This window comes from Sus scrofa, chromosome 3 (genome assembly GCF_000003025.6).
Source record: "Sus scrofa isolate TJ Tabasco breed Duroc chromosome 3, Sscrofa11.1, whole genome shotgun sequence".
Classification (NCBI taxonomy): domain Eukaryota; kingdom Metazoa; phylum Chordata; class Mammalia; order Artiodactyla; family Suidae; genus Sus; species Sus scrofa.
In genome coordinates, this window is record NC_010445.4 from 18,158,430 (window position 1) to 18,219,707 (window position 61,278).

At 52.3% G+C, this 61,278-nt stretch overlaps 5 protein-coding genes across 24 annotated transcripts; 3 read left to right on the top strand and 2 right to left on the bottom strand.

The window, feature by feature from the left end:
* TMEM219 (transmembrane protein 219) lies at positions 8,342 to 19,405 on the top strand. Its single transcript, XM_021088010.1, is given in 7 exon segments — positions 8,342 to 8,448; positions 9,460 to 9,658; positions 9,753 to 9,822; positions 9,825 to 9,941; positions 15,500 to 15,717; positions 17,965 to 18,134; positions 19,308 to 19,405. Coding segments are annotated over 5 exon segments (708 nt in total). The 5' UTR covers positions 8,342 to 8,448; positions 9,460 to 9,493; the 3' UTR covers positions 18,103 to 18,134; positions 19,308 to 19,405.
* Positions 19,918 to 39,663, top strand: TAOK2 (TAO kinase 2). 13 transcript variants are annotated; one of them, XR_002342903.1, is made up of 20 exons: positions 20,098 to 20,884; positions 23,946 to 24,112; positions 24,289 to 24,360; positions 24,454 to 24,555; positions 25,046 to 25,091; positions 25,224 to 25,320; positions 25,457 to 25,570; positions 25,677 to 25,768; positions 28,479 to 28,572; positions 28,677 to 28,758; positions 29,639 to 29,806; positions 29,972 to 30,232; positions 30,401 to 30,562; positions 32,619 to 32,984; positions 33,070 to 33,273; positions 33,610 to 33,849; positions 36,990 to 37,202; positions 37,920 to 38,027; positions 38,164 to 38,346; positions 38,429 to 39,663. XR_002342903.1 is itself a non-coding variant. In XM_021087986.1 (19 exons), exons 2-19 carry the CDS (start codon positions 23,981 to 23,983, stop codon positions 38,948 to 38,950), a joined length of 3,150 nt encoding a protein of 1,049 aa, XP_020943645.1. In that variant the 5' UTR covers positions 20,096 to 20,884; positions 23,946 to 23,980; the 3' UTR covers positions 38,951 to 39,663. The 13 variants fall into 13 exon arrangements, 3 of the variants coding, with proteins under 3 accessions (XP_020943644.1, XP_020943645.1, XP_020943646.1); XM_021087986.1 differs by lacking the exon at positions 37,920 to 38,027 and having other exon boundaries at positions 20,096 to 20,884; XR_002342896.1 differs by having other exon boundaries at positions 19,918 to 20,884; positions 33,610 to 38,027.
* On the bottom strand, positions 40,380 to 43,478 carry HIRIP3 (HIRA interacting protein 3). The gene is given in 8 exon segments (XM_021087988.1): positions 40,380 to 40,764; positions 40,851 to 40,949; positions 41,028 to 41,196; positions 41,298 to 41,680; positions 41,683 to 42,303; positions 42,548 to 42,662; positions 42,785 to 42,905; positions 42,983 to 43,478. Coding segments are annotated over 8 exon segments (1,737 nt in total). The 5' UTR covers positions 43,048 to 43,478; the 3' UTR covers positions 40,380 to 40,600.
* INO80E (INO80 complex subunit E) lies at positions 43,663 to 53,758 on the top strand. 4 transcript variants are annotated; one of them, XM_021088009.1, is made up of 8 exons: positions 43,663 to 43,878; positions 44,040 to 44,110; positions 44,307 to 44,359; positions 47,430 to 47,508; positions 47,607 to 47,718; positions 48,071 to 48,187; positions 51,581 to 51,673; positions 52,249 to 52,306. In XM_021088009.1, exons 1-7 carry the CDS (start codon positions 43,798 to 43,800, stop codon positions 51,650 to 51,652), a joined length of 585 nt encoding a protein of 194 aa, XP_020943668.1. In that variant the 5' UTR covers positions 43,663 to 43,797; the 3' UTR covers positions 51,653 to 51,673; positions 52,249 to 52,306. The 4 variants fall into 4 exon arrangements, with proteins under 4 accessions (XP_020943668.1, XP_020943665.1, XP_020943667.1 ...); XM_021088006.1 differs by lacking the exon at positions 51,581 to 51,673 and having other exon boundaries at positions 52,249 to 53,758; XM_021088008.1 differs by lacking the exon at positions 52,249 to 52,306 and having other exon boundaries at positions 51,581 to 52,242.
* On the bottom strand, positions 52,835 to 57,667 carry DOC2A (double C2 domain alpha). Of its 5 annotated transcripts, XM_021087994.1 has the most exons (11): positions 57,474 to 57,667; positions 56,524 to 56,797; positions 56,081 to 56,160; positions 55,817 to 55,891; positions 55,583 to 55,692; positions 54,311 to 54,437; positions 54,167 to 54,226; positions 53,935 to 54,098; positions 53,723 to 53,804; positions 53,543 to 53,639; positions 52,835 to 53,453 (listed from the first exon to the last, which is right to left on the bottom strand). In XM_021087994.1, the coding sequence occupies exons 2-11, from the start codon at positions 56,786 to 56,788 to the stop codon at positions 53,308 to 53,310; spliced, it is 1,206 nt and encodes a 401-aa protein (XP_020943653.1). In that variant the 5' UTR covers positions 56,789 to 56,797; positions 57,474 to 57,667; the 3' UTR covers positions 52,835 to 53,307. The 5 variants fall into 5 exon arrangements, with proteins under 5 accessions (XP_020943653.1, XP_020943651.1, XP_020943649.1 ...); XM_021087992.1 differs by having other exon boundaries at positions 54,167 to 54,437; positions 57,474 to 57,609; XM_021087990.1 differs by having other exon boundaries at positions 56,524 to 57,562.

Here is a 61,278-nt window from a genome sequence, read left to right on the forward strand (position 1 = left end):
GTGTCTGTGAGGATGCAGTTTCAATCCCTTGAGTGGGTTAAGGATGCAGTGTTGCTGCAAGCTGTGGTGTAGGTTGCACATATGGCTCAGATCCTGCATTGCTGTGGCTGTGGTGTAGGCCGGCAGCTGCAGCTCCAATTTGACTCCTAGCCTGAGAACGTCCACATGCTGCAGGTATCACCATAAAAAGAGAAAAAAAAAAAAAAAAAAGAGAGAATCCAGCTGTAGCAGCTCAGGTCACTATGGAGGTGAGGATTTGATTCCTGGCCCAGCACAGTAGGTTAAAGGATCTGGTGTTGTCCACAGCTGCAGCGTAAGTCACAGCTGCAGCTCAGATTCAGTCCCTGGCCTGGAAACTTCCATATGCCACAGGTGTGGCCATAAAAAAAAAAAAAGCTAATTGAGTAGGCAACGTGCATGATGGATTGAAGGTAGGGAAAAACTGGAGGCAGTGGGAAGGGTTGGGAGATAGTTGCAGTAGTCCTGATGAGAGATGACAAGAGCCTGGAACGATCCAAGGCAGTAGGGGAGGAGGAGAGAGTTATCAGAGAGGATTTTGATGATGGATGGAATGTGTGGGGTAAGGGGAGAGGGTGGAGTCCAGGCTGACTCAGAGGTTTCTTGCTTGGGAGACTGGCTGGCTGGTGACCCTGTTACCCAAGATGAAGATGCAATAAAAGGAGTATATATTAAGGAAAAGTAATAAACTCAGTTTTTTTCAATGGGGTAAAAATAGTGGTAAAATACAATTTACCATTTTAAGGAGTACAATTCAGGAGTTCCCGTTGTGGCACAGCGGAAACGAATCTGACTAGTATCCATGAGGAGGCGGGTTCGATCCATGGTCTCCCTCAGTGGGTTGGGGATCCAGTGTTGTCATGAGCTGAGGTGTAGGTGGCAAATGCCATATTGCTGTGGCTGTGGCGAAGGCCGGCAGCTGTAGCTCCGACTGGATCCCTAGCTTGGGAACCTCCATATGCCACAGAGGGGGCCCTAAAAAAATAAAATAAAAAAAATAAATCCATGATGTTGAATTCCTCTTAGAGCTCTAGCTCAGATAAAGCTTCTCCTAGGGATCTTTTTTACCTTTTCCTTCCAAATTATTGAGTCTTAAAACTTTTGGGAGGAAGTTCCCATTGTGGCTCAGCAGGTTAATCCGACTAGTATCCATAGGATGCAGGTTCAATCCCTGCCCTTGCTCAGTGGGTTAAGGATCCAGTGTTGCTGTGAACTGTGCTGTAGGTTGCAGATGTGGCTCGGATATGGCATTGCTGAGGCTGTGGTGTAGGCTGGCAGCTGAAATTCTGATTTGACTGCTAGCCCTAGAACTTCCATAAGCAGCCCTAAAAATAACAACAACAACAACAGCAACAAACTTTGGGGGGTTAAAGACCACTTTGAGACTCTGATGAGAGCTTGATATTGAGTCAGTCAGCCAGATATTCATCAAATAAACATATGTGAGGAGTTGCCGTTGTGGTGTAGTGGAAACAAATCCAACTAGTATCCATGAGGATTTGGGTTCCATCCCTGGTCTTGCTCAGTGGGTTAAGGATCCAGCGTTGCCGTGAGCTGTGGTGTAGGTTGCAGATGCGGCTCGGATTCCGTGTGACTGTTGCTGAGTCGGAGGCTGGCAGCTGCAACTCCAATTCAACCCCTGGCCTGGGAATTTCCATAGGCCAAGGGTGCGGCTCTAGAAAGCAAAAACAAACAAACAATCTATGAGCTCCCAGGCTCTCTTCTGTGAGCTAGGAATACAATAGTGAACAAAGTATTCAGTATCCCTGGCTTCCTGGAACCACAGTATGCCTATGGACCCTCTCCCTGGAAAATGCCCTTTCTTTTTTTTTTTTTTTTTTGTCTTTTTGCTATTTCTTGGGCCGCTCCCACAGCATGTGGAGGTTCCCAGGCTAGGGGTCTAATCGGAGCTGTAGCCACCGGCCTATGCCAGAGCCACAGCAACGCGGGATCCGAGCCGCATCTGCAACCTACACCATAGCTCACGGCAATGCTGGATCCTTAACCCACTGAGCAAGGGCAAGGACCGAACCCGCAACCTCATGGTTCCTAGTCGGATTCGTTAACCACTGCGCCACGACGGGAACTCCAAAAAATGCCCTTTCATCTAAACCTTTACTTACAATTTCCATCAGTGGAACCTCAGACCTCTTGGAGCTCGTCCGTGGACAAGAGGCCCTTCTCCCCTAGTTAAATCTCAGTTTTGTGGTTAGTTTCTTTTTTTCAGTTTGGGAGGATGAAAAAAGTTCTGGAGATAGATTTTGGTGATAGCTGCACAGCGTAAATGTATGTCATGCTGGTGATCTGTATACTTAAAGGTGGCAAAAAAATGGTAAATTTTTTTTTTTTTTTGTCTTTTTTGTCTTTTTGTCTTTTGTTGTTGTTGTTGTTGCTATTTCCTGGGCCGCTCCGGCGGCATATGGAGGTTCCCAGGCTAGGGGTTGAATCGGAGCTGTAGCCACAGGCCTACGCCAGAGCCACTGCAACGCAGGATCCGAGCCACGTCTGCAACCTACACCACAGCTCACGGCAACGCCGGATCGTTAACCCACTGAGCAAGGGCAGGGACCGAACCCGCAACCTCATGGTTCCTAGTCGGATTCGTTAACCACTGCGCCACAACGGGAACTCCAAAAATGGTAAATTTTATGTTCTGAATCTTCTTTCCCTTTTTCAGCCAAACCTGTGGTATACGGGACTTCCTGGGCCAGGGATCAGTCTGAGCTGCATCTGCAACCTATACTGCAGCAGTGGCAATGCCGGATCCTTAACCTGTTGTGCCACAGCAGGAACTCCTGTTCTGTATCTTTTACCACAATAACATGCTGGAGAAAAAAAAAAGAATGGAACACTGACACATGCTACAACATGGATGCATCCTGAAAACATTATGCTAAGTGAAAGCGGCCAGACACAAAGTGTACATATTGTGTTATTTCATTTAAATACAATTTCCAGGATAGGCAAATCCATAGAGACAGAAAGCAGGTTAGAAGTTGCCAGGGTCTGGGCAGAAGGAGGACTAGGAAATAACTGTTGATGAATTTGAGGTTTCCTTTGAGGTGATGAAAATGGTGAAACTAGAGAGCTGTGATGTTTACAGAACAATGAATGTACCTAATGCCACCAAATTGCACTTTTTTTTTTTTTTTTTTTTGCTTTTCAGGGCTGCACCCACAGCATAAGGAGGTTCCCAGACTAGGGGTCGAATCAGAGCTACAGCTGCAGGCCTACACCACAGCCACAGCCACAGCCACAGCAACACAGGATCTGAGCCGTGTCTGCAGCCTACACCACAACTCATGGCAATGCTGGATCCTTAACGCACTGAGACCACGGATTGAATCTGCGTCCTCATGGATGGTAGTCAGATTTGTTTCCGCTGAGTCCTGACAGCAACTCTCACCATGGATCAATAGAGGAATCCCTCCCTATATTCCTTTCAAAGGACTGGTTGATTCCCTTCTCTGACGACTCTAATTCTCACATGATAACCTGTAGTCAAGCTTGAATCATAAGCTAGCTTCTGCCACCTCCTATCTGTGTGACCTTGGTTAAATTAAACAGGTCTAGGAAAAAAAAACAAAACAAAACCAAGTCTAGTACCAGGTTTCCACAATAACATTCTTTGTGGGCCTGATGAGTGGACTAAGAAAGTTAGTGCACTGCTGGATTATCACAGTGCACAACTAATTTTGTGTCTCCTTGTCCTCCCCCCACAACTTTAAAAAAAATTTTAATACATAAGACATTTGTTCACATCTATTACCCTGATTCTCAGACTTCGAAGCACTTTCTCACTCTAACCGATTTGCCTCTACTGGTCCATAAGATTGCTTGGTTTCGCAGGTAAATATCAATTATGGTCATTTACAGAAACTGCTATCCAAATATGCCTAATTACTCTGTAGCACAATACTGGGGGAAAATCATTTGTTGACTTCCTATTGTATACCGGCAATTTCATGTCTTATCCTGCAAATTAGACCCCTCATTAAGTAAAAGCATTAACAAAATTTTTACTCTATGGGAATTCCTGCCGTAGCGCAGTGAGTTAAGGATTGGCATTGCTGCAGCTGTGGCATAGGTTGCAGCTGTGGCTGGGATTCAATCCCTGGCCAAGGAATGGGCCATGGGTAGGGCCAAAAAGAGAAAAAAATTTTGCTATATGGATACCGATTTTATAAAAAAATTTTATGGCTGCACCCATTGAACCCACACCTCCACAGCAACTCAGGCCCCTGGGCTTAACCACTGTGCCACAATGGGAACTCCTAATTTTTTTTTAATGTTTATTGGAATGTAGTTGACTTACAATGTGTTAGTTTCAGGTGTACAGGAAAATGAATCAATTACTCGTGTACATATATCCATTCTTTTTCAGATTCTTTTCCCATATAGGTTATTACGGAATACTGAGTAGCTTTCTTTGTACTAGTCAGTAGGTCCTTGTTATCTATTTCATATGTAGTATTGTGTATGTTAATCCCAACCACCTAAGACATATCTCCCCCCCCTTCAATTTTCCCCTTGGTAACCAGAGTTTCAATATCTTTGAGTCTGTTTCTGTTTTGTAAATAAGTTCTTTTGTATAATTTTAATTAGATTCCTCATATAAGTGATGCCCTATGATATCTGTCTTTCTCTGACTTACTTTGCTTAGAATGATAATCTCTAGGTCCATCCATGTTGCTGCAATTGGCATCATTTCATTCTTTCTGTGTGCGTGTGCGTGTGCGTGTGTGTGTGTCTTTTTAGGGATGCACCTGTGGCATATGGAGGTTTCCAGGCTAGGGGTTGAATCGGAGTTGTAGCCGCTGGCCTACGCCACAGCCACTCCAGATCTGAGCTGCGTCTGCAACCTATACTATAGCTCACTCACGGCAACGCTGGATCCTTGACCCACCGAGAGAGGCCAGGGATTGAACCCATAACCTCATGGTTCCTAGTTGGACTTGTTTCTGCTGCGCCACAATGGGAACTGATATTTCATTCTTTTTTATGGCTGAGTAATATTCCATTACATATATGTACCACATCTTCTTTATATATGGATATTAATTTTGTACATGGACCATAGCAGACATAAAAAAAAATCAGTGACCACATAAACTTTCTTTTACATTTTAACGTAAATTTCATAAACATTCAAACATGCACAGATATGCTTCCAGCCATAAAAGGAGACTGAAAATGGGTGAGTTCTCAGAGAAACTGGCCTGTATGAAGCTGCTTTGGGGAAATTAATCAACAAATATTTCCTGAATGAATATTATGTGCTGAAACTATGACAAGACCTGGGGCTTGTGAGAACACAGTACTCCAGGAGCTGAGGTTCAGGTAGGGAGACTAGATCAAGACTAGGAAAGTTCACCTCGTTGGCCAGACTAGAATGTGTCTGGATGTGACTGAGAGTAAATGGGCAGAGACCTTTGTAGGTTTTCAGGAGAGATTTTTCGGCAAGACTGATAAGGGAGGATTTAGTGGGAAAGGACTGGATTTAGTGTTGGGACTCTTGGGCTCTAGGTCTGGCTGAGGTTTAACTAACTGGGAAACTTGGGGCAAGGCCCTTAATTTCTCCAGATATCAGTTGAGCATCTGGAAAATAAAGGAGGGTGGTGGTATTGCTGAACTTAATCGGTTATCAAATTCCTTCCAATTCCTAGATTCTTTTTTTTTTAATCTTTAAAAATTTTTTTTATTGGAGTATAGTTGATTTACAGTGCTCTGTTAGTTTCTGGTGTATAGCAAAGTGAATCAATCATAAATAAACATATGCCTATTCTTTTTTTCCAAAGAGGTTATTACAGAACAATTCCTAGATTCTAAAATTCTATCAGCCACACTTATTTATCCTTTGAGAAAATACTTCCTGCACTTGGAATTGCATCTTAGTCAATCAATGGCATTTATAAAACATCCACTGTGCCCTAGGAGAGTGTGCTATAAATTCTGCCATGCCCATCCCCAAGTTTTTTAAGCGTTAATTTTAGTTGTGGGAAAATACACATAAAACTTACCATCTTAATCATTTTGAAGTGTATGGTTCAGTACTGTTAAGTACATTCACCTTGATGTGCAGCCATCACCACCATTCACCTCTAGAACCTTTTTCATCTTGCCAAACTCAAACTTTCAACCCATTAAATGATAACTCCCTATTTTCATCTCCCCTCCTCCCTGGCAACCACCATTCTACTTTGTCTTTATGAATTTGACTACTTTATGTACCTCATATAAGTGGAATCATACAATATTTGTCTTTTTGTGACTGGCTTATTTCATCTAGCATAATATCCTCAAGGTTCATCCATGTAGCATGTCATATAGCCTTCCTTTTTAAAGGCCAAATAATATTCCATTCTATGTCTATACCATATTTTATCTAATCATCTATTGATGGACATTTGGTTTACTTCCACCTTTTATTTCTTTTGAATAATGCTACTATGAACATGGTATATAAATATCTCTTGGAGACTCAACTTTCAATTTTGGGTAGATATATATATATATATATATATATATCTACCCAAAAGTGGAATTGTTTGATAATATAGCAATTCTATTTAACATTTTTTTCAAAGATACACTGGTCTGTTTTCCATAGCAACTATACTATTTTACATTCCCACACACAATGCACAAGAGTTCCACTATCTCCATAGCCTTGTCAACATTCATTATTTTCCTTTTTTTTTGGATAGTGGTCATCCTAATAGGTATGAAGTGATTTTTTTTTTTTTTTTTTTTTTTTTGCTTTTTAGGGCACAGCCATGCCATATGGAAGCTCCCAGGCTAGGGGTCCAATTGCAGCTATAGCCACTGGCCCATGCCACAGCCATAACAACCAATGCATGATCCAAGCCAAGTCTGTGACCTACACCACAGCTCAGTTAAGGGATCCTTAACCCACTGGGCAAGGCCAGGGATCAAACCTGCGTCCTCATGGTTGCTAGTCATTCGTCAACCGCTGAGCCACAACGGGAACTCCTGCCCATTTTTTTAATCAGGTTGGTTTTGTCATTGTTATTGTTGAGCTGTAGTTCCTTATATATTCTAGATATTAACTCCTTAGCAGATTATTTGCAAATACTTCCTCCCATTCCAGGAGTTGCCTTTTCACTCTATTGATTGCCTTCTATGGTACACAGAAGTTTTAAACTTTGATGCAGTGTATCTATTTTTTCTTTTGTTGTGTATGATTTTGATATCATATTCAATAAATTGTTGCCAAGTCCAATATCATGAAGCGTTTCCCCTATGTTTTCTTCTAACAGTTGTATAGTTTCAGCTCTTACATTTAGTTCTTCCATGCATTTTGAATTAACTTTTGCATAGGTTGTAAAGTAAGTTCATCCATTTGCATGTGGATTTCCCGTCTTTTTAACACAATTTGTTGGAAAGACAAGCTTTTCCCCACTAAATGGTCTTGGCACCCTTGTTGAGTATCTTTTGACCATATATGAGCGGTTTCTGAGCTATAAACTTTTGGGTAGGGTGGTACAGAAAAGACATGGTCTCTGTCTCAAGGAAGCCTCAGTAGAGTTGAATACTCAGGTTCCGTTTCAAACAGCATTTGTCCAGCGCTGGTTGTGTGCTCAGTAGGTCCACGTTTTCCCCCTTTAACCTCTTAATCTTCCCATCCAAACAGGTCGGATGATCCCCTTTAACAAAGGAGTAAACTCAGTCTCCAGAAAAGCACGGTTATGGCTTGTACAGGGGCAGGGATGGAGTCACGATTTGAACCCAAAGTTCTTGGCTCTAAATACCCTGCTATTTCAGGTTAATTTGGACCTCGTGTTAGAAAAATGCGGGCATAAGTGAAATGAGATGGTCTCTATTGAGCAACCCTGCAGCTCGAGGGTCCTATGTACTAAGGAGTCGCTAAAAGCCGGGGACCAAGCATGAAGTGTAGACGTTAAATCCCACTAAGCTGCAGAAAAGAGCGGAGCCCAAACCCCAAAGCCGCCCGGAAGGCCAGAATCTTTGCTGTGGAGCCCCGCCCCACCCCGGGCGGACCCCAAGTCTTCACCCGGAACCTGGGCGCGGCCGGGCTGTGCTATTGGCGCGGGTGGGAGACAAGCAAAAGCAAAATGCTTGCGACGAGATTCACGTTGAAATGCCCCCCACTATCTCTCCGGATGGAGCGTGTACAGTTTTACAACGTCTTCAGGATTAGCTTCCTGGCCTCTCTCCCTTTTATTCAACTCCCGCGGTGTTACTTCTTCCCCTTTGCCCCTGCAATGGATGTCCTCTTGGTACGCCCCCACCCTGACTAGGAAAGACAAGGTGGCCGCCCTCCTGGGCACTGCGCATGCGAATCCCCGCCGAGGGGTGGGGTGGGGGGGGTGGGAACGCGGACCCCGCCCCTTCGCGACTCCACGAGTGACGTCGTGGGGGGCGCCGGCCTCCGCCCGGCTGCGAGCGGTGAGAGCGAGCGGCGGGTGCACCCGACGCTGCTAGACCGGGAAGGGATGCGGGTTTTGAGTTTCTTCTGCAGGAGGGGCTTTGCGGGGGAGGGGAGGCCTAGGGGCACTAGCAGCCGCAGACCCTCGGGCTCTTTCCTCCGCCTTCCTGCCTTTACCCCCTTTCCAGAAGGGCCGGGACGGGAGGAAGGGCCGCGGTTGAGCATTTCCCTGGAGCCCTCCTTTCCCCCCATCCCATATGTTTAGCTCGCCTTCCAGATGTTCCTTTTCATCAGGCTGTCGCTTCTCGCCTGGGAAAGAGCACTCCACTTGGAAGCAGGAGACGGGTTTCAGACCTTGGCCCTACCACTCCCGTATTAAAAAGTCCTCAAGCCCCAGTTTTCCCTACGGTATTTTTGCCTTGCCTCACCTGATTTTGAAGATCAATATGACCCAGAGAAATAGAAAGGAAATGGACATTTGTTCAGTTCCTGCAAGGGCAAGTACTATGCAAACTGTTTTATCCGTTCCGTTTAGTCCTCTACTTGGTGTTCTTAGAATTCCCATTTCACAGATTCTGAAGCTCACAAAGCCAGTGAGTGGCAGAGAAGGATTCAAATTGAGCAGTTTAGCTCCAACGTGGAGTTTTCATCAGGCACTTCCCTTCCCTGGGCTGTTGGTTGGAACTGTTCTTCAGCCAGACCCTGGGCCCCTGGAACGGCTGCTTCCTGAATTTCTCCCCTTGGGAATTCTCCTTTTCAAGTTCCTTTTTCCAGTACAGCATACTCTGCTCTGCTTCCGCCTTGATTACTTGAGAAATGAAATGCAGCAAGCATTCATTGAGCGGTGCATGGAAACGAACACTTGGAGTCCAGAGCCGTGGATTCTTGTCCTGGCTTTGCCACTAACTGGCTGGGTAGCCTTGAGCAAGTCCCTTGTCTTCTTGGGGCTTTAGCTTCCCTTTGAATAAAATGGGTAAGTGCCTTCTTACTGGCAGGCTCTTGACCAGGTCTTCCTTCCTGTCCTCAAGCAGGCTCTCCCTGGAGGCCCAGACCCCTCTGCTCCCCATGGGCAGCTGCCAGGCAGTGCACAACCTGCATCTCTGCCTGGCCCACCACCCACCTCTGGTCTGTGCCACTTTGATCCTGCTGCTTCTTGGCCTTTCTGGCCTGGGCCTTGGTGGCTTCCTCCTCACCCATAGGACTGGCCTGCGCAGCCCTGACATCCCCCAGGTGAGTACTTACCCTCATGCTCATTCTTCCTTTGTAGGACAGCTTTTGTTGCTAATCTCCTCTCCCCTCTCCCCTGCCTTCCTTTTGCATACAGGACTGGGTCTCCTTCTTGAGATTGTTTGGCCAGTTGACCTTGTGCCCTGTGAATGGGACAGTTACAGGAAGTCGCATGAGTCTCACGTCGTGGGCTTACTGACCACCTTGAATTTCGGAGATGATCCAGACGGGAACAAGACCCAGACATTCCAAGCCCAGGTCCCCAGGAGTCAGATGGGATTGAAAGGTGAGACCAAGGAGGACTGTGGGATTGGGCATCAGAACACTCAGGTTTGGAGCTCCTGTTGCTCATTGGGTTAAGACCCTGACGTAGCGTCTGTGAGGATATGGGTTCAATCCCTGGCCTTGATCGGTGGGTTAAGGACCCAGCATTGCCGCTACTATGGTTCTGGTTACAGCTGTGGTGTAGATTTGATCCCTGGCCTGGAAACTTCCATGTGCCACGGATGCAGCTTTAAAAAAAAAAAAAAAAAAAAAAAAGGAAAGAAAAAGATACAGATGTGAACAGAAGTAGATACCTTTAAGGAGTTCCCGTCGTGGCGCAGTGGTTAATGAATCCGACTAGGAACCACAAGGTTGCGGGTTTGATCCCTGGCCTTGCTCAGTGGGTTAAGGATCCGGCCTTGCAGTGAGCTGTGGTGTAGGTCGCAGATGCGGCTCGGATCCCGCGTGGCTGTGGCTCTGGTGTAGGTCGGCGGCTACAGCTCTGATTCGACCCCTAGCCAGGGAACCTCCATATGCCATGGGAGCGGCCCCAGAAAAGGCAAAAAAGACAAAAAATAATAATAAAATAAAATTTTTTAAAAAGTAAATACCTTTAAGTGGGTACCGTAGAACAAAGGTACAATGAGAATACTCAGAAGGGCGTCAAGCCGGGATGGTGAAGACAGGCTTTTCCAAGGATACAGGGCTTGAACTGAGGCTTAGGAATGTGCTCCTCCAGCCAGAAGGCATGAAGATGGGGATTATGAAGACACATATAGGAACTTTCTGGGGTTCCATTTGACCGGCGCAGGGGAAGGAGTGTTAAATGAGTGGCAGGAGGTGAGTGAAGAAGCAGCAGAATCCCATGGAGAGTCTTGTGCCAAGCCAAGGTTGTTGTACTTTATCCAATATCTTCGGCTCGAAGAATTTAATCAGGAAAATAGTAAAATTTTGTTATTGTTGTTCTTTTAAAAAGATCACACGGTGTTGGCTGACTGCCTGGAAGGAATGTGTCCATATGCACAAAGACCAGTTAGGAGGTGGTTGCAATAAAAAGATGGTAAGACAGTGGTGTGAAAGAAGGGGACTGATTTGAGAGAGTCATTAGAAGTGTGGGATACACAGGATTTGGTGACAGATTCGATCTGGAGAACACAGAAGAAAGAGGAATTCTCTCTCTCTCTTTTTTTTCCTTTCTCTAGGGCCACTTCCCGCAGCATATGGAGGTTCCCAGGCTAGGGGTCGAATCAGAGCTGTAGCTGCTGGCCTACACCAGAGAGACAGCCACGCCAGATCCAAGCCGCATCTGCGACCTACACCACGGCTCACAGCAACACTGGATCCTTAACCCACTGAGCGAGGCCAGGGATCAAACCTGTGTCCTCATGTATACTAGTGGGGTTTGTTACTGTTGGGCCACAACAGGAACTCCATCTCTTTTTACCTTTTTTTTTATTCTTTTTTTTAAAAAATTACAGTTCATTTACAATGTTGTGCCCATTTCTACTGTATAGCAAAGTGACCCAGTCATACATACATACATATTCCCTTTCTTGTATTATCTTCCATCGTGGTCTATTCCAAGAGACTAGATTTAGTTCCCTGTGCTGTACAGTAGGACTTCATTGCTTATCCATTCTCAACGTAATAGTTTGCATCTACTAACCCCAGGCTTTCAGTCCATCCCACTCCCTCCCGCATCCGCCTTGGCAACCACACGTCTGTTCTCTATGTCTGTAAGTCTCTTTCTGTTTTGTAAATAGGTTCATTTGTGCCGTATTTTAGATTCCACATATAAGTGATATCATGTGGTCTTTGTCTTTCTCTTTATAGGGTTAATTTTTTTTGGGGGGGGGTCTTTTTGCCTTTTCTAGGGCCACACCCGCGGCATATGGAGGGTCCCAGGCTAGGGGTCTAATTGGAGCTGTAGCCACTGGCCTGTGCCAGGGCCACAGCAACATGGGAACCTTAACCCACTGAGCGAGGCCAGGGATCACACCTGCAACCTCATGGTTCCTAGTCGGACTCGTTAACCCCTGAGCCACGATGGGGACTCCCGTCATTCTCTTTATGACTTCACTTAGTATGAGAATCTCTAGTTGCATCTACGTTACTGCAAATGGCATTATTTTGTTGTTCTTTTTTTTTACCACTGAGTAGTATTCTATTGTATATATGTACCACATCTTTTTAATCCATTCTTCTGTTGGCGGACACTTAGGTTGTTTCCATGTCTTGGCTATTGTGAATAGTACTGCTATGAACATATGGGTGCAGGTATCTTTTTGAATTACAGTTTTGTCTGAGTATATGCTCCCGAGTGGGATTGCTGGGTCATATGATGGTTCCATATTGAGTTTTCTGAGAAACCTCCATATTGTTTTCCAAAGTATTTGTACCAATTTACATTTCCAACATTGCAGGAGGGTTCCCTTTTCTCCACACCCTCTCCAGCATTTGTTACTTGTGGACTTATTAATGATGGCCATTCTGACTGGTGTGAGGTGGTACCTCATTGTAGTTTTGATTTGCATTTCTCTAATAATTAGTGACGTTGAGCATTTTTTCATGTGCCCACTGGCCGTCTGAATGTCTTCTTGGAGAAATGTCTATTTAGGTCCTCTGTGCATTTTTCAGTTGGGCTGTTTGTTTTGTTGTTGTATGTTTCTCTCTCTCTCTTTTTTTTTTTTTTCATTTTATGACATTGTGGGTTTTTTTTTTTTTTGACGTTGTGTTTTTTGTATTACTGAATGGCCAGAACATTACTTTAGTGGATGTAAGCTGATCCATTAATTGGTTAGGCTAACATTTGTTAATGCTTTTGCTATTAAACATTTCTATTGTTTTCTGTTTTTGGTATGGAGTCACGATAATTTGGTGTACTTTACATTTTTCTTTTGAATCCTTTCCTTAGGATTAGTTTCCATAAGTGGTATTACTGAGTCAAAGGGTGTGGACCTTTTTTAATTTTTTAATTTTATTTTTTATTTTTTGTCTTTTTAGGGCCGCACCCGAGGCATATGGGGGTTCCCAGGCTAGGGGTTGAATTGGAGCTACAGCTGCCAGCCTACACCAGAGCCGCAGCAACACCAGATCTGAGCTGCGTCTGTGACCTGCATGACAGCTCACGGCAATGCTGGATCCTTAACCCGCTGAGTGAGGCCAGGGATCGAACCTGTGTCCTCATGCATACTAGTTCATTAACCGCCACGATGGGGACTCCTGGACCTCTTTATTTATTTATTTATTTATTTATTTATTTTTTGTCTTTTGTCTTTTTGTTGTTGTTGTTGTTGCTATTTCTTGGGCCGCTCCCGCGGCATATGGAGGTTCCCAGGCTAGGGGTCTAATCGGAGCTGTTGACACCGGCCTACACCAGAGCCACAGCAACGCGGGATCCGAGCCGAGTCTGCAACCTACACCACAGCTCACGGCAACGCTGGATCCTCAACCCACTGAGCAAGGGCAGGGACCAAACCCGCAACCTCATGGTTCCTAGTCGGATTCGTTAACCACTGCGCCACGATGGGAACACCTCTGTTTTTAAATACAAAAACTCATTGTGGATTCAGACTACACAGACGTGTACAAAGCAAATGTAAAAGTCCTCCTTATCTCCACTGCAGAGTCCACAGTTTAGTGGGCATCCTTTCAGTTCTTCTCTGTCTCTAGGTACAATTGCAACAGAAACAGCCAGATTGTCTCCTGAAGGGTATTACCAGTGGAGAGTGCCCATTTGCCCACCTCTCGGACAACTCTTAGCAGTTTTTTAAATTTTTACCAATTATGTGGTCTAAGGAAATTACCAGACTGTTTTAACTTACTTTCTTCTGATAGCTAGTGAGGCTGAGCATCTTCGTTTAGGTAAATTGGCCATTTTAAAGTCTTTTTTTTTTTTTTTTTTTTTTTTTTTTTTTTTGTGGCCATGGCTGCGGCATGTGAATGTTCCCAGGCCAGGGATTGAACCTGCACCACAGCAGCCGCCAAAGCCACTGCAGTGACAATGTAGGATCTTTAACCTGCTGTGCCACAAGAGAACCCCTACTAATTTTTCAACTATTTGTCTTTATAGTCTGAATTTTTTTAGATCTTTATACATTTTTTTTTTTTTGTCTTTTTAGGGCCACACCCACGGCATATGGAGGTTCCCAGGCTAGGGGTCGAGTCACAGCTGTAGCCGCCAGCTTACACCACAGCCACAGCAACGCCAGAGCCATGTCTGTGACCTACACCATAGCTCATGGCAGCACCAGATCCTTAACCCACTGATTGAGGCCAGGGATTGAACCTTTGTTGTCACAGATACTGGTCAGGTTCATTTCTGCTGAGCCACGATGCAAACTCCTGGATCTTTATACACACTTGATAGTAAACTCTTTTGCTAATTAAATATATTATAGGTATTTTCATCAATTCTGTTTGTTTTTTTTTTTATCTTTCATCGTGTAGAAGCTGTAATTTTTATGAAATTTACTCTAATCCTCTACTTAGGCTTTTATGTTTTGTGTCTTTTTTTGGAAGCCCTTTCTTTTCCACTTAAAAATTAGAAAATGTTTTTCTATATTTTCTCTTAATACTTCTTAGGTTTTTATTTTGTTTTAGTATATTTGTATAGCTCTTTAATACATCTGGATTTTATAGTGCGAGATGAGTCTAACATTTTTTTCCCATATAGAATTGTTCTAAGGCCAATGACTTAGTAGACCATCCTTTTCCCACTAATTTGAAATGAGATGTGAACCTTTGATTTTATTTGCTTTTTAGGCATATGTGAACCTTTTATTTTATTTTATTTGCACCCAAGACATATGGAAGTTCCCAGGCTAGGGGTCAAATTGGAGCTACAGCCACTGGCTTACACCACAGCCACAGCAACGCCAGATCCAAGCTGCATCTGTGACTTACACCATAGCTCACAGCAACGCTGGATCCTTAACCCACTGAGCAAGGCCAGGGATTGAACCTGCGTTCTCGTGGATACTAGTCAAATTTGTTTTCACTGAGCCATGAGGGGAACTCTTCTACCCAAGTTTTGTTGCAGCTTACTGAGTATTGCTATGATTGTTTTATTGATTGTGAGCTAATTTAAATTAATTTTTGTGGAGTTCCCGTCATGGCGCAGTGGTTAACGAATCAGACTAGGAACCATGAGGTTGCAGGTTCGGTCCCTGCCCTTGCTCAGTAGGTTAACGATCTAGCGTTGCCCTGAGCTGAGGTGTAGGTTGCAGGCGCGGCTCGGATCCCAAGTTGCTGTGGCTCTGGTGTAGGCCGGTGGCTACAGCTCCAATTCGACCCCTAGCCTGGGAACCTCCATATACCGAGAAAGTGGCCCAAGCAATAGCAAAAAGACAAAAAAAAAAAAGAAAAAGAAATACATAAATTAATTTTTGTTTATATTGATACACAGTTATTTTCATTTCTCAGTGATGTAAATGATGGCATTAGGGCCCTTTATTACACAGAATCAATGCCAGAATACCTGAGGTAGTAGGAAGCCTGCAGAAATGAATGCGTCTAAAGGTGGATGGCCGCCATCCTACCCTGCATTTTCTTCCATCTCCTTCCCTGTGCCCCTCATAGGATCTTCTGGAAGCGATCTGGTCCTCATTACAGCCAGGGTGACCACAGAAAGGACCTGCCTATATTTCAGTGCTGCTCCAGGAATCCTGCCTTCCAGCAAGCCACCCATGTCCTGCTCTGAGGAGGGAGTAGGAAATACCACCCTGAGCCTTATGGCTGAGGGGTGTGTCAGTGTCTGGAGCCACGAAGGTCTTGTGCTCACCAAGTTGCTCACCTCGGTAAGAGCTTCCGATTATTGGAGTTTCATAAACTACCATGCTGAATGATGTGAGGTTTGTTTTTTTGTTTTGTTTTGTTTTGTTTTGCTTTTTCTAAGGGCCACTCCTGTGGCATATGGAAGTTCCCAGGTTAGGGGTTGAATTGGAGCTGATGCTGCCAACCTACGCCATAGCCACAGCAATTCGAGATCTGAGCCGCATGTGTAACCTACACCACAGCTCTCATAAACACTGGATCCTTAACCCACTGATTGAGGCCTGGGATTGAACCTGCATCCTCATGGATATTAGTTGGATTCCTTTCCACTTCCCCACAGTGGGAAATCCATGAATACTGTCTCTTGAAGGTGCCTGGAGGCAATTTTACCTAGTAGTAAAAGCATAGGCTTTATAGTCCTGCCGCAGAGGCTGCGTGACATTAAGCAAGCATATGAGCCTCTCTGAGCCTCAGCTTCCTCATCTGTAAAACCATGATACTATCTCCTAATTCCAACAAATAAGGGTAAGTGAGAATGAATGTCCAGTGCCTAGGTTAATGCCTGGTTAGTAAGAGATTGGCTAAATGACAGCTATTAGTATTAACTATTGTCTTTAAATACAATAAAACATGATCTTAACCTCAAAGGCATTCAGAAGCTGTAATTAGAGGCAGAATGGGCTAATTGCTTTCATAGAAACCTGACCAAAGTGTTATTCAAGCAGAGTAAGGACCACTTAGCTCTAACTTGGACATTTATGGAGAGTGCCTCACCAAGGAGGTGGTATTTAAGAAAGGGAATTGTTTACAGTAGTTTATAATGTACAAAGTGCATTCAGGTTCATTATCGCATTTGATCTTAAAACAGCCTTTTGAGGTAGCTGTTATTATCCCATTTTACAGATGAGGAAACAGACTTAGAGGGAGTGTATTGCCCCAGGCCACGCAACTGGTTAAGTGGCAGAGCCAGAATTGCCACCTTCAGCCATCTGATGAGTCCCAGGCTCATTCTTCCCTGTCAGGATGATCCTTGAATGAGGAAGATTTGAGCAGGGATGCAGGAGAGGGGGTTCAGGAGATGGGGGGAGATCTGTTCTAGGCAAAGGGACTGACCTGAGCACAGGCCTAGGGAGTGAAAAGTGTTCGGTCTTCAGGGGCATTCCATGATGAAGGCTTAGGGGTGCCTTAGGGGAAGAGGCGAAAGAGATACAGGGAGCAGGTCTTGAGGCTCCGTGATGCCTGGCTGAGATGCTAGACTTGATGCTTCAGGCCATGGGAGCCGCTGGAGCCACTGGTGGAGCAGACTGGCTAAGTGGAGGAGAGAGACTGGTTAGGAGGGAGCTGCATACCCTTCCCTTACATCGGCGAAGATCCTGCTGAAGAGCATGACCTGGGAGCTTGGAATCAGAGTTCTTGGTTTCCAGACCGGCTCTGCTTGAACATCTTAAAATGCAGACAATAGTGAACGTCCCTGGAGTTCCCATTGCGGCTTAGTGGTTAACAAACCTGACTAGGAACCCTGAGGGCAGAGGTTCGATCCCTGGCCTTGTTCAGTGGGTTAAGGATCCAGAATTGCCGCGGGCTGTGGTGTAGGTCGCATGCTGGACCTGGATCTGGCGTGGCTGTGGCTGTGGCGTAGCTGTAGCTGCGATTCGACCCCTTAGCCTGAGGACCTCCATATGCCGCAGGGGTGGCCCTAAAAAGACAAAAGACCAAAAAAAAAAAAAAAGTGCACGTTCCTATCTCCTGATGTCATTATGAATGTTCAGTTTGATGCTTGGGCAATAAAGCAGTCTGTAAACCATTGAGACAAATGTGGAGTTCCTGTCGTGGCGCAGTGGTTAACGAATCCGACTAGGAACCATGAGGTTGCGGGTTCGGTCCCTGCCCTTGCTCAGTGGGTTAACGATCCGGCGTTGCCGTGAGCTGTGGTGTAGGTTGCAGACTCGGCTCGGATCCCGCGTTGCTGTGGCTCTGGTGTAGGCCGGTGTCAACAGCTCCGATTAGACCCCTAGCCTGGGAACCTCCATATGCCGCGGGAGCGGCCCAAGAAATAGCAACAACAACAACAAAAAAGACAAAAAAAAAAAAAAAAAAAAGACAAATGTTAGCCTGTATAAAAATAACATTTTCCTTTTAGTTGCTCCTCTCCCCCATGGAGGCTTCTCTCTATAGCCCTTAGGTTAGGGTATCTAAGATGTCTTTCCAAGGGAAGTTTCTCTACAGTGCCTCTCCATCATTCCTCCTCCCCTCCCTGTCCTCACCCCTAGGAGGAGCTGGCTCTGTGTGGCTCCAGGCTGCTGGTTTTGGGCTCGTTCCTGCTTCTCTTCTGTGGCCCTCTCTGCTGTCTCACTGCTCTGTGCTTCCCCCCGCGCCGGGAGTCCCACTGGTCTAGAACCCGGCTCTGAGGGCACTGGCCTAGTTCCTGTCTCGTTCTCAGGTAAGGTTCTTTGCCTCAGTCCTGTGGGAACAGGGTATGGGGCGGGGGTGGCAATTCTAACTGAGAAAGAGCCATTCCTAAACAATATGGTTTGGCTTTACTTATTTCTGTGCCTTATATGGGTGGACTCATATTCTTTTGTGACTGACTTCTTTTGGTTAAACATTCTGATTTTAAGATTCATCCATAGGTGTAGTTCTCATCCAGGCTTTTTGGCATCAGTGGTGAATGAAGAGGGTTCAAATTTGATATGTTCTGGATATGAATTAATGTTTGTTTTGCATTTGTCCTAAAATTCTGATACCCTGTTTTATGATGCAAATTTTGTAAAATTCATTTTGAACTGCTCAAAGGAATTGATTGATGATTCCATTTACTGGGCACATACTACGTGCCCAAGGACTTCACATGCATCTTCTCTTTTTCCATTAGCCATCATTCCATTTAGATAAAGTTGATTCTGCTAGCAGGGTCTTTGGAGGGAACACATCTTCCAAAGTGGGAGTGTGGGACATATTGGACTAGTTAGTGGGTCAGCTCATTATGGTTAAAATATATATATATATATCCTGTAAAAAAATCTCACCCTTTCAGGTGAGTCTCATATAATTTGAAAATGAGTCATATATTGTACACCCAGCTCCTAAACTGTTCTCAGCTTGCTGGCTGCTGTGCCTTAGGAAATAACTGCGAGAGAAGAAGAAACAGCACAGGCCCAGGGAATGGCTCTGACGAAAGGATTTAGACCCTCAAGACTTACCTAGTTTTCTTCTTTTTCCTTTTCCTTTTTTTTTGGGGGGGGGGGGCTCTGCCTGTGGCCTGTGGAAGTTCCCAGGCCCAGGTATCAAACCCATGCCACATCAGTGGCCCACACCGCTGCAGTGACAAAGTGGGATCCTTAACTTGCTGTGCCACAGGAATTCCGCGACCACCTACCTGGGATGGAGAAAGGCGGATCCCTCTCAGCCTTTCTTAGATCTGAGCAGACTGGAAAGGAAGAGTTTCTGACTCCTGGCAGATCCTGGGGTCCTGAGGCCATCTCAGTTGGCATAAGTGCCTGTACCTATCTCTAGTTGTCACTTCCTCTGCTCCTTCCTCAATTTCTACAGCCATCCCAGAGCTTCCTCCACGGGTCCTCTGACCTGCCCTGTTTTTTTATTTTGTTCTCTTCAGGTGTGAACTTCTTGGGTCTTCGTTCGGAGTTGGAAGAGATGTTACAAAAAGTGGAGAGCTGGAATGTGGGAGGAAATAAAAGGCTTTTTTTTTTGCCCAGCGTTTCCCAGGGTGTTCATTGGGAATTGGATTAAGGTGGGAGTTTTAGGGTAGAGGGGCTTGCGAGGTTTTGGCGGATTTTTCCTTGTTGACTCTCTAGTTTGGGATACAGGTCGGTATAGGGCATAGGTTACTGCAGCTCTCGGGTATGGTCATGGAAATGCTTTGACATAAGTGCAGTGTGACCTTGTGCACGTCATGCTGCAATGAAGAAATATGACAGAATTTTACCAGCAAAGATTCCTCGAACTTGGTAGCCCACGTCCCGGCTGGATAGTTACTAAGCAGGACAGTCCGTTTTCCCGCCTTTTCCGCGCCCAGCAGCAGTCTTCCCTTACCCCTCCCAACCTCTACCCTGCACGCAGGCGCAGATCGCAGCTTCTTATTTCCTGCCACCCGCGCCCCCTCAAAGCTTCCCCTAGCAACAAGCTCGGGCTCAGCGCTAAGGCGGGGCGGGCGCATGCGCCGCAGCCCTTTCCACCACCAGTTGTCGGACAGCGCGCTGGGCTCCTCCCCCTCCAAGACTGGCCCTTCTCCCGGCCTCCTCCCACCCGGGGTCCGCGTGGCGGGGCGCGCGCGCACTCTGGCTGGGTTACTGCCCAGCTCCCCGGCCGCAGCGGTAAGGGGAGGGGGCGGGACTATTCCCTTCTGAGCCCCGCCCCCTTGGCCCGGCGTCTCTACCGCGCCTGCGCGCTCCCGCCCGGTCTCCATCTTGGAATTGGGAGGAAGAGGGAGAGGGAGACCGGGACGAGACCGGGGCTGTGGTGCGGAGAGAAGCTGAGACTGAGAAGAGGAGAGGGAGAGAGGGCACGGGGACCGCCCTTAGCTACAATCTTTCCGCTATCCTCGGGAGAGAGAAGGGGAAAGGGAGGAGGCCGGGGCGGGAGTGGAGGCTGTCACCCTCGGACCCCGGCGTGAGAGGGGCCGTGCGGTCGACCGTCCTCGGGGTAGGCCCCCTGTCGGTGGCCGAAGACCTGGGGCTCAGTCCCTTCGGTCTCGAATTTCCGGGCTTGACCCCACGCTTCTCAAATATCCGGGTATCAGCCCCTCAGATTTCAGATATCCGGGACTCGGGTCCCAACCTCTCTAAACCTGGGGCTCTGTTTCATAGAATTTCAAATATCTGGTGTTCAGGATCCTGCGTGTACCAGTATCCGGGGTTCATTCCCCACTAGTTCAGATATCAGATTCAGCCTCCCCCCGTTCAAATATCTGGGGCTCAGACCCCACAATCAGAAATCCGGGATTCAGCAACTGTCGCCCTCGAGGAGGAGGAGGACTGGACCGCGAGGTCAGATCAGGTTGTCACCCCCTCCCCTCCACGGGAGGCTTCCCGGGCCCGCCCCTCAGGAAGGGCGAAAGCCGAGGAAGAGGTGGCAAGGGGAAAGGTCTCCTTGCCCCTCTCCCTGCTTGGCAGAGCCGCTGGAGGACCCCAGGAGGAGGCGGAGGCGCTGGGGCACCATAGTGACCCCTACCAGGTGAGACACGGGGTGCAGGGGCGCGGGTCCCTGTGTCTAGCTTGAGAAGAAAGGGTGCTTCTTTCTGGGAAGCTGGCCCTGGGTAGGCCCTGTCCTCAGGATGGGGAAGCCCAACGGGGCCAGTGGTCAGCCTCTGACTAGCCTTGCCTTTTGCTGCCACCCTCTTTCCCTTCCTCTTCCCTTCATTATTGCCTGGTTGCTGGGGGACCTCAGGTGACAGGGTCTCCGATGTCACCGGGGGTCATACCCTAGGGTGCTTGAGCTAATCGGATGGGTTTGTGCCCTTCTGGTCTCTCTGTTCACTTTGCCCCTCACTGCTACCCCTTCTCCATGATTGTAACCCTCTTTCCTTACTGCTCTGGGTTGTTGATTCCCATGCCTCTGATCCCTGTGGTGGGTCTGTTTATCTGTTTTTCAGGCATGGTCTGGTTGGGTTTCTTGTCCTTTCAAGGAAGTGTGTGAGTGCATTTGTATCTGGGGGTACCTGGCAATATTTCCCCCCAGCCTATTGTTACCTTCCAACCTCTTGCTGTGATGGTAGAAGTGAGCCCATTTGTCTGGCAATTTATTTCCAAAGTGCTTTATATCTCTTCTCTCATGTGACCTCTTCCCCTCCATTCATCTGGTGAGGGGCTCATTGATTGCTGTCTTCCCATTTTACAGTTGAGAACATTAAGGCCCAGAGAGGTTGCCCAAGGTCACACAGTGGCAGAATCAGAATTGGAACCCAAGCCCTTGATCAAGTCTTGCCCCCTCTGCGCCATACCCGTCTCTCGTTATCTCTTTTGTTCTGTGCTTGGGGTTAGCCAGGGGTGCAGAGGAGAATGAGTTGGGGTGAGATTTAAGAATGGAAGAGAGAGGAGCTACTTGAGGGCTATTCTCAGGAGCTTGTCCTGATGGGAAGTTCTGGCTTCTGCCTTTTGCTTCATGGATTTTTCTCTCTACTGTGACCTTCATCTTTTACCCTGATCCCAGTCTTTGGCCTGGGTTCCTGAGAGGGCTGCCTCTTCTGACAAATGACAGTGGTGTCTCTTTAACAGTTAAAGCCGAGCTGTAGGTAGGTAGGGTAGGATGATCCCCAAAGCATTAGAGCCTTGTTGGGTGACTCTGGAAGCAGAGAGAAAAATCCGTATACTGAGTGTCTGCATGGTGTTCCTCCCAAGTATGAGATCTCATTAAAAAATTCACAACAGCCCCACACTGTCATCCGTTTTACTGATGAGAAGACCAAGTGTAAGGAACTTACTCAGAGCCCTGTTGCTGTACTTTGTGGATGATATGCGCTGGTAGTGTAGCTTAGGACCGACAGACTTGGGTTTCCTCATCTGTAGAGTGGAGATAACATTGTCCATTTTAGAAGGTGGTTATGATTTAGCACAGACCTTGGTAACCACTCATATGTTTGTTATTTGATGCAGAGGCCCTGTGTGATGTTTCACTGGCATCCCTTACATGCGCTCTGGGGTCCTGGGTTGGCATTCTTGGCTGGGTGCTGATAAAGAGGTCAAGAAGATTCCTTTGGCAAGTTGTGAGCACCTGCCTTTGTGTGTGGGTGTGTGGTGGGGGTGAGGGGTGCTTAGCAGGGTTGCTGGCAGGAGAATGGAGAAAGGGGCCTGCTTTGAGGAGCTGAGAGCTGCTTAGGGCTGGGCTCAGGGCAATCAATCAATCTCAGGCTATTCTGAGCCCTCTGCACCCTGGGGGCCCACCAGAGAGTGAGGCTTGCTCCGTGCCCTCCAGCTTCCAGTTGGGCTGAGAAGACAAAATTAACAACACAACAGGAAACAATGCACAACAGAATATAATTACATGCTAAATTGTTAGGTGCTTTTAAGGAGCTAGAACTCTGCCCTGGGAGTCCAGCTCTGCTGAAAACTCTTTTGTGCCTAAATTCCAACAAGTACTTAGCCAGGAGCCTGGCCTGGAATCCCCTTGGGGGTCTTGGCTGTGAAGTACTGCTGGAGTTTTCAGCACATTTCTGGCTAGATGCTCTAGGAGCTCTCCCCAAGGGCACAGTAGTCTGGGGAGGCTTCCTGCAGGAGGGGATTGAGCTTGGAGTGAGTTATTGAGGGAGTAATGCCTGGTGAGGAGAAGGTCCTGTACTGTGACCTTGGGAAAGAAGTCCTTCCTTTCTATGCCTCAGTGATCTCATCTGTGAAATGAAGATCACGATCCTGCCCAGCTTGTTTCATAGGGCTGTTCTGAAAACACAGGGATAGAGGACCAGCTTTGGGCACGGCACGTCACTTGACCTGTCTGAGTCCATTTCCTCCTCTGTAAAATAGGGGTGATGGTAAAACCTCATAAGGTTGTGGTGAGGATTGAATGGAAGGTGATGTACGTAAGGGGCTTTCTATATGCTCAATAAATGTCCTTTGTACACTGCAAAGTAATATGTATGCCATTGGACTGGACAAAGAAGGCAGCCCAGATCACAGAGAACCCCGCAGAGCCAGAGGCCATTTCTGTCCCTGTCCTTCCCATTCTAAATCTCCTCCCTGCCACAGTGTCCCCAGCCCTTTTTGAGAGCAAGTCTCTTGGCCCCTGTGGGCCAGTACCCACTTGTAACAATGGCCGGATTTCCACTGCCTCCGGCCTGGCCATTTCCTGCGCTCTTCCACGGTGTGAGAGGTTGAGGAAGGAGGGGGCCTCAACGCCAAGGGGAACAGGAAGGTGCCTGGAAATGGGGCATGGTACTTGTGGGACAGGACACTTGGGGATCTGGGGTTCTGGCCGGGAGGCACAATCTTTTATTCTTGAGAGGAGATGTAAGGGTTGTAGGGAGATGGAACTTATTGAGGGCTGAAAGGGTAGGTGAAGATGCTTAGCTCCTAGTCTTCCTGTGGTTTTAGGGACTCTGGGGATCCGGCCCCCATGCTCTGGTTGCCAGGGCACCTTTTTTTGGTTGGGGGGGAGCTTTGATGTTTCTTATCTCACCCTGCCCTTCCTCAGTAATGCCTCCCCCTCTCTGGGGAACTAGGGGAGGAGAAGGCAGAAACTTGAGGGACCCCTACCTCTCTGAGGAGCCCATCTTTGTTCTAAAAGTCCTGTCTCTGTCCTCTAGGTCAGGCCCCATTCTCAGGGCCCCCAGGGGCCACCATGCCAGCTGGGGGCCGGGCCGGGAGCCTGAAGGACCCCGATGTGGCTGAGCTCTTCTTCAAGGATGACCCAGAAAAGCTCTTCTCTGACCTCCGGGAAATTGGCCATGGCAGCTTTGGAGCTGTGTACTTTGTGAGTTGAGGCTTGGGAGGGTGGGTTAGGCACTGTCTTCCCACTGCAGACCTCCAAACAGCCCTGTATGCTACTCCATCACACCAGCCTTTCCTGCCCTCCTACTGGGCCAGCAAGTCTGCCTGCTGCCCCGTGTTCACTGGGGACCTTCACTACCTTCTGGTCTGGTCCTCTAGGCCCGGGATGTCCGGAATAGTGAGGTGGTGGCCATCAAGAAGATGTCTTACAGTGGGAAGCAGTCAAATGAGGTGGGTCAGGTTTGACAGTCTGGGTAGGAGGCAGAGGATCCCAGTCTCAAGGTGCAGGCTGAGGAAGCCTCTCTTCCCCTGACCTTCTTTCAGAAGTGGCAGGACATCATCAAGGAGGTGCGGTTCCTGCAGAAGCTCCGGCATCCCAATACCATTCAGTACCGGGGCTGTTACCTGAGGGAACACACGGCTTGGGTGAGCTAGCCCCTGCCTCTGCCCTGATCTTTGCCCCCACTCAGGCCCATCCTTACCCTAGTCCAGGCTCTTAGGTGGGATCTGTTCAGAGTGTCATTCAGATCTCCGGAGGGAGGAAATCTCTCCCAACCTCTTTAGTCCTCCGACAAATTCATGAACAGCGTTGCGCATCCAGAGGAGAGGCTGGGCTTGAAGAGTGACGTAGACTGTTAGCAGTTGAAAGGGGGCATGTGGGCTGGAGGAGCTGCAGAGTGAATGAGGCTTTGAAGGGATCCAGATGACAGTGGTGGTGATGTCTTGGGCTCTTTCTAAGTGAGATCCTTACTCTAGGGACTCCCCTCCACTCTCCATTTTCTCAGTTGTCTTTTCTCCTTGTTATTACCCCCGGGGCATCACTTGAGTGAAGGAAGCTCTCTGTTTTGGATCTCTCCCTGAGGGAGACAGGTCAGGGGTGGCCAGATCTGCTGATCTCTGACCCTTGACCCTTTAGCTGGTGATGGAGTATTGCCTGGGCTCAGCTTCTGACCTTCTAGAAGGTAAGTGATTCTTTGGCTTACAAGTGGGAGAGGGAGAAGAGCAGAGAAACTGTAGGGGGAAGGGTTAAGGGAAGGTAGTTCCAGTCCCACCCTTGGGCTCCCTCAGTGTAATGTTTTTCCCTTACTCTTCAGTGCACAAGAAGCCCCTTCAGGAGGTGGAGATTGCAGCTGTGACCCACGGGGCTCTTCAGGGCCTGGCTTATCTGCACTCCCACAACATGATCCATAGGTACAAGCAGCACTAACGATAGGTGGGCGGGGTGCTCGCTACACCACTCCTCATTCTGCTGGCAACAGCTTCTTGGAGACTTGGAACCCAGCCTTCCTGAGATACGTATTTTACCCCCGTGCTTTGCCTCTGACAGGGATGTGAAGGCTGGAAACATCCTGCTGTCAGAGCCAGGCTTGGTGAAGCTGGGGGACTTCGGTTCTGCATCCATCATGGCACCTGCCAACTCCTTCGTGGGCACCCCATACTGGTAAGTGGGAGTGGTGGTGAGTGAGGAGAGCTCCCAGAATGTTGGGAGCAGGAGTTAGCAGGGTCTGGGCAGGTGATTAGCTTCTCTCTCCTGACCATTCTCCCAGGATGGCTCCAGAAGTGATCCTGGCAATGGATGAGGGGCAGTACGATGGCAAGGTGGATGTCTGGTCCTTGGGCATAACATGCATCGAGCTGGGTAAGGACATTGTCCTTTCTGCTCCCTTATCCTCTTTTCTCTTTATTCCTTTCTCGTCTTCTGTTCCCCACACTGTCCCATCCTGTGAGGCCTCCTAGCATCTGTCCATTTTGAGTCTGTCCCTGGTCTCCAATACAGTCCGCTGTCCAATCCTGCCACTTCCTAGACCTGAAGATTTCATAGCATTTAATCTCTCTCTCTAGTTTTAAATCTCTCCTCTAGTTTTAAATCTTTTCTGAGTGCCCACTCTGTGCCATGTATCATGCTAATAAGTTCTGGGGTTGTAGCAGTGAATGAGATTCCTGCTCTCTTGGACCTTATAAGTTGGGGAATAGGCATGTTTTGTCTCATTGTGATAAAAGTTGCAGGAGCAGTACAACTGAAAAACAAGAGACCTGATCTAGTTTAGGGGATGAGGATGGTCTCCTTTGCAGCACAGCTATCGAAACAGAAGCACGAGACGAATAATAGATGGCCATTAGAAGACTGCAAGGAAAAGCATTCCAGACAGAGAGATAGGAGCAGGCCTGGGGAACTGAGACGAGCTTCAGTTGTGTGGAATGTTGCATGTATTGCAAAGAGCAGTGAACGATTAGGCCAAAGAGTTAGGCTCAAGTGAGTTCATAAGGCCTTGAAGCCACGTTGAGGGTCTCATCTCTGTCAGCCAACAATATTGAAACAACTGTTTTAGAGAGATGATATTTGTAAGGCCCGGAACATGGTGCCGGGCACAAGATAATTGCCCAAGAAAGAGATGCTGTTACTCTTACCAGCAACTTCCAGTGTGATCTTTCCCATCGCCAGTCACTTTTTCCTTCCAATCTCTTTTTTGTCCCATAGATCTGCTCAGGTGATGTGCTGGTGGTTTATTCCCCTCCTCAGAGCCATCAGTGGCTCCCTGTTACCTTCAAGACTAAAGCTATCCCTGTCCTTGCTTACAGCAACCTAAAGGCTCTGCTTCCTAAAGGCTGGCTCTCCCCTTCACAAGCTCCACCCCCAAGTGTGCCATGAATTTTTCCTCCTAATTACCTTTGTATCGTGTTCTCTGCGTGAGGTCAGAGATTTGGACATGCTTTTCCCTCCATCCACACATGTCTACATTTACCATTTAAGCTCAAGGCCAGGCAGGCGATGGAAATATGTGAAGCAGGTCAGGTGTAAGAAAAATCTGGAGCTGTCCATTTTATTCCTAGGTTTAAGTAGAATGAGCACAGAGAAATATTTCTCTACTGTTGAAAAAAATCCATCAGTCTTGGCGTTCCCGTTGTAGCTCAGCAGGTTAAGAACCTGACACAGTGTCTGTGAGGATGTGTTCAATCCCTCGCCTTGCTCAGTGGGTTAAGGATCCAACATTGCTGCAAGCTGTGATCTAGGTCAAAGATACAGCTTGGATCCTGCGTTGCAGTGGCTGTGGCATAGGCCGGCAGCTGTAGCTCTGGTTCAATCCCTAGCCTGGGAACTTCCATATGCCATGGGTACAGCCCTAAAGAAAAAAAGGAAAAAAAACCCATCAATCTTGATTATAAATGGCAACTGATAGTATCAGAGAAGCAATATGGAGGAGACTAAGGAGACCGGAGGTCGCTATTCCCATGGGAAGAGGGCAGCTATTACTTAGCTCCAGCCTAGTGTTATGCAGGAATGTATGCCCCATTTCACCAGGTAATTTTTTAAGAGAAATTTGAAATTTAGGTTATTATTATTTGGTTGCTGTTGTCAGAGTTTAAGAATCACTGTTTAGGCCAAAAGTGTAAACAACACAAAACATTTGGTCCACAAGGGGCTTCTGGCTTGCAACTTTTGATCTAAGGTTTGTCTCCTGTTTTCCAGAAGACCTTCCTGAGTCCCCCTGCAAATGTACTAGCATGAAGGCCCACCACACACCCAGCTTCCCAGCCAGGTTTCCCTCTTGTGCCAGGTAGCACTTGGAACTTGAGGTTACTTGTTCAATTCTGTTTAATCTCCTTGTTAGAGTGGAAGTTCCCTGAGGACAGGGCTTGTCTGTTTTTCTTTATCTTCTGCATAACAAGCAAGTTTTTTGCTGTCATTTGGCTCCTAATAAACATTGGTTGGGCAGGCAACTAAACATGCTTCCTTCTGCCATCATTGGTGCTTTTGCATGTTATTTTCTTTTTCGTTCTTTCTTCCTTTTTTTTTTTTTTTAATGGGAAGGGCTCAATATATATTTACTGCTTGATCAAATCTTTAGTAGAGGTGGTCCTAAGAAGAGAAACAATTTAATGCGGAAACAGGAAATTCTTAAGTTACTTGCAGAATTGATGCAGAAACAGTCTCTTACCAAATGTGGTAAGGCTTATTCAACTCTTCTAGGCTTATCATTTCTTAAGCGGGTTCCAGAATTTGCAGTATCCAGGCAGGGATGACAGACATACTGACAAACACGGTCTGCATGATCTGTACGTGATTTGTACATGGTAAGGCACTGAGCTAGCCTTGCACTGGACCCCAGGAAGGGCACCCTGCACTCTGCCTTATTTTCTTTGATCTCTATTCCACCCATGTGCAGTAGAGAGCATGGGTGTTGCATCTGACAGAGGAAGGCATTAATTGCAATTATGGGAATTGCTCAAGATCGTGCAGCGAGGAAGTCAGGGAGCAGGACTGTGAACCCAAGTCTTCTAATTTCCATTCCTGTCTCCTCTGCCCACCTGCTACCTCTCACCTTCTCCCCCTTGACCTTTCTCTGTAGCGGAACGGAAACCACCGCTGTTTAACATGAATGCGATGAGTGCCTTATACCACATTGCACAGAACGAGTCCCCTGTGCTCCAGTCAGGACACTGGTGAGGACTGGGATTCCTGGGCCCAGGGGTTAGGCCACAGGGGTAAGGCTGCCTGGCTCGTGCCCCCCCACCCCACCCCTTCCTTACCCTCCTGTGACTTCTAGGTCTGAGTACTTCCGGAATTTTGTTGACTCCTGCCTTCAGAAAATCCCTCAAGACAGACCAACCTCAGAGGTTCTTCTGAAGGTGAGGGCTCACTGGCCTAGCATTCTGTTTGAGCTGTAGCTTTGTTGGAACCACAAGAAACCCCTCAATGAAATTAGTGATTCCCAGTTCTGTGTCCACCAAGAACTTCATTTATGAATTCCCACCCCAGTGCCCAGTGGACTCTGTTTTGCAAGATTTTGTCTACCAGACTGTCTTTATTTATTAAGTAATGATGGTTGTTTCCCCATCTTTTATTAATCGAAGATGTATATAATTGCCAGCCAGGGTTTCTGGTCAGCATGCGATATAACGAGGGTTACCACATTGATCTGATGTAATTCAAGCCAAAGCCTCTGTGGCCTTGTCACGGGTAAATGTATGATTTCCCTTAGGTGGTTTTTGAGTTATTAGAAGTAGAAGGGTTGGAGTTCCCATTGTGGGCCAGCGGGAACGAATCCAACTAGGAACCATGAGGTTGCAGGTTTGATCCCTGGCCTCACTCTGCCGGGAGCTGTGGTGTAGGTTGAAGACGTGGCTTGGGTCCTGTGTTGCTATGGCTGTGGTGTAGGCCGGCAGCTGTAGCTCCGATTTGACCCCTAGCCTGGGAACCTCTATATGCTGTGAGTGTGGCCCTAAAAAGCCAAAAAAAAAAAAAAAAAAAGGTAGAAAGACCTCTGTTCCCTTCAGAGCCCCATGGGAACCTACGGACCCCTAGTTGGGAACTGACTTAGATTGTCTAGTTCGATCTACTTGCTCTATAGTTGTGGGATGCCTTTTGAGGCCCAGAGAGGCTCATGACGTCCACGGGCAGGCATCACTTCTTCATAGAACATGGACTAGAATCCAGATCTCCTGTCTCTTCTACTTGTCAGCTGTGCCTGGAGGAATAAGAGACTATCTCAGTGTTCTCTTCCTGCAGCACCGCTTTGTGCTCCGGGAGCGGCCACCCACAGTCATCATGGACTTAATCCAGAGGACCAAGGATGCTGTTCGGGAGCTGGACAACCTGCAGTACCGCAAGATGAAGAAGATACTGTTCCAAGAGGCACCCAATGGCCCTGGCGCTGAGGCCCCAGAGGAGGAGGAGGTGAACCAGCTGGCCCTGCCACCCTGCTTCACCATCATCTTGTACTTGCCTTCTAGCAGCTGCTTAGCACTCCCTTCCCCACCCCTCCTTGTACCCTCTGTTTCCTTGTGTGCAGACCCCTTGTCCTTCCCCTCTCCTGCCCAACTGCCTGTGTCCTGTTCACAGGAAGCAGAGCCCTACATGCATCGGGCGGGGACGCTGACCAGTCTAGAGAGTAGCCATTCAGTGCCAAGCATGTCCATCAGCGCCTCCAGCCAGAGCAGCTCAGTCAACAGCCTAGCAGATGCCTCCGACAATGAAGAGGAGGAAGAGGAAGAGGAGGAGGAAGAAGAGGAGGAGGAAGGCCCTGAAGCCCGGGAAATGGCAATGATGCAGGAAGGGGAGCACACAGTCACCTCCCACAGCTCCATCATCCACCGGCTGCCGGTACGCAGCTCACCCTGAGTAGGCTTGACAGTAGTGGGGCCAAGCCCCAGCTCTCCTGCTCGGGAATCACGCATGACTGCTCCTCCTCTGAGTCTCACTGGGTCTCTGGGGAACTCCCTCTGGATCCAGTGACCTCTGAGTCTCAGACATTCCTTCTACCTCCTCTAGGGCTCTGACAACCTGTATGATGACCCCTACCAGCCAGAGATGACCCCAGGCCCTCTCCAGCCACCTGCAGCCCCGGCTCCCACCGCTACCACCTCTTCTGCCCGCCGTCGGGCCTACTGCCGCAACCGGGACCACTTTGCCACCATTCGTACTGCCTCCCTGGTAAGCGCAGCCACCCTGCCTCGGCCTGGATTCCCCGAACTGTCTGAGTCCAGAAACAGTGCTCTCCCTGTGGCATATGACTAAGTCTAGGTTCTACCCTCACTTTCTGTTGCTGTCCCTTGCCTTCTCACCTAAGCCCTCCCCTCTCCTCTCTCTTCTCCCAGTGGACTATTTTGGTCACATTTCCTGGTGTGGGTGCTGGTAAACTCTTACTCCATTTTTGTGACTGGGTGTAAATAGCATCTCCTGGTGAGCCTTCCCAGGTGCCTGGCCAGCCAGGCACTTGGTATCCTTGTGCTGTGGTGTTCCTGAACAGCATTATGACAGGGTTGCTGTGCCCTTAGAAGACAGAGATGGTGTGCAGGTATGGGCCTGTGCAGTAATTGGCTTTCAGGCCCACACGCATGCCTGTATTTAATCCTTCCAGCTCTTCTGGGAGGGAGAGGGTATGATCCCATTTGTGAGATGAAACAGGTGCGAAACAGCTTGAGCTACTTCCCAGGCACCTATGATGGGTCTCAAATTCTGTAACCATGACCTTGGTCCTCTCCTAAAATCAAGTCATGGCAATGTTTTTCTCAGTTCACAGGGAAGAGTGGACTTTTCCTAAAGCATAATTTTTATCCATACTTTTAATAACTTTTAAATTACAGTCTTTTTTTTTTTTTTTTTTTTTTTTTTTTTGTCTTTTTGTTGTTGTTGTTGCTATTTCTTGGGCCGCTCCCACGGCATATGGAGGTTCCCAGGCTAGGGGTCCAATCAGAGCTGTAGCCACCGGCCTACGCCAGGGCCACAGCAACGGGGGATCCGAGCCGCGTCTGCAACCTACACCACAGCTCACGGCAACGCCGGATCGTTAACCCACTGAGCAAGGGCAGGGACCGAACCCGCAACCTCATGGTTCCTAGTCGGATTCATTAACCACTGCGCCACGACGGGAACTCCTAAATTGCAGTCTTATTATGGAGTTCCCGTCGTGGCGCAGTGGTTAACAAATCCGACTAGGAACCATGGGGTTGTGGGTTCGGTCCCTGGCCTCGCTCAGTGGGTTGGGGATCCGGCGTTGCCATGAGCTGTGGTGTAGGTTGCAGACGCGGCTCGGATCCCCCGTTGCTGTGGCCCTGGCGTAGGCCGGTGGCTACAGCTCTGATTGGACCCCTAGCCTGGGAACCTCCATATGCCGCAGGAGCAGCCCTAGAAATGGCAAAAAATAAATAAGTAAATAAATAAATAACAGTCTTATTTAGCTGCAAGCTTCAACAGTCCCCTTGGAGGCCACTGTTTGGTCTAGTATGTTCTTATAACCTCTGCTTGTGGCTGGTTCTGCTAAGACAGTTCTTGAGACCCTGTGGTGCTTGGTGGTACTGGGCAGAGAGGATTGTGACTTCCAGGGTTTGGGCCACCTAGACTAGTTTGGGGTCCATTGAATAGCTTCTGGACAGTGGAATCTGAGCTCAAACTGCGGATGACATCCGGGCCCAGTGTTATTGTTGTGCCAACGTCCCACGGTCCGTATTCCAGCTCTGTACCTGGGTTCTAGAGGGTCTTGCGTGTTCTGAAGGGAAAGGAACCAACACTTCTGGGTTCAGAGTGTTCTAGACACTATTGAAGCGGTATCAAACTTAATCTCCACAGCCCCTATGAGGAGGTCTTACTGTCCCATTTAACAGAACTAATAAGCCTTAGCTCCATTAACTTGCTTGAGGTCACATGGTTAGTAAGGGGCAGATCTGGGATCTGGGCCCAGGTCTGCAAGTCTGTCTGGTTCTTTTAAGCTTTTGAACTAATCTGAATTGTTGCTGTTTTATATAAGGCCTTGTACTTAGCACCTGTTACTGTCTCATTTAATGACACCAGCCTGTGAAGTAGATGATATCCCCGTTAGCCAGTTTAGGGGGCAGGCTCAGAGAGGTTACGTGTAGGCAAAGTACCAAATGAGAATTCAACCCGTGAGTCTGAGACCCATGTTTTTCCCCCATAGAGCATGAAGACTATGCGTGTTAATAACATGAGAGCCAGGGCTATACCCGACTTCTCATCCTCTCTCCCACCCCAGGTTAGCCGTCAAATCCAGGAGCATGAGCAGGACTCAGCCCTGCGGGAGCAGCTGAGTGGTTATAAGCGGATGCGACGCCAGCACCAGAAGCAGCTGTTAGCGTTGGAGTCAAGGCTGAGGGGTGAACGTGAGGAACATAGCGCACGGCTGCAGCGGGAGCTCGAGGCACAGCGGGCTGGCTTTGGGGCTGAGGCAGAAAAGCTGTCACGGCGGCACCAGGCTATCGGTGAGAAGGAGGCAAGAGCTGCCCAGGCTGAGGAGCGTAAGTTCCAGCAGCACATCCTCGGGCAGCAGAAGAAGGAGCTGGCTGCCCTGCTGGAGGCACAGAAGCGAACCTATAAACTTCGGAAGGAGCAGCTGAAGGAGGTGAGGTAGGGCGGCAGCGGTGGGTGGGGTTGATGGTGGGTGAGGCAGGCCCTGACCACCTGCTATCCCCACTGCCCATTCCTAGGAGCTCCAGGAGAACCCCAGCACCCCCAAGCGGGAGAAGGCCGAGTGGCTTTTGCGGCAGAAGGAGCAGCTGCAGCAGTGCCAGGCAGAGGAGGAGGCTGGGCTGCTGCGGCGGCAGCGCCAGTACTTTGAGCTGCAGTGTCGCCAGTACAAGCGCAAGATGCTACTGGCTCGTCACAGCCTGGACCAGGACCTGCTGCGAGAGGTAGGCCACCTCACCCTCCATTCTCCTCCAGATGCAGGCACCTACCCTTTTCCCTTTGCCTCACTTGTGGTCGTCTTTCCCCTCTGCCCTCATTCATGTTTCCCCTCTGCCCTCATTCATGTTTCCCCTCTGTCCTCATTCAAGGCTTGGCTTCTCTTCAACACCTCTTTCACTTTACACGCCCATCAGACCCCACTAGAGTTCCCAGGCCAGCCAAGAGCTTGGCTCCCTAACACCTCTCAGCTCCCTCTGTCAAAGAGTCCTGGGACTCTTGCTTCCTTGATACCAACCAGGCTTCCTGACCAGTTTCTGGGCCCTGCCTCCCTTTTGTCTCAGGACTTGAACAAGAAACAGACACAGAAGGACTTGGAGTGTGCACTGCTGCTACGGCAGCATGAGGCCACACGGGAGCTGGAGCTACGGCAGCTCCAGGCCGTACAGCGCACACGGGCTGAGCTCACCCGCCTACAGCACCAGACGGAGCTGGGCAACCAGCTGGAGTACAACAAGCGGCGTGAGCAAGAGTTGCGGCAGAAGCATGCAGCCCAGGTTCGCCAGCAGCCCAAGAGCCTCAAAGTACGTGCAGGCCAGCGTTCCCCGGGCCTCCCGCTCCCCACTCCTGGGGCTCTGGGACCACCCAGCACAGGCACCCCTAGAGAAGAGCAGCCCTGTTCATCTGGCCAGGAGGCAGTCCTGGACCAAAGAATTCTGAGAGAGGAGGAGGAAGCAGTTCCAGAGAGAAGGATTCTGGGAGAGGAAGGGGCTGCCTTGGAGCCAGAGGAGCAGAGGATATTGGGGGAACAGTCAGGAACCCCGAGTCCCAGTCCCCTGAACTGTAGGAGTTTGGTTGATGAGGACGTTTGGGGGCTACCTGAGGAGGAGGTAGAGGAGCTTAGACTTCCATCCCTGGCGTCCCAGGAAAGGAGCATTGTGGGCCAGGAGGCATCTGGGGAATGGAGGTTGTGGGAGAAGGAGGATAGTAGTTTCTTGGATGAGGAGTTTGAGCTTGACTGGGTCCAGGGTCCAGCACTGACCCCAGTCCCTGAGGAGGAGGAGGAGGAAGAGGAGGGGGCTCCATTTAGGACCCCAAGGGATCCTGGAGATGGCTGTCCCTCACCAGACATCCCCCCTGAGCCACCCCCAACACATCTGAGACCCAGCTCTACTAGCCAGCTCCCTGGGCTCCTGTCCCATGGCCTCTTGGCTGGACTCTCCTTTGCAGTGGGGTCCTCCTCTGGCCTCTTGCCCCTGCTACTTCTGCTGCTGCTCCCGCTGCTGGCAGCTCAAGGTGGGGGTGGCCTGCAGGCAGCCCTGCTGGCCCTTGAGGTGGGGCTGGTGGGCCTGGGGGCCTCCTACCTACTTCTTTGTACAGCTCTGCACCTGCCCCCCAGTCTGTTCCTACTCCTGGCCCAGGGCACTGCACTGGGGGCCGTCCTGAGTCTGAGCTGGCGCCGAGGCCTAATGGGTGTCCCTCTGGGCCTTGGGGCTGCCTGGCTTCTAGCCTGGCCAGGCCTATTTCTACCTCTAGCAGCTCTGACAGCTGGGGGCAAATGGGTGAGGCAGCAGGTCCCCCGGATGCGCCGGGGCATCTCTCGACTCTGGTTGCGGGCTCTGCTGCGTCTGTCGCCCATGGCCTTCCGGGCCCTCCAGGGCTGTGGGGCCGTGGGGGACCGGGGCCTGTTTGCGCTCTACCCCAAGACCAACAAGGATGGCTTCCGCAGCCGTCTGCCTGTCCCTGGGCCCCGGCGAGGGAATCCTCGCACTGCCCGACACCCACTAGCCCTGTTGGCAAGGTTTTGGGCCCTGTGCAAGGGCTGGAACTGGCGCCTGGCACGGGCCAGCCAGGGTTTAGCCACCTGCTTGCCCCCCTGGGCCATCCACACACTGGCTAGTTGGGGCCTGCTTCGGGGTGAGCGGCCCAGCCGTATCCCCCGGCTGCTACCACGCAGCCAGCGCCGGCCAGGCCCCTCTGCCTCCCACCAACCACCGCCAGGGGCTCTGGCTGGGCGGAGATCCCGAACCCGCCAGTCCCGGGCCCTGCCGCCCTGGAGGTGACCACCTCTAGCTCTTCTCCAGCCCCAGTCTAGAGCATCGAGCACTTTATCTCCCACTACTCAGTGAAGTCTCTCCAGTCCCGGTCCTCTCCTCCCTTACCCCTCCTTCCTCGGTGTGCTTCCCCACCTCACCCCAGCCCTTCGGGCCGCTAGACAGGCAGCCTCCTCGCCGTGGAGTCCGGAGATTATACTTTGTGTTCTCCTGAGCTCCTCCCCCACCCTAAGTTATTGCTGTTCTCCCGCTGTGTGTGTGTTCATCCTCACCCTCATCGACTCAGGCCTGGGGCCAGGGGTGGCAGTGGGTGGGAAGAGTCATGTTTGTTTTTTTTTTTTCTCTCTGATTTTGTTTTTCTGTCTCCCTTCCAACCTGTCCCCTTACCCCCACCAAAAAAAAAAAAAAAAAAAAAAAAAAAGACAAACACAAATAAAATATCTGAGCGGAACTGTACCTTTGGCCCAGGCTGCCTCTGTCTGCTTTGTCCTGCCGCCTAGCCTCCCCGGTATGCCCCCGATCTGGACCCTTGGCCCCCAGTTCCATGACCTTTTCACCCCATCTGTATTATCGCAACACCTCTCACTCTTCAGCCTCATCTTCTCTACCTTCATAGCTTCGTTCAGCCATGACCACTACCAGCTCAGGGGTCCGGGCCTCTGTTGAGCTCCCACAGAACTTAGTCCCAGAGTTCCCTGTTTGTGGATTCCTCCCAGAGAGTCCTCAGGTTCCGGGTGCTTTTGTCCTCATTCCCTACCTTTTCTCCCGACCCACTCCCTGTGTAGTTCCCTTCTGTCTGGGAGCTGAATGTCTCTCCTGGCATCAGGCACAACCCTAGAGTGCTGGGGGATGGGACCACAAGCCCCCATGGTAGGGGGTGGTGAGTTTGGGGGCCCAGGCAGCGTGTGGGGGCTGTGAAGATGGGATTGGTTGTGGGCTCGGCATGGGAGCTGAGTGCATAAGGGGTGGGGCTGGAATGTGGAGGTCTGTTCAGGGTGGCAGCTGCTGGCCTGTTGAACTTGTCAGGCCCTTTCTGGCCACCTCCTTTGCCCCTTTCCCTTATGTGGCCTGAGATGGGGCCACCCCTTTTTAACCGTTTCCTAGCTCGGTGCTTATCCTTCTTCCCTCCCTCCCACCCTGAGGTGATGAACCTGGGACTTCCTCTGTCCTTGCTCAGCTGTGTTGCTGTCTTCCACGGGTGTGTCAACTGACGTGGTTTTCTCACTCGTGCATATTCTGTATCTGCTCATAGTCATCTATCTCTAGGTTATATTTTCTCCCTCCTTGCATGGTCAGAGCTTCTTTGTGTGCGCTCGGTACTTCAAAGAGTCTCCCTTGTCCTGCTCTAGTCTATGAACTCTCCTGCTTTTTCCTGTGAATTTTCCACCCAACTCTGTGCACATGCTCTTGGAACCTGTCTTGTCTTCTTTGCATCTCTTGCCCATTATGAACCTTCCTGATCTCTCTCGACACAATCCCATCTCTCCACATCTGTCTGTATACAGCTCCCCCCGCCCCCTCTGTCTAACATGTTTTCTGTTTCTCTCCCTCTCCCTGTCTCTGCTTCTGTCTCCTCTCCTCCTCTCTTTCTTCTCCCCCTTTCCCCTGGTTGTTCCTCCTCCTCCTCCTCCCCCCTGCCCCCATCTCCCCTTGGTCCATCCACTGCATAGTCTAAGGAGCTGCAGATCAAGAAGCAGTTCCAGGAGACGTGTAAGATCCAGACTCGGCAGTACAAGGCTCTGCGGGCACACTTGCTGGAGACCACGCCCAAAGCTCAGCACAAGAGCCTCCTTAAGCGGCTCAAGGAAGAACAGACCCGCAAGCTGGCAATCCTAGCCGAGCAGTACGACCAATCCATCTCAGAGATGCTCAGCTCACAGGCGGTGAGGCCTGGGGTCCAGGGAGGGAGCATGGTGGAGGTTGGCCTCTATATTCCCAGCTGAGCCGTGGGCAATGGAAGTGGGGGGTTGTAGACAGAGAGAGGGCTTTTTGTTCTGGGGAAGCTCAGATTTTCTTCCGCTATTGATATTCTCTGCAATGCTTTTATGATTTCTTTTAAGTATTCTCTTAAGGTCTTGACAAAGCCAGCCTGCCTACTCCACCAAGAACCACCAAGGAAAGAGTGGCTATAATTTTTTCCCCGGCCTGAGTTACTTTAATTATGAACAGGGAACAAATCAAAATTATTGTGGCCCTCAGGCCAGTTTGCTCAGACTTCTGGAGGAGGATTTTGAAGGTTGCTGTTCTAAAAGTGATCGCATATAACACTGGAATGGGCCACTTAAAATAGCACAGTGTAAAAAGTGTCCTTATTCATTGCCATTCCCTCACCTAATCCCGCCTCTCAGAGGTAACTGTTGTTAGTAATGGTATTTTAGGGGTTTTTTCCCCCTATGTGTATTTGGAAAATGATATAAAAAGTTTAAACAAAAATGGAACCATACTTTTACATACTGTTCTCTAACTTCTTTTCCCACCTAATATTTCTTGGACATCTTTCCATGTCAGTACACATATCTCATTTTTTAAGAGCATAGAATTTTCCATGGTATGGATGTACCATAATTTATTTAACCCATCCCTTATTGGTGGACATTTAGGTTGTTTCCAGTATTTTGCTATTACAACGCTTCAGTGAACACCTTCGAGCTCATGTGCAAGTATACCTGGGGGATAAATTCCTGGAAGTGTAATTGCTGTGTCACAGGGTATGACGACCTTTCATTTCGATAGATGTTGAGACTGGCTGCTTCTTGAAACCTTAGGGCCCAGGCCTACTGGGGCAGGGGAGGATTGTGGGGGTCAGGAAGGTGGTCCCTAAAACTTGTTCTTCCTGATCTCTAGCTGCGGCTTGATGAGACCCAGGAGGCAGAGTTCCAGGCCCTTCGGCAGCAGCTTCAACAGGAGCTGGAGCTGCTCAATGCTTACCAGAGCAAGATCAAGATCCGCACGGAGAGTCAACACGAGAGGGAGCTACGGGAGCTGGAGCAGAGAGTGGCTCTGAGGCGGGCACTGCTGGAGCAGCGAGTAAGAGAGCTGGGCCTCCAGGCTCGGGGTGGGGGTCAGCCCCCACCCCCGGACCCTCTAACCTTTATTCTCGGTACCCCAGGTGGAAGAGGAGCTGCTGGCCCTGCAGACAGGGCGCTCCGAGCGAATCCGGAGTTTGCTTGAGCGGCAGGCCCGTGAGATCGAGGCTTTCGATGCTGAGAGCATGAGGCTGGGCTTCTCCAGTATGGCTCTGGGGGGCATCCCGGCCGAGGCTGCTGCCCAGGGCTATCCTGCTCCACCCCCTGCCCCTGCCTGGCCCTCCCGGCCTGTTCCCCGTTCAGGGGCACACTGGAGCCATGGCCCTCCTCCACCAGGCATGCCCCCCCCAGCCTGGCGTCAGCCCTCTCTCCTGGCTCCTCCGGGGCCCCCAAACTGGCTGGGACCCCCAGCACAGAGTGGGACACCCCGTGGTGGAGCCCTGCTGCTGCTAAGAAACAGCCCCCAGCCCCTGCGGCGAGCAGCCTCGGGGGGCAGTGGCAGTGACAATGTGGGCCCACCTGCTGCTGCAGTGCCAGGGCCTCTGAGCCGCAGCACCAGTGTTGCTTCCCACATCCTCAATGGTTCCTCCCACTTCTATTCTTGAAGTACAAAGTGGATGAGCAGATGATCGAGGCAGGGGTGGGTGGAGCCTGATCCTGGAGGGCTATAAGCCTGAGGTCCACCCAAGAGTGGGAGACAGGGGTGTTGGCTCCAGCTCCCCTCAGACCTCATCTCATGAGCTTCTTGGGCTGGCCAGTGGCCCAAGGCCACCTTGGGCATAGGTGCCTCAAGGCTGACCAGGTGCCCCTGCCTCCCCACCATGGTGCCAGGGTCTCTCTCCATCACGGCCTCGGGAAAGGAGGGAGATGATGTGTGTCAAATATTCATCTAGTCCCCTGGGGGAGGGGAAGGGTGGGTCTAGATATATTATATAAAGAGAACTATACTACCCTCTGGAATGGGGCCATGGACTGGGGACAGCAGGCCCCCACCCAGACCTGGGATGTGGCAGAGCAGGTCTGGAGCCTGGGGTGGGGAGAATGGGAGGAAAAGGCCTTCCTGAAACTCATGGAGTCAGGATGCCTGGGTCTCTCCATTCCCCCGTTGCTGTCTGACGTCCTGTGCCGTCTTGTCCTTTATCTTTTTTTTTTTTTTTTTTTTTTTTAATTGAGATCAGAGTTTGGGCAGGGGAACAGATCACCTTGGAAGGGGCTGCTCCCAGGCCTGGGGGCAGTCATGGGAGCCCCTCCCAGCTATGGGGCCGGCACAGAGCCCCTTGGGCAAGCTTTTAATAAACTGTTGGTTATTCTAACAGATCCCAGGACTCACCTTTTCTGTCTGAATTTTGTTAGGGAATGTTCAGTGGCAGGTGATAGTGTTAACTTATGTTTTTTAAAAGGACTTACTGTGTTGTGTAACTAAAAATTCCAGTGATTTTTACTGACTTTGGACTTGACTAGATCCAGAGTGAGCTTCCAGGGAAGTCATCAGTCTCTGGACCTCTTGCTTCCCTTCGCTTTAGCTTCAGATTTTCAGAAGGTTCACCTCACCCGCAGACCCCAACACCTCCAAGCTTACAGCGTACCAGCAATCTCCACAGCAAGAATTCTTGCAGTCCTGAAGTGACTTGATTGGTTTGATCTGTAGCCAGAGGCCTGGGGTGCTCTGATTGGTCAGGTTTAGGTCCTGTACCCACCCCTTAAAGGCTGAAAGAATCACCCCTGAACTAAGTGGCTGTTTCCAGAAGGGGGAAGAAAGACATAAACAACAGCTGTTCCCAAGCCCTTTCATTTTGTGCTTCACATTCTTCTTAAGGGCATTTGTTCAGATCATCCTCCCAACTTGGTTATCAGACACAGCTAATAGCAGGGTGATCAGAGGGCCCCGCTGGCCAGGGTGGAGGAAGGAGCCACACTCTTCTCAGATCAAGCCTGGTGGGAGGCTGGGGCTTGGGAGAAACTGAGGGAGATTAAGGGGAACCAGACCAGGGGGACAGTGTGGCTGCTCCTCAGCTTCCTGGACCAAAGTTCTGATGAGGTGATGCAAACGCTCCTTTATTGTGTCTTTAAAAGTAAACCCCTGTAAACACCTTAAAGTGAGGATGCAAAGCTGAGAAGTAGAATCCCAACAATCTGTCCGTGGGGGCTGCAAGTCTCTGAAGAAAGCTGCTTCTGCTCTGCAGGCACAGAATTGGGGTGGGGCTGCCTTATACACTTTCTACAAGTGGAACGTCCCTCCTGGGGACGGGGGAAGCTCAGCTGCTCTCGCCATCACTGCTGATGATGCCCCGCAGGTGTGACCAATCTGGGGGTGGAGGGCGGGGCCGCTCCTCCTCTGAGTCCAAGGTCCTGCGGTACAGCTCCCCCGGCGGGGCTGCGTCTCCCGAAGGGTTCCAGGCTGTGCGTCTGCGTGGCCGGCCTAGAGGGGAGGAGAAGGTGGGAGATGAGTTGTCTGAGAAAGTCTGCACCTCATCTGCTCCTGGGGAGTGAGAGGAAGCCCCTCACCTGACCCACTGATGATGTTGGTAACGTCCAAGGAGGCCACCTCAGCTGCCTCTTCCCGCTGCTCCTTCAGGGCCCGACACTTCTCTAAGGAAGGGTTACCTGGGGCGGAAGAAGCTTGTGAGTCTCTCCTTGGCAGTCAAGGTCCTCCTGCAGCCCCCGGGGTGCGCCCAGCCTCACCCTTCATGCCTAGGGCTTCCAGCTCTGCCCGGAGAACACTCAGGCGTTCCTTGTGGGAGCGGCAGGAACCCAGCAGCTTCTTGTAGTTTCGATGGGCACCGCAGGCCCGGATGTAGCGCTTTAGCCTCATCACAGCTGGGTGGTCCTCACCAGGACGACCTGAGCCAGCCTGGCCAGGAAAGACAGCAGCTGAAGGCCACGCCTTCTGGGCTTGCGTCAAGAGCTCCCTCATCCCTAATGGCAGCCTCCCACCCCACCTTCAACCCTCACCTTCCCGCCTTTGGGTTCCGGACTGCCGTCGGTGGAAGAGGAAGAGGAGCTGCGTGTCCTGCCTTTCTTGGAGCTCTTCTTGGAAGAGCGGTTCTTCCTCTCCCTCTTGGGGCTCCCCTCTGCCTCGATGTCACTCACCTCCTTCTCTGAGTCACTTGCCTCACCATTGATACTGCCCACCGTGGCTGTCTTACCAGTAGTTGGTGTCACCTTTCTCCAGCTGTCGTCCTCCTCCTCCGCCTCACTGCTGCCACTCTGCCTTTCCCCACCCTTCTGCTCGGTCCTGTCCCTGCTCTGCGCTAGGGGCTTTTCATCTTCATCACTGGTATCCCCACTGCCTGTGGCTGCTTTTTCCTTCTGTTCCTGGTCTCCCAGCAGTCTTCTGCCCTGCTTTTCTGCTTACAGCTTTGCTCCTCCCGAGCTGACCTTTTCCCTCCGTTGCTCTGGGCTCTGAGTTTCCACTCCTCTCTGTTCTCTTTCTGCTTGGCTAGGGTCTCCTCCTCACTCTGCTTTTCACTTTCCTGGTGGCTTCTAGCTCCTTCCTTTCCTCCCACCTTCTTTCCTATCCTCTCGGCAGGTTCATCCTCACTGTCCTCACTCGCCTCCCTGGCCAGCTTCCGGCTGGCTGAGGCCCTGCCTGAGGCCTGCTTGTTCTTTGCCCCGGGCTTCTTCCTAGTCCTGCCCTTGGGTGCCTTTTCGTCTTCCTCATCTTTGTTCTCTTTCTCTTCCTTTCCCTCCTCCTCTCCCTCACTGCTCTCTCCTTTCCAGATCTTCCTCCTCCTGGCAGAGCCCTCTTCCTCCTCCTCACTGCTCTCCTTCACCACCTCGTTTGCTAATCTGATCGTTGCAGTCAGGTCTCTCTGCTGTTCTTCCTCATCACTGCTCTCCTCAACTGCATTCTTCGAGGCACGCTTTGGCCTTTCATCCTCAGCGGGACTGACTTCTGCCGTCTCATTCTTTGCTGGGGGGCTGAAGCAGTCTGGGCTGGAGGCTGCAGAGCTGGGCTCTGGAATGTGGAGAGAAGAGAAGGTTGGGAGAGGTTTCTCCTGTCACTTTCTTCCTCCACTTGGGATAAACTGCCTCTAATCCTGCTCTGACAGACGGAAGGGCAGTAGGAGACAGCGCTCAGTCTACCCTTTTCCTAGTGCCTGACGCACCCATCCAGCGCCCTCATCTAAGGCCTTGGGGCATAGCTCACGCGCAACAAGTAAATACGTTTTGAATGGACCACCTATGTAGAAAGCACTAACCTGACTCTGAATTGAAACGGAACCTTTTCCTCTCTCGGTCATGGCAGAGGGTGGGAGACCTCTTCGCCTTCTTGGCAAGGTCGAGCCTCTCTTCCTTGGCACCCGTTTCATCCACCTGTGTGGAGCATCAAGAGGGCAAAACATGAACCAAGGTTGTTTTCGGCCCCGCCCCCCTCAGGCTCCTCCGCCGCCGCCTCCACAACCCCCGCCTCTGGTGACCCCGGCTGGCGCCCTCACCTGCATCTTCAGCAGCTCCTCCTCCACTAGCCTCTTCAGCGCCTGCTTCTCCTCAGGTTCCAGGTGGTCGCGGCCGGCGTGAGCCAAGAACCTCTGCCGCACGATGGAGTGCGTAAGCGTGCTGCAGAAACACGTGTCAGGACAGAGTCCCCGTCCCGCCCCTGCCCTTTCCAACCCCAACGCCAACCTCCGGTGCACCTGAGGTCCGGGCGGCCTCGGAAGAAGCTACGGGTGAACTCCTGCATCTCATTCTCCCGCGCCATTTTGCTCCACCCAGAATACTGGTGGCTCCCGCCTTTTTTCTTCCCGGCCTCCGTCCACGCGTTTGACAGGAGCTTGCGCACGCGCAGAGTCGTAGAGCCGTGAGGCTAGCGACCGTTGAAGGTCCGTTGCGGGCCGCTTAGACCGAGAACTTTACCAGACAAAACTTGCTCTCCCCGGGCAGTGTGTGTGTTTGGGGGGGGGGTGTCTCGCAGCTCCTTCCTCTTTTTTTTTTTTTTTTTTTTAAGAACGAAGCGCTTCGAAAGTTTTCCTTAGAAACCGATTCGCAGCCCGCAACCTTTGGGTAACGCAATCAACCTGCGACGCTGCCTCCGTTCGTGATCACGGGCAGCAGTTAGGCCTCTGTGATTTTCGAAAGACAGAAAGAAAAGGGCGTCCCCACCTAGAGACTAGGAATTCCAGGGAGAAATTCGTCTTGTGGCTTCAAATCGCTAAGCACATTCCAAGTCAGTAAGGAAGCCCTTCGGCAGCCGACATCTCTGTGACGTCTTCACGTCGCGGCGGCGCCATCTTCCGCGTATCCCCTGGAAACAACGCTCCTTTCACGGTGGTCCCTCGGAGCCACCCCCTGTGGTCAAGATCTCTGGGCGCGGTGGACTCTGGGAGTTGTAGTCCCAGCGAACACAGCCTAGCCGAGTCTCCGGAAGTGGAAGCGGAAGAGGCCGGGCCGAGGCGGCTTTCGGGTAGCGGGACCCCGGACTAGGTTTGGGGCGCCACTCCCGGACCCAGTCATGAACGGGCCGGCGGATGGCGAAGTGGACTACAAGAAGAAATACCGGAACCTGAAGCGGAAGCTCAAATTCCTCATCTACGTGAGTGCTGGGTGGAGTGGGAAGGTGGAGGGGGGTGAGGCCTGGCGCTGGTAGGACGTCCGTTTAGTTCTGTGTAAAGGGAGCAGGGTACTCTGTGGCCGGCTTCCGAGCCCCATTTACGGATGGCAGGTGGCTCAGCATCCACCTTGCCCTTGATACAGGAACACGAGTGCTTCCAGGAGGAACTGAGGAAGGCACAGAGAAAATTGTTGAAGGTGTCCCGGGACAAGAGGTGAGACAGGCTCCGAGGGGAGGAGGGAGACCAGAGTAGATCTACATTCGGCCCCCACCCTGGAATGGGCCACAAATGCATGATGCCTGCCTGGGGACTGTTGTGAGGACGGGGCCAGTTCGAAGGGACGGGGGCTCAAGAGAACGTTGCAGAGATGGGAATAAACACTCATTGTTCCCCCCGCCTCTTTCCTCAGTTTCCTCCTAGACCGACTTCTGCAGTACGAGAACGTGGATGAAGACTCTTCTGGTGAGCAGGGTCATGGAAAATTGGTGGAGGACATGCTCCTGGCGCTCCAGCCAGCTCACTGGGCCCTCCTTTTAGACTGGAGGCCAGTACACCTCTGGTGGTTCCTAAGCCTGGTTGCTTGCCCTCCACCTCCCCTGTTTGTTAACTCAAGTATTACTGGATATCTACTTCGTTTCAGGCACTGTGCTCTGCACAGGGAATGCAGTGGTGACTGAGATGCACAAAGCTTCTGGGAATTTGTATTGTAATTAGGTGTAATAAGAGAGCAAAGAAATAAACTAGAGTTTTAGATTCGAAAGGCATAAAATCAGGGTGATATGGTAGTGATTGGAATAAAGCAGGGGTTGATAAACGTTCTCTGTAAAGAGCTAAGTAGGCATTCCTGCTGTGGCACAGTGGGTTAAAGATCCGGCCGCGTCACTGCAGCAGTTAAAGCAGTGGTGTAGGTCGAAGGTGCAGCTTGGATTTGATCCCTGGCCTGAGATCCTCAGGTGTGGCCTCCATATGCTTCAGGTGCGGCGAAAAAGGGGAAAGAGAGCGGGAAAAGAGCCAAGTAGACTTTGCAGAACATATACCTTTTGTTTCAGCGTCTCAGCTGAATAAAAGCTGCAGTTGCCGGCCTACACCACAGCTCACGGCAACGCCAGATACTTAACCCACTGAGTGAGGCCAGGGATGGAACCTGTGTCCTCATGGATGCTAATCAGGTTCATTTCCACTGAGCCACAATGGAACTCCTGGTTTTGTTTTAAGAACATTATTTATGGGAGTTCCTCTCAGGTCCTCCGTGGCTGTGGCTGTGACTCTGGTGTAGGCTGGCAGCTGCAGCTCCAATTCGACCCCTAGCCAGGGAACCTCCATATGCTGCAGGTTCAGCCTTAAAAAGACAAAACAGCATTATTTATGAATACTGAACTTTGAATTTCATAACGTTCACACACATCATGAAATATTTTTCCTTGGATTTTTTTTCCTCAACCATTTGAAAAACTGAAAAGCCATTCTTAGCATACATACCACGCACAAGCACATGGCAGGCTGCAAATCAATAAAGGGTTTAAGAAAGACTCTTTTTAGCGAGGATTGTTTGACCTGGGACCTAGGTGAGAAGAAGAGACCTGTCTTGTGCAGGGACGAGTGAGAGGTTTTCCAGGGGAGGGAATCACAAGTGCAGATTCCCTGAGGTAAGAAGGTAGCAGGTGGTTTGAAAGTGGAAGGGCTGAAGCACATAAAGCTGTGTTCTCCTTGTTTACAGTCAGTAATAGATTTTACATCCTGACCAGCCCCACATACTTAGGTACTTTTAAAGCAGAATTTAATGAAACAATGTGAAGATTATGACATGTGCTCTGATAGTTTTTATTTTTTTATTATTTTTCATTTTAAAATTATAGTCGATTTCACAGTGTTCTGTCAGTTTCTGCTGTACAGCAGAGCGACTCAGTTGTCTGTATATATACATTATTTTTCTTTCATGATCCTCCATCCTGCTCCTTTGCAAGTGATGGGCTATAGTTCCCTGTGCTATATATACAGCAGTATTCTGATACTTTTTAGACCGTTTTTGTTTGTTTTGTTTGTTTGTTTGTTTTTCCCCCATTTAATGCTGGTTGAAAACCAATTAGTTGACTTTGTGACTCACTTACGGGTTGATACCCCCAGTTTGAAAAAGCCTTATGGTGGACCTTTGTGGCCCTGTTCTTCTCATGAGTACGTGCCATGCAATTACTTCTTTCCATGGTTCCTTTAAATACGGATGTAGATTGGGGGTCAGCAAATGGCAGCCAGCCAGGCTGCTTGTCTCTGTAAATAATGTTTCATCAGAACACACAACACCCAGTTATTTACATACCGTAAGAGACCAGCAAACAAGGTCAGAAAGCAAGTAGGACCCAGCTCATGTGGGTCATGGCAGAACGCCTGGCTTGTATGACTATATAAATCATTCTTTTGGGAGTTCCCGTTGTGGCATGAGAATGTGGGTTCAATCCCTGGCCTCACTCAGTGGGTTAAGTGTCTGGCGTTGTCGTGAGCTGTGGTGTGTGTAGGCTGGCAGCTGCAGCTCCAATTCAACCCCTAGCCTGGGAACCTCCATATGCTGTGGGTGCAGCCCTAAAAAGCAAAAAAAAAAAAAAGTAGTAATTCTTTTCAGTTAATTTCCTGTCTGAGGGGGACGTCAGTATAGGAGGCATGAGAGAACCCAGCGTGTCTATGGTCAGAGTGGGATAAACCTGAGAAGCAAGAGCCCGGAGACATAAGCCGCCACTTAGATCCCTGAGAAGCCCGTAGTATAGTCAGGGAGACACCCACACATACCACGTCCTAGCACCATGAGGAGAGCCGTGACAAGTGAGAGTAGAGAGTTCCGGGAGAGCTGGCCATCAGCTGGGTCTGAGGGAATCTAGGAGACTTCTCAGAAAGGTGGCATTTGATCTGCTTTCAGGGGGGAGCTGTGGCATGCAATAGCTTGATGTGGGATCTCAGTTCCCAGACCAGGGATTGAACCTAAGCTACAACAGTGAGAACACTGAATCCTAACCGCTAGACCACCAGGAAACTCCCTATTCTACCTATTCCTTTTTTTTTTTTTTTTTTTTTTTTTGCTTTTTGCCTTTTTGCCTTTTCTAGGGCCACTCCCACGACATATGGAGGTTTCCAGGCTAGGGGTCGAATCAGAGCTGTAGCCGCCGGCCTACACCACAGCCACAGCAACACAGGATCTGAGCCGTGTCTGCAGCCTACACCACAGCTCATGGCAATGCCGGATCCTTAACCCACTGAGCGAGGCCAGGGATCAAACCTGCGTCGTCATGGATACTAGTCGGGTTCCTTAACCACTGAGCCACAATGGGAGCTCCCGTAGCAAGTGCGTGACAAATGTGTTACCGAGGAGTCCAGGCAGGAAGTCTGTTGTAAAGGACATTTTAAGAAGTTGGGGAAGCTCTGTGTGTGTGTGTTTTGATGGGGAGGCCATTAGAGTCCCCACAGACCTTCCATAGAGTTGAGATTACACCCCTCTGGGGTAAATGGAAATTCCCACTCCCCACTGACCAACTGTGCCCCCCCACAGACTCAGATGCCACCGCATCTTCGGATAACAGCGAGACCGAGGGGACACCCAAGTTGTCGGACACACCAGCTCCTAAGAGGTGAGAAGAAGCCATCATTCCCCAGGCCAGGCCAGGGGCCAGGGGGGCACCTGGGCCACCTCTCTGCCTCTGACCCTGTCCCCTGTCCTTTTCTCCAGGAAGAGAAGCCCTCCGCTGGGGGGCGCCCCCTCCCCCTCCAGCCTCTCCCTGCCTCCTTCAGCAGGGTTTCCCCTTCAGGCCTCCGGTGCCCCCTCCCCATACCTGAGCTCGGTGAGTTGGGGTCAAGGATGGGAAGTGGTAAAAGGCCCGGGAGTAAGGCGGGTGTCATTTGGGCAGAGGGGCTGGGCCAAGGACATCTGTCTTGGTGTGGCCAGCACGGTCCCCTGGAGGGTGTGAGTCGGGGCCGTCCACGTCCCTCTGGTGTAGGGATGGGGGACAGAAGTGACTGAGGAGAGCAGAGCCCAGGACACAGTCCTGCTGCTGTCCCCTCCCCTCTGTTCTCGGGAGCCACACTCATCACCATCTCTTGTTTTTCCATTCTTCCTCCTGTTTGCATTTCTTCCCTTCACCCCCACCCCATCCACTCCATTTCCCATCTCCATCCCCTCACTCCTGCCTGCAGCTGGCTTCCCCCCCCTACCCCCCATTCCCTTCCGATTACCTGGCCCTGCAGCTGCCCGAGCCCAGCCCCCTGCGGCCCAAGCGGGAGAAACGGCCCCGCCTGCCCCGGAAACTCAAGGTACCCTGTTTGGGGGACATTAGGGAGGGGCCAGGACAGCCATCAAAGGGAGGCTCCAGACGGGCTGGGGGCCTGTCCGAGAATGTTGAAAGCCTGACTTGGGGCTGCTGCTGGGGGCCCAGCCTAAGGGCAGGCACTGAGGGGAAGGTCCGAGAAGTCCTGGCTCACAGGTTCCGCGCGAGACTAGTCTGGGCAGGAGCAGCCTGGGGGGCCCAGAGCGAAGACGGCTGGGGACACAGGCTTGTTTTCCCAGGTGTGCTGTGATGCCAGGCAGTCCCCGAGGCGGGGCAGAGTTGTGGGATTAGAAACAAGTCGAGGCTGCACCCCTTAAAAACCACGTACCCGTAACTCTTGAGGTTTCAGACTGTGTGTCTGTAAAGTGAGTGTGATCGGCCAGGCTCACGGAGCGCTTGCTCCGTACCAGGCACTGCTCCAGGTGCTGCAGAGCCAGTCATGAACAAAACAAAGGTCCCATGCCCATCCCTTATTTTCTGCCCCTTCTCCCAGAACATGGAGCCCATGGGCTGTTCTAGAAGGATGGGCAGAAAATAAGCACGAGAAACAGGTAACTGTAGAAAAATGGAGTCAGGTGAGGAAGGTGGAAACCGCCAGAGCACAGGGTGCCCAGAAACTCAAAGGACTCCGAGCAGCAGAAGCCCTGTGGCTCTCTTTCGAACGTGTCATCCAGGAAGAAGAAGCCGCACAGGGACCCTGAGGGGGGTGCATGTTCCGTTGGTTCAAGGACCAGGAAGGAGGCTGGTGTGGTCAGAGGAAAGCGAGCTGGGAGAATGACCAGAGAGGGTAGGACAGAGCAGTAACTGAGGGTTAAAGACCTTGGCTTGTCCTGTGAATGAAACGGGGGCCCTTGGAGAAGGTGGGGAAGACCTGATCTGATCTGACCAACGCCTGGTGCTGCTGTGAGCTGGGGAGGTGGGCGTGGGCTGGGTCCGGATGGAGGTGGGGACACCAGGGAGGAGGCTGCCGTCAGCCAGGCCGCAGGGGACGGATGCAAAGTGGAAAGAACCAGCCATGGGAAGACCAGGGTGGCCTGTGAGAGGGGGACACCAGGGATGATGCCAGGGCTTTGGCCTGAGCAGCTGGGGCAGTGGAGTGGCCCTTTTCTGAGGCGGAGAGGACTGTGAGAGCAGCAGATTTGGAGGGAAGGCGAGGTTGGCCTTGGACACGGGGAGATGCTGTCTGGAAATGCCAGCCAGACAACTGGGCTACGTGGGCCCAGGGCACATGGGGTGTGTACCTGGAAGTCATGAGCCGGGAGGTGGACACGCCCGTCGGGGGAGAGCATGGATGGAGAAGAAAAGAGGCCTGCGCCCTGAGCGCCGGGGGCGATGAGGGCAGGGAAGGCACCAGGTGCCCTTCCAGCTCTGAGTCCAAGCGAAGCAGGGACCCAACTGGGCGGCCCTCACGCTGAGGGAACTGTGGCCTTGAGGCTTAGGAGCCAGAAATGAAATGGGAGCCCTGCTCGTGGTGGTTAGGCGTGTGGGTTCTGGGGTTCAAACCCCAGCTCTGCCACCCCCGTGCGACCTTGGCCTTGAGCCCTGACAATGGAGAGTTAACACTTAAGGCTACTGCTTAGCTTCTGCTGCGTGCTCTGCGCAGCAGGTGTTTTGCTTCTGGCCCGAGGGCCAGGCTGGTGGGGAAGGCCAGGGCTGGTGAAGCCCAGGGCAGAGGGTAGAGGCGTGGCGCGGGGTGGGCCTGGCTTGGCAGTTGGAGGCTCTGACATGCTGGGTCCCAAAGCAGAGGCATGGTGGGGAGCGAAGCTCTGGACAGGCCGGTGAAGAAGGTCCCACATCAGTCGCTGTGCGGGGGGGTGAGGGGGGATCGATGAGGGAGGCCTCAAAGAACAGGTAACACCCGAGTCCAGGGCAGGGGAGGTTTGGATGGTCCTGGCTGAGGCAGTCGTGGAAGGAGGGCGGGGACTTGGCAGAAGCACCGTTGAGGCTGTAGCAGGGGCGGCGAGAGCGAGGAGCAGCGGTGGAAAGAAAGGTCCAGCGGGGTGGCTCGTGGGAGGCCAGATGTCCTGTGGTGGGGGTCACGGAAGTGTCTGGGTGGTGGGGGTGAGGAGTCAGGAGCGGCCGGTCTCAGGGGGGGAGGGACGCTGCACAGACCGAAGCAGCTCAGTCAGGAGCCGGGACCTCAGCCAGACTCGGCCAGGTTTGCATCCCGGCTCCTCCACAACTCGCTCTGCAGCATCGTTAATGTCCTCTGGAGCCTCAGCTTACTTCTCTGTTCAGTGGGGCACTGTGAGGGTAAAATGAATTGAGGGAGAGAAAACACTTGGCCCAGTGCCTGGGCCCTAGTAAGCCACAGAGAAACAGTAGCTGCTCCAGGCCATCAAGGACGTCCAGCCAGGGGTAGGATAGGGGAACTCGGGGAATCGTGAGGTAGTGGCCGCCAGAGGGGGACAATCCTCATGTCACCAGCCTTTCCAGTCCTGTGTGTGCATCTGCTCCCGTGTACGCATGGGTGCTGGGTGCAAGGGTGCTGTTCAGAGCTGGGCCTTCTGTCTGTCAGCAGTCCTGGCAGACTCCTCTCCCCTGAGGAACAGGCCCACTCTGGCCCTCCAGGCCACGCCAGGAGCAGCAGTGAGGGTGGGGGGAACTTAGGAAGCAGAGAGCAGGATTCCCGTCGTGGCGCAGCAGAAACGAATCCGACTAGGAACCATGGGGTTGTGGGTTCGATCCCTGGCCTCGCTCGGTGCGTTAAGGATCTGGTGTTGCCGTGAGCTGTGGTGTGGGTCACAGATGTGGCTTGGATCTGGTGTTGCTGTGGCTCCGGCATAGGCTGGCAGCTGTAGCTCTGATTTGACTCCCAGCCTGGGAACCTCCACGTGCCACAAGTGCGGACCTAAAAAGCCAAAAAAGGCAGCAGAGAGCAGGGCATGGGGGCAGAAGGTGTCAGAGTAATCGGAACAGCCACTGTGAAGACCGCCTGTAAGCCTTTTCCTGCCCCAAGCCGGACACTGCTCGGTGTGGTTAGGGAGCCTGGCCAGCCTGGGCCTTAAAACCTCCCATCTCCAAGTCTCAGTTTCCTCCTCCAGCCAATGAGCTCTCCTCCCTCTCAGGGTGGCCAGAGATCAGAAATGGAGAGCACCCGGCACATAGTAGGTGCTCACTTTGTGCCCACAGGCAAAACCTGAGGCCCACGGAGCTCTGGGGGCAGGATTCAGAAGGCCAGACCAGGGATAGGGCCGGAGGGTTGGGCAGGACCGAGGCTACTTCCCAGGCTCAGGGGACAAAGCAGGACTTTGGACAGCTAGAAAGGGAGACTCCAGGTGGAGGGAATGGCCTGTCGTCAGGCACTGCCTGTCCTGAGGGCAGCGAGGAGCCAGAGGCCCACGAGGGGAGGAATGACACGCTCAGGTTTGTGTTTTAGAGAGCTCACTCTGGCTGCAGTGTGGAGGAGGAGCTGGATCTGGGAGAGGCTGAAGGCAGGGAGTCCAGTTAGGAGGCTGGTACCGTAGCCCAGGTGAGCTGAGAGAAGGGCCTGGCCGAAGCCCGTGGCTGCGGGGATCCCACAGAGGGGCCTGTCCCAGATTTGAGCGGTAGAGGCCTCACACAGCGGGGGGTGGAGACTGTTGACACCCTCCACCGAACCTGTGAGTCCCTCGGCAGGAGGAGGGAGAGGAGGGCAGTGGTGGCAAGTGGTACCTTAGGTCCCCAGAGGTGGGCGGGCAGGCGCCGCAGGCTGGCTCTGGCTCTAAGTGCAGTTACAGGGGCAGCCAGGGTGCCTGACGTGCGAGGGCAGGGCCTGGCCTTTCCCTCCTGGCTTCCTGTAAGACCCCCTCCACCACCCGCCTCATCACCGCCTCCATCACCACCCCTCACTCCCAGACACCGGCTGCTTTGAGACTCCCAAGGGGCCGAGGTGGGGCAGGCTCCCCGATTCCAGCTCTGGCTGGCCTGGCTGTGTCCACTGCCCCAAGAATGAGTCCTTGCCCCCATCCCCGTCCCCTAGGACTGTCTTAAGGGGCAGTGCCAGCCTCCTGGAGGGCCCAGTGCCTCCCTGATAAGCCCTCCCTGTGTTTCTTCCCCCTGCTGCAGATGGCGGTGGGACCCCCCGACTGCCCGGTGGGAGGGCCGCTGACCTTCCCAGGCCGGGGTTCTGGGGCCGGGGTGGGGGCAGCCCTGGCCCCACTGCCCCCACCCAAGATGCCCCCTCCTACCATCCTGAGCGCCGTCCCTCGGCAGATGTTCAGCGATGCGGGCAGTGGGGATGACGCCCTGGACGGGGATGATGACCTGGTGATCGACATCCCGGAATGAACCCCCTCTGCCCGACCCCCTGCCCGGCGCCCTCTGGGCCAGCACACACGAGCCCCCAGCTTCCGCAGAGACATTTATTGACACCCAGTTGCCATGCTGCGGCCACTGACACAATCAGAAAAGGCGTAAACATGCACGAGTGTCCCCCGGAAGGTGGGCCCCCTCCAGGGAGGGCAGGTGTCCTGCCCTCGCGTCCCAGCCCGACACTGGGGACAGTTATTGAAATGAGTGGCCAGGGGCATCTGCCACCTCTCAGAGAGGCAGAGACCCGGCGGTGGCCCCCCCGCTTAAATGGGCAGCTGTACAGGGCTAGGTGTTTGTGGTGGTTTTTGTGTTTTTGTGTTTTTGAAATGAAGATTCTGTATTAAAGGAGTGGCTCTTTTTTTTTTTTTTTTTTTTTTTTTTTTTTGGCTTTTTGGCTTTTTGCTCCTTCTCTTTTTGGGGGGGAAATCCTCTCCTCCGAACCCCCCCTAATCCGACCTCCTCCCTATAGGGCAGGGGGCCGGGCAGCCTGGAGAGGCAGGAGGGAGGAGCAGCAGCCAGGCCTTGAGCCAGGGGCACCGCAGGGACCCCCGCTGCAGGTGTGCTCAGGGTGGGCGGTTTGCATATTTGCGTGTCCTCATCGCAGCGAGTCAGGCAGGGTGACGTTTGCATATGTGCCTAGAGCTCCCCACAGTCCCTCACAAGAAGACAGACCCACGGTCACGGAGACGCTCACGAAATAAGACAAGTAGGGTGGGGTGGGGCAGCCACCCCGTGTAAACGTGCAACACATTCGTGCGAGGGTTGGGTACCGGCCCTGGCCCTCAAGGGCCGTGTGCCAGGCAGCCAGCCTGCTCAGGCTGAGGGCAGGGCGCCGGCCGCCGGGGGCAGCTCGCTGGTCAGGGTGTGCCAGCGCTCCAGGGCTGCGTCCGGCTGCCGCAGACAGTCGCTCCAGTGCTTCCGGGCCTCTCCCCGGGCGCCTGGCCCCAGGGACACGCCACCTGGGGAGCAGTAGAGGTGGCAGGATCAGGGCCCCAGCTCACTGCCAGTCTGCCCTCCATCAGCCCCACCCGGCAGGCTCCTCCCTCACCGATGAAGTCGTTGGATTTGCCAATGTCATAGTCCCAGACTGTGACTTCCAGAGTCTTCGTGGCCAGAGCGGAGAGCTCCATCTCGTAGAAGAACTCCTGGGACAGGGCAAGCCACACCTTCCGTGAGGCGCGGTCCCCACCCCCAGGCCGCCTCAGTGTCTGGTCTTGGCCCCACTTACCTCATTAAATTCCGGGTTGAGCGTCTTCTTCTTCACACACGTTTTGTGCTTGGATTTCTTATCCACATCGGGCCTCAGGTACCTGCCGGGGAGTGGGGACGGGGGTGGGGGAGCAGGTGGGTCAGGAACAGGACAGGCCCAGGAGAGGCTGGGGCTGGGGGGCAGGTTCCCAGGGAGGGGCAGGTGGGTCCCAGGGCAGGGCGGGGGCTCACGTCTTGACATAGGGGTCGGAGTAGCCGTTGACATCCATGGCGGCCAGGTGGGCACAGCGCATGATGCCCACCAGCAGCCCCCGGCGCCGGGAGCTGTAGCTGAGGCTCAGCAGGATGCGTCCTCGCTCTTCCAGCAGCCCGGGCCCCTGCTCCACCTGCTCCAGCTGTGGGCAGACGGGTTCAGCCTGCGTCCCCTCCACCGCCCCCCCAGCAGTCCCTGCGGGTCGCTCACCTCCTTCAGGTAACAGGAGATGCCCCTCAGCGCCGCAGACATGGAAGAGGGTGAAGCCAGCTGAGGGGGGGGCAAAGAGAAAGTTCTGGAAACCCGGTCTCCCCAGGGCCCCCTTCCCATGGGACCCCGCCGCCCCACACAGACCGGGACCTGGCGCTCCAGGCAGATGTTAAAATGCTTCTTCTGTGAAGGCTTGAGGCGGCGGAGGGGCACGCGGATCTCCCCGATGAACTCGTTGTGGCTCAGCTTGTCCTCGTCACAGACGGAGATCCTGGAGGGGTGCTGCAGGGTCAGGGCCCCTGGGGTCCCTGAGCCCCACTCCAGTGTGGGAGAAAGGTCCTCCACGTGAACTCCGAACGCCCGGGCTGGTCCCGGCTCTGCCCTGAATGCTCTGTTCCTCGCTTGTGAAATGGGCTGTTTCGGGGCTGGCTGGTTAGCGCCAGGCCTGGGCCTCGAGAAGGATGCTTTGATACGCCCTGTGCCTCTGCACCCCCTTTTCCGGATGCCCTGCCTGTCCCTGGGCCCTCAGGACGGCTTTAGCTCCTTCAGGACCCCCCCCCCCCACACACACACACACACTGCCTCCACTCAGGGCCTGGCGACAGGATGCCACGGAATGTGCATAGCACTGGTGGAGTGGGTCCCGGGTCCGACATGGAGGCGCTAGAAGGCCCTGGAGATGCTCTGAGGAGTCAGACCAGGAGCTCACACCTTCCCTAGAGCCCCCGTTTCTTTTCTGTGTGGAGCAGGGAGCCAGCCTGGGAGAGTCTCAGGAGCCCAGCCATGAAGGGATTATTGCTTTTAGTTCCATCCGTTTCCATGTGCAGCCCCCTGCACGTCCTTCTGAGGTCACCCTCAGCAGCTCTGTCAGGTAGGAGTGTTCCGTTTCCAGCTCCGCCACTTTTATAGCAACCCCGTGACCTGGAGCAAATCGCTTAACCTCCCTAAGGCCTCATTGCCACGCCTGTCCCTTGAGACGTCACTCCTTAGCCATGTTAGGGGGACAGAAGCAACAGGATGGGCAGACCTCCGCTGCAGAGGTGTGACTTAAGTCAGGGGCTCTAGAAAGGGTCTCTAGACCAGGAAACGATTGCAGGAGGAGGCAGAGCCTCAAAGGATGAGAGGGATTTAGGCCCGCAGAGAGGGGAGGCCAGAAGTGACACAGCAGGCAATGCTCAGGAGTTATGAACCCCACCAGCGGGAAGAGGGCGGCCCTCTGTTGGAGGAGCAGTAGGGGATATCTGAGGGGCAGGGACACAGGGTGGCCTGCTCCCAAAGGGGAAGGGAGCCACTGATGGTTCTTGAGCGTCTGAGAGGGCTTAGTGGAAGGTGGATCAACCAATCCAAGAAGGTTCCAAAGAGCTGTCCCCAAGGAGGCGCTGTCCTCCCTGGTAACAGGGAGGAGGGACCCCTCACCTGAGCACCTTGTGGGTGATGTCCTCGTCCGTGATCCCGCTGTATGTCAGGTCCTCGTTCCACACAGGATTCAGCGTGTTCCTCTGAGTCTTTGTCTTTAACTTATTGGCCTAAGGTGTGGGGACGAAGGGTTCTCAGTACGTCGTGATGCACAGAGGCTGGAGGCAGGAGAAAATTGGGGACAGACCCGCAAGCTGAGTGAGTCCGGGGGACAGGGGAGGGGGAGGCCATTACCTTGCAGGCTCCAGGCAGCAGGTGCAGCTTTACGTAGGGGTCGGCCAGGCCGTTGAAATCCATGGGCTTGAGGCCCTGGGATAGCGTGGAGGAAAGAGGGCTGTGAGCTCCCAGTCTTATCAGCCTGCCCTCCCTCCCTGTCTCTGCAGAGTGGACCCCGGGGGGGGGGGGGGGGGGAAATGGGGGAAGGAGCAGGAGTCAGGCCTAGGGAAGGGAAGGGGGGAGGCAAACAGGACCAGGGCTTGGGAGGCAAGAAGCACCCACCTTGGCCCTGAGGATACTACAGTGCAGCGTGCAGGAAGCCTGGTCATAGAGAAGGTCAAACTCCAGCATGCCCAGGGCGGCTGGAGGAGAGGGAAGAGGTAGCCTGAGTCAGTGAGTCAAGACAGGTGTGTGACAGAGAGCCGGGGGGCAGGCCCGCTCCGTGGGCCAGCTGTGAAGGTGTGCGCCCGTCTGCGTCTATCAGCCTGCGGAGTGTGTGCGCGCGTCTGGGTCCCTGGCTGGGCTGCAACTGGGGCTGTGTGGGTGGTTGAGTGTCTCAGCAGAAATATTGAATATTGAGCCTGGCTGAAGCTGTAATCACCATTCTGACTGCAGCTGTGGTGGCCGTGCCCGCCGCCTCCCCACGCCCAGCGGGGGCCCCGTGCCCCTGCTGTGAGCCTGGAGCCCCCACTAGCACCCTGAGCCTTTCAGGTCCCCAGACTCACTGGTATCGTCCGAGTCATAGCTGTCCACCTCAGCTCCATCCTCAGGCGTGGTGGCCCCAAGGAGGGCTGCGGGGGGCGCCAAGGCCAGGGGCGCCAGTCGGGCCGGGGCCTCTCCGAAGCCCCTGCCGCCCCCTTCGGGTCCCAGTCCCCGGCGGGGGAAGTAGTCAGAGATCTGGCGGATGGGCCGGATGGGCCCGGGGCACACGTTGATGGCCATGTGCTCCTGGATGTTGATGGTCATGCGGTCGCCCCTGCGGCCCCTCATGCAGCACCCCTGGGTGGGGGAGGGAGGTTCCAGAGAGCGTGAGCCCGGGGCTGACTTCAAACCTACCATCTGCTGGCTGAGGGCCAGGCAACACCCTCCTGGATCTGTGGGTCCCCAGTGGCCTCCCTTCCTAGGTATTGAGGGAGACTGCAGCCTGTGCCAGCTGACGGCCAGGCAGAAGGCCTGGGCCCTCCAGACCCCAAGCTGTCCTCCACAGGGGCTGCGCTGCCAGCCCCCCCAGATAGGTCCTGGCTCCATCTCAGCCTTGCCCACTTACCTCTGGATTGTCCCTTTGTCATCTTCCCAGCTCCTACCCTCATTCTGGGCTTCTGGCTGCCCTGGGCCCTATCTACCCCTAAAGCAGCCCCATTGGTCCTCTCCTCTGTCTCTCTGAGGCTCTGGCTATCCTTCAGCACCAGGCGCTTGTCAGGTCTGGGTATCACCCACCCCTTAGGTTTTCACTTCCCACTGTCCCTTCATTCAGCCCCAGGATCTGCTGGCCTCCCTGGTCCCCTACCCCCGCAGCTCAAGGTGAGGACCCCTGCCTCAGATGCCACCTCCCGAGACTGGCTCTCCAGAGGAGCCAGAAATTGCAGCCTCCCGAGAGCCAAACACCCCCGGAGGCACACACAGGCTAACACACACTCACCCTCACCCTCGCCCCTGGCAGCCCAGGCCCCTGCACCTGTCTCTGCGCCTCCAACAGGTGCCCAAGTACTGGGGGGACAGCGGGTGCCGGCTGGGCGGCGGCGGCCGGCGATTCCCAGGGCGGCCGGCGAGAAGAGCGCCGAGTCCGGCAGTCTGAGCCGAGAGGGAGGGAGAGCTGGAGAAAGTGCGGGGGGGAGGGGGGGAGCGTGGTGGAGGCGAGGATGCAGCCGGCGCAGGCGGCGCGGGGCGGGGAGGGGCGGCGGGAGGCTGGGGAGGGGGCGGGACTACTCTCCCGCCGGCGCCCGCCCGGGCACACTTAGGAGCGCGCACGAGTGCACACACACGGGCAGGCTGGCACTCGCATCTTGCACGGGCACTCCTGTGCGCACGCCTGTGCCCACGTGCGCACGCTCACACTCGTGCACAACCCCAGACACGCGCTGGCACACTCACCCTGGAGAACTTCGCAAACACACGGGCTCCCTGCGCCACCAGGAACCCACAGCGAGAACTGCCCGGTGTTCCCCAACTCCTCCCGGGAGACCCGGGCCCCCGTTCCGCCCCCGCGCCGAGCGCCTTAGCCTCCCTCCCGCGCCTTCTCCTTGCTTTCCTCCCGGGTCTCCAGGGCGGACCACCGGCCTAGTTGCCATGGCGACGCCGGTTCATCCTTTCCCCCCTTCCCCCCTCGCGCGTTCTCACGCCCCTCCCCCGCAGACAGCCCTCGGAGAAGGGGGGGAGGGCATATGGCCCTCCCCTCCCAATATCCGTAGGGGCGGGGCCTGAGGGGCGGGGCTTAGAGATCCGCAGTGACCCAGGGGCGGGCTGAAGAAGAGGGTCTGGTAGGCCCGCGGTCCCTGGTTTGGGATCTTGGGGTCCCGGACCCGGTCAGGGAAACGTCGCAGTCGGAGGTCAGAGGCTGTGGCTTCCCCCACGCCTCCTTCCTTCGGCTGTTCAGGCTTCTCTCCTTGTGACCCAACCCAGCCCCCGAGGGCCCATGTCCCCTTCCCAGGGATGGCTTCTCCTTCGGGAATCCACCTTCCCTCGCCCTCCGATTTCCAGTCTGTCCCTCAGGTGGGGCGGGGCGTCGGGCTTAGTTTAAATGCCCTGGAGCCCAGCAGTCTTTCCTCCTCCGTCTGCCTCCTCTCACCTGAACCCTGCCACCTGCAGTCTAACCCCAGCCTTTGATCTTTGCTCTCCTTTGCCCCAGACTTGCCAGCCCTTCAAGGCCCTTCCCCCTTATTCACCTTGCTGGCTCTCAGAACATTGCTTGCAGTTTCTAGAATACACCTGGATCTCTCAGATCTCCAGACCTTTGCTCACCCAAGGTCCCCAGCTGGGAAGATCTTTCCTTTCTTCAGGGGTCATTCTGGACCACCTCTTCCTAAGACACTTACTGGACCATCCGCACCTCCACCCCTGGCCCAGGCCCCAGCTCTCAGTGCTATCTCAGGTTCAGCTCTGGTAGCACTGGTTTGTCATACCTGTTTACATTTCTCCCCCACTACCAGGGAGCAGAGGCTGCCTCAAGCTAGTCCTGGCACTAGATTGGCACCACTAAGTAGTATGACTTTAGGTTGCATAGCCGTGTGAATATACTTAACATTGCTGAACTGTGTGCTTGAAAATGGCTAAGATATAAATATTCCTATGTGGATTTTTACCCCAGTTTTTTTTTTTTAAGAGAAATGTGAAATCAAACTACACTGAGATACCACTTGTCGCCTATCAAATGCTAAAATTCAAAGCAAAAGTGAAAACACAATGTTAGCGAAGCTGCGGGGAAATGGGCACCACCTCTGTGGAGGCCAGTCTGACAATGGCTACTGTCAGACTCTTTGACCCAGAAATTCTACTTCTAGGATTTGGCCCATGAGCAAAAATGACAGAAGTTCAAGGGCATTAACCACAGCATGTTTGCAATGGCAACAGACTAGAAACAACCTAAAGGTCCACGACTGGGGAAGTTCCTGTCGTGGCTCAGCAGAAACGAATCTGCCTACTGTCCATCAGGACCCAGGTTCAATCCCTGGCCTCGCCCAGTGGGTTGAGGATCTGGCGTTGCTGTGAGCTGTGGGGTAGGTTGCAGAGGCAGCTCGGATCCCGAGTTGCTGTAGCTGTGGCATAGGCCAGCAGCTACAGCTCCCATTTGACCCCTAGCCTGGGAACTTCCATATCCTGCAGGTGTGGCCCTAAAAAAAAAAGACCAAATAAATGAATAAAGGTCCACGTGACTGGTTCAATCAAGTTATGCCACAGTTTCACACAATGAAATAGCATGCAGCCACAATGAAGGAAGAAGCCGTTTATGTATTTGCACAGAATCATCTTAACAGCATCATGGGAACTGAAAAAAGTAAGGTACAGAGGAGGATGAATGGAATGTTGCCATTTGAATGAGAAAAAAAAAAAAGAGCTTATATGTGTTTGTTTATTTGTTCATAAATTATTTCTGAAGCCTGCACAAGAAAGTGGTAACTATGGTGACCTCGGAGGAGGCTGCTCTGAGGCAGGGTAGAGTAGGAATAGAAAAGACTTATTTTGTACCATGTGCATATGTTACCCACTCAAAAGAATATACTAAAATAATGTCTTTTTTTTTTTAAGTAAAGACAACCACTAGGTTTCATTCGAGGTTCTCCAGGATGAAAAAGGAGGCAGGACTAGGGGAGATGCTGTCCAAGACCAGAGCAGGTGGGTTTGTTGGGAGGCAGTCCTGGGCCTGCAGTGAGAAGAGGGGCAACCTGGGCAAGAAGCCCACGTCTTGCTTCCTCTGTTGCTTTCTTTTCCTGGGGCTTAGCTCAGGTCCACCCGCGCACCTCGGGGAAGCCTCATTGCAGGAAAGTGAGGGTAAGGCTGGAGTTCCAGCCAGTTGCAAGGGAAAATAGAGATAGTGCTGAGTCCTGGTTTGTCCAGAGATGGAAAGGCTTTTCATCCATCCATTAAGCCAATACATATTTATTGAATACCTACAATACCTTGGGCTACAGCTATGACCAAGGTCAACAATCTCTGGCTTCACGGGCTTGTAAGGGAGAGAGAAAAATACACAGACAACTCCAGTGCAGGGGATGGTCAGAAAACTCAGGTTCCTGGAGTTCCCTTTGTGGCTCAGTGGTTAATGAACCCGACTAGGATCCATGAGGATGAGGGTTTGACCCCTGGCCTCACTCAGTAGGTTAAGGATCCAGCTCTGCTATGAGCTGTGGTATAGGCGGCAGACGCGGCTCAGATTTGGCCTGGCTGTGGCGGTGGTGTAGGCTGGCAGCTGTAGCTCCGATTCGACCCCTAACCTGGGAACCTCCATATGCCACGGGTGCGGCCCTAAAAAGACAGAAAAAGAAAAAAGCAAACTGAGGTTCCCTTCCCAGGGGCAGTGTTGTCTCAGCCGAGACCTGGCAGATGAGGAGGAGTCACTGGATCAAGTGTGGGCCAAGATTTTCCTGGGCAGAAGTGTATGCAAAGGTTGGGGAGTATTGAGGAAGGGAAGCCTGGCTTCCCGAGGGGGGCAGGTAGACAAAAATCTCCCACATGTGGATGAGAACTTCTGAACAACACAGGAGCCATGGGAAGCCTCTGGAGGGTTTTAAGTAGCAGATCCATGTGTTCTGGTTTGTTCTCGCTGCAAGAAGGGCGACTAGAGTGAGTTCCCTTTGTGGCTCAGTGGTTAACGAATCCGACTAGGAACGATGAGGTTGCGGGTTCGATCCCTGGCCTTCCTCAGTGGGTTAAGGATCCAGCGTTGCTGAGAACTGTGATGTAGGTTGCAGATGTGGCTTGGATCTGGCATTGCTGAGGCTGTGGTGTAGGCCAGCAACTGTAGCTCTGATTAGACCCCTAGCCTG

Excerpts from the sequence above, each read along its gene's own strand:
- TAOK2 (XM_021087985.1), top strand. The coding sequence starts at position 23,981 with ATGCCAGCTGGGGGCCGGGCCGGGAGCCTGAAGGACCCCGATGTGGCT. Across the intron at positions 25,321-25,456 it reads TCCCACAACATGATCCATAG|GGATGTGAAGGCTGGAAACA; the intron begins GTACAAGCAGCA and ends TGCCTCTGACAG. Across the intron at positions 30,563-32,618 it reads CCATTCGTACTGCCTCCCTG|GTTAGCCGTCAAATCCAGGA; the intron begins GTAAGCGCAGCC and ends CTCCCACCCCAG.
- INO80E (XM_021088006.1), top strand. The coding sequence starts at position 43,798 with ATGAACGGGCCGGCGGATGGCGAAGTGGACTACAAGAAGAAATACCGG. Across the intron at positions 43,879-44,039 it reads AGCTCAAATTCCTCATCTAC|GAACACGAGTGCTTCCAGGA; the intron begins GTGAGTGCTGGG and ends CCCTTGATACAG. Across the intron at positions 48,188-52,248 it reads GCCTGCCCCGGAAACTCAAG|ATGGCGGTGGGACCCCCCGA; the intron begins GTACCCTGTTTG and ends CCCCTGCTGCAG.
- DOC2A (XM_021087989.1), bottom strand. The coding sequence starts at position 57,046 with ATGGAGCCAGGACCTATCTGGGGGGGCTGGCAGCGCAGCCCCTGTGGA. Across the intron at positions 54,099-54,166 it reads TCTCCTGTTACCTGAAGGAG|CTGGAGCAGGTGGAGCAGGG; the intron begins GTGAGCGACCCG and ends GTCTGCCCACAG. Across the intron at positions 53,640-53,722 it reads TCAACCCGGAATTTAATGAG|GAGTTCTTCTACGAGATGGA; the intron begins GTAAGTGGGGCC and ends GCCCTGTCCCAG.